Source organism: Rhizophagus irregularis, chromosome 26, assembly GCF_026210795.1.
Source record: "Rhizophagus irregularis chromosome 26, complete sequence".
Lineage (NCBI taxonomy): Eukaryota > Fungi > Glomeromycota > Glomeromycetes > Glomerales > Glomeraceae > Rhizophagus > Rhizophagus irregularis.
Window position 1 is genome coordinate 2,638,484 of NC_089454.1, and position 60,948 is coordinate 2,699,431.

General features: G+C 29.7%; 5 protein-coding genes across 5 annotated transcripts; 3 read left to right on the forward strand and 2 right to left on the reverse strand.

The window, feature by feature from the left end:
- Nucleotides 1-32,181: 32,181 nt before the first annotated feature.
- On the reverse strand, nt 32,182-32,654 carry OCT59_017754 (uncharacterized protein; the record flags this gene model as incomplete). The annotated part of the gene is made up of 2 exons (XM_066137690.1): nt 32,182-32,389; nt 32,560-32,654. The coding sequence occupies 2 exons, from the start codon at nt 32,652-32,654 to the stop codon at nt 32,182-32,184; spliced, it is 303 nt and encodes a 100-aa protein (XP_066004242.1).
- Nucleotides 32,655-33,428: 774 nt separating this feature from the next.
- Nucleotides 33,429-33,981, reverse strand: OCT59_017755 (uncharacterized protein; the record flags this gene model as incomplete). The annotated part of the gene is made up of 4 exons (XM_025329046.2): nt 33,429-33,509; nt 33,587-33,694; nt 33,765-33,857; nt 33,937-33,981. 4 exons carry the CDS (start codon nt 33,979-33,981, stop codon nt 33,429-33,431), a joined length of 327 nt encoding a protein of 108 aa, XP_025164247.2.
- Nucleotides 33,982-37,566: 3,585 nt separating this feature from the next.
- Nucleotides 37,567-37,911, forward strand: OCT59_017756 (uncharacterized protein; the record flags this gene model as incomplete). The annotated part of the gene is made up of 1 exon (XM_066137691.1): nt 37,567-37,911. One exon carries the CDS (start codon nt 37,567-37,569, stop codon nt 37,909-37,911), a length of 345 nt encoding a protein of 114 aa, XP_066004243.1.
- A 14,322-nt stretch (nt 37,912-52,233) lies between these two features.
- On the forward strand, nt 52,234-52,754 carry OCT59_017757 (uncharacterized protein). The gene has a single exon (XM_066137692.1). It carries the CDS (start codon nt 52,439-52,441, stop codon nt 52,697-52,699), a length of 261 nt encoding a protein of 86 aa, XP_066004244.1. The 5' UTR covers nt 52,234-52,438; the 3' UTR covers nt 52,700-52,754.
- Nucleotides 52,755-52,802: 48 nt separating this feature from the next.
- OCT59_017758 (uncharacterized protein) lies at nt 52,803-60,003 on the forward strand (the record flags this gene model as incomplete). The annotated part of the gene is made up of 11 exons (XM_066137694.1): nt 52,803-53,081; nt 53,158-53,285; nt 53,351-54,909; nt 54,990-55,037; nt 55,121-55,257; nt 55,356-57,602; nt 57,698-58,160; nt 58,229-58,874; nt 58,949-59,721; nt 59,822-59,853; nt 59,935-60,003. The coding sequence occupies 11 exons, from the start codon at nt 52,803-52,805 to the stop codon at nt 60,001-60,003; spliced, it is 6,381 nt and encodes a 2,126-aa protein (XP_066004245.1).
- Between the last annotated feature and the right edge of the window lie 945 nt (nt 60,004-60,948).

Here is a 60,948-nt window from a genome sequence, read left to right on the forward strand (position 1 = left end):
ATTTTTCAATGCATTTTCATCCCCATTTTCAGCTGCTTTTTGATACCAATGAAAGGCTTTTTCTAAATTCTTTTCTGTTCCTTCTCCATTTTTATAACATATGGCTAAACTATTCATTGCTTTTTTATCATCATTTTCCGCTGCTTTTTGATACCAATGAAAGGCTTTTTCTAAATTCTTTTCTGTTCCTTTTCCATTATAATAACATATGGCAAAATTATACATTGCACCAGTATGATCATTTTCCGCTGCTTTTTTAAACCAATGAAAGGCTTTCTCTAAATTCTCTTCTGTTCCTTCTCCATTATAATAACATATGGCTAAATTATTAATTGCTCCAATATGATCTTTTTCTGCTGCTTTTTGATACCAATAAAAGGCTTTTTCTAAATCCTTTTCTGTTCCTTCTCCATCTCTATATCTATTGGCTAAGTTAAACATTGCTACTTTATCACCATTTTCTGCTGATCTTTCTAAAGAATTAATACTTTCTTTACACCATAATTCTTCAGTAAGTGGTTTGCAACAATTTTTGGTATTTATTGTATCAGTATCTTTATCCGAGATATTTAAATTATTAAGATTAGTTCCCATTTGGTTATTTTAGAAATTTTTTTATTGAAAAATTTTTTTGAAAAAAAAATTTTTTTTTTTCATTCAATATGCCATGAATAAGTTACTAAAAAGGGAATATTTAGCCAAAAGTAGAAAAAATGAATTTTTCGGGTCATATTTTTTCCGATGCACTGATCTAATAAGCAGTCACGTTTTCCATAATATACCAAATTTTTGAAAAAGTTTTCTATTGAAACAGATTGGCCCAATGTGTCGGATTTCACTGCGCAAAATTTCAAACAATTTTAACACCCTATTATTTAAATAAACTGAATTAAAAGCTCTATTTAAGTAGAATCTAAATAAAAAAAAGTGTTAATTTAAAAATAAACAAGCTTAATTTTTGAAAAATTTTAAGATTATAAAACTTATTATATAAGTGTACAAAAATCGTCATACTAATATAATTGTAATAATTACATTCAATAGTAATTTTTTTTGTTCTCAGAAATTTGACGATACATAGTATAATAAATGATTATTATAAATTAAGAATCCTGTCATACTCAAAAATATACTTACAAATACACAAATAGTAATAAAAAAAAAAAATTCTGGTATCATAACTATCATATGCTTAAAAAATAGTAAAAGTTAAATATATAAATTAAATCTATTTTTGATGTCAAAAGACAAAAGTTACAATAAATGGGGACAAGCACAGCAAAACAAGGGGATAGCCTCAAAAAAAAATTTCTTAAGTTTATATGATAATTATGCTCCAATTTATCCAAAAATTACAGTTGTAATGAAATCTCAAAAAAAAATTTTTAGATCCTATCCCCTTGTTTTGCTGTGTGTGTCCCCAAATGAATCCTAAATTTAGATTGGCCCATGTGCAATTACGAATTTTAATTTTCGCATATTAATTAAATTTGAAAAAAAAATTTCAAAAATTCTTCTACTAGTAAAATAAAGATTATAGGTTTCTTACGTAAACAACCATAAAACAGCCATTAAAAACATGCATATCCTCGGAGAAAAACGGCGATAAAAATTCGCCAATAACAAATAACAAATACTGTAAAAACATAACGCAGATCATTGTATCGGAAATAATACGGCCCGAAAAAAATTAATAATCGTGATCATTCCTTCTATTTTTGGTTAAAACCTTCCTTTTTCAATGATAAATTGTGATATCGTGGTTTTTTAATACTAAAACTAGGCGTAACCCGTCGCGCTGCGCCGGGAATGAAACTTGCCCATCAAGTAAGAGAGTAATAATAATAACATATTTTATTTGCCATGAAGTATTGATAGGTCTAGTTTTTTACTATTATTATGATGGTATTAGTAGGAAATAAATATAATAAATTACACATTATACAAATAACAATGAATTGTGTGCAAGTGTTAAACAGTATATGAAATATTATTAAATGCAAATTTTATTTTGTAAGTTATGAGGAAAAGTGATAATTTTGTATAAGTAGTTTATTCCATTGTAACAAAAAACCTTTTTTTTTTTATCTTAAAAAATTTCATTGTAGCGTTAAAAAAAATTACATCTTCTGCCAAAAAAAATACATGTATAAGAAATATTAATTATAACGATCTATTGTTACAAAAAATAAATAAATAAGTAATTATATTAGTCTATTATTGAGCTTGATACAGCCCAAAAAATATTATTATTATTAATAATAATAAGAATCGGGAATTTATAAAAAAGTTTTTATTGTAAATTATTACTCTTCTGATATTAAAATTATTAAAACTTAATAGGTAATCGTCGTGATGCCGCAGCATCGACCCAAACCTAAATGGTGAAAGAATGTATTCGGAAAAAAAAAATTCGGCTTGAAAAAAAAAGCCAAGCTGAAAAAGGAAGAGGAAAAAAATTTCAGATTTGAGAAAAGCCAACCGGAAAAAAGAATAAAAAAATAAAAATAAAAAAATTTGAAAAATAAAACCGAAAAAAAGAAACCGAAAAGGAAAAGAAATTGAAAAAAAAATAAGTACCGAAAAAAAAGGATAATAATTCGAATAATTCGAAAGAAAAGGAAAAAAAAATTCTGATTAAAATTTCATTAACCGGAATTGGATTAGATGTACAGGTCTTCTAAACGAATTGTTTTATTATATTATATAGATATTGATATTGATATAATTTTGAATAACCTAATTAATGTGTAAAGGAAAATTTTACTGCGCACATCAAAAATAATTGTAGATTACAGTACGTTAAAAAATAACAAATCAGATCTTTGCTTTTGATTCTCACGTTTACCCCAAAAAAATGAAATTGGTACTAGCAAATTAATTAATTAAACTGAACATTTTTAATAAAGAGCGGCTGATTTCTTTGCAAATTAATTTGGCAAAGAAGTTTCTATATTGGGAAAGAGGCCGGGAGGCCTCACACTTTTATATACCTATTCGGAAATTCTGTCCAATATTGTCTATATCTATTGGCCAATTTTTATATCATTTTACCAAATTTATATCACCTCACCTTATATTGGTTGACTCAATCACATGCGTAACCGACGTAAAAAAAATTACAAGAAATTATCATTATATCGATGTACAGTATGTAAAAAATATTTTTATATTATTAAATATTTAACAGAAACCGTATATAATTTATTACAAACAGTATAAATTAAAATTAGTGATCAAATTACGGAGTAGAATCACGTGATAATAAATATTTGAACCATCTGTCACACCCCCACGCTTTTCATTTTTTTTTTTCCTATTTCATCTCATTATTCGTCTCGTAATTTCTTAATGCGGTTAAATCTACTCCGCCTTAGACGACCACCAAATATAGGTCTTGATTGTGATTTTTTTATTCTTTTTAACAATTTCTTTAATGTGGCGTCAATTTTATCAATCTTCTCCACATTATCTGGAATATCAAGTTTTTTAAATAAATCTTTCTTCATTTCCGGAAATGCATCTGCGTTCCATTCATTGCTGCTAATCAATCTCTTAATTTCTTCACGAGTCTTATCGGCATTGGCATAATAATATCTTAATAAAACAAATTATATGGAATATTAGAATCAGAAAAAAGTTTGGTTTTATACTATTATAAAAGAAAAATATACATACATTACTTCAGGAAACCATGATTCCCAACGTCTCTGATTTGGTAATAGGTAAAATAACTCGATTTCAGCCAAAACCTATAGGAAAAGAGAAATTTTAAACACTTTTACAAAAAAAAATGGAAATGATACTACGTTACTAATAAATACCTCAGCCTTCTGCTTTAAATATGAGACCCTCTCATTATCTTTATTAATTGCCATATTGAGTAATCCAATAAACAAATTCATAAGATATACAACAACCAATAGTGAAAATAAGACAATCAATATTACAAGTGATTGATTATTGAAATATGACCAATTGGATAATGCACTTGAATCACCTAGTAATATTTGATTATAAAAAGTTAAGTAAATTATATTGGAAATTCAAAATAATGTATTCATTCTTTCTTGACTTACCTGTTAGGAATTTATACATTGCTAAAAGTGCAGTTCCAAAATTTATAAACATATTTGTATTTTCATCTGGTTTTTGAATAAAAAATGAATCCATAGTCCCATTATCAAATACTTGATTAAGAGTAAGAGCCATATTCCAAGGATTATTAGGATCAGTATTTTTTGTATATTGATCAAATGAATAATCAGATCTTGGTGATAATAAAATATAAAATGCATGTGCAAAACTTATTATAATAATAAATAAGACTAATAAAAAATAAATAATCTGTTTTGCAACATTAATAATTATTTCAAAATATAAACCAAAAGATTCAAATGCTCTAAAAAATAACAAAAATTTTATATCTAAAAATAGACATGAAAAAGAAAGCAATTGAATTATATGATCATTCATATCATTTGTTTGAAGGCATTTAATAGAAGTGATTATTGGAAGTAAATATGCAATTAAGTCTATATTAGATAATATAATAAATAATATTAATATATGTGCGTGGTAATTTATTTATTTAAACAAAAAAATTTTACATACCAAATATATTCCAAAAATCACGAATCCATTTTTTAGGTGAATAAATAAATTGACGAGTTTCAAAACTCAAATGAATAAATCCAAGTATTATTGAAGTAATAAAAAGTTGATTTTGAATATTTTTGTCAATATATTGTTGAGGAACTGTTGCAGCAACAGTGAAACAACCAAGTAAAACCATAAATGAAATCCAAATTACTGCGTAGTAATATTTTCCATAGGCATTCCATTTAAAATTAATTAATGCCTCTCCATTCCATGTTTTATAAATATTTTCATTTATTGTTTCAATAAAAGGACTTGGTTGAGGTTTAATTAATTCCAAAAACCAATTATAATCTTTTGGATAATTAACAAATTTAATGTAAGGAATCATAAAAATGATTGTCGGTGTAATTGTTGATGTAGATATATATTTTGAAAACTTTTCAAACTTTTCAGCAACATCAAAATATAATTGAACAAATCTGCCAGCTAATGTTCTCTTAAATTTGATATCATTAATAAAATGATATTTTAACGATAAATAAATTATAAAAAACAAAATGGGTAAAATAGGAAGAGTTAAAAACATAATAAAAAGAAAAAGTAAATTACAAAAAGTATCATTAAACACATCGCTCATTATTATATTGTATTTAAACCATAAAATAGATCGAGTCAAATCAATAATTTGAGGATTATTTGAATAAAGATGTAAATTTTTCTTTTTATCATCTATATTATAAAACTGAGAATCTGTAATCATATTTGTCTCTAATGAATATTTTAAAATAAACTCTGGATAATGCTCATTTAATAATGGCATTGTAATACTAATAATACCTAAAAAAGCCTTATTATTTCGTAAATCTTCATTAAAATAAAGTATACATTTCTTATAAATTTCATCTATTAATTTGAAATTACGTTCTCTGATTGCGAATGAGAATAATTCAACTCCATATCTCAAAAGGCTTTCCTTATTATTTATAATATCAGAAATCCATTCATCACAATTTTTAAAACTATTATCATTTTGTAAAAGTAAAGGAGATATTGAAAATCCTTCAGCTTCAGAACAGTGAAAATGACTTAATGAAATTTTATTACTGTTTTCATTAAAATGATAAATGGAAACATATACTAATGATGAACAATGCGATACAAATAATATATCATTGTTCTTGAATAACGTATGTCTCATTCTTGCTGAATGAATAAAATCTTGAACTCTTATAATTCTCGACTCATCATTATTTAAAAACCAAATCTCAATTTCGCCGGCAGTGGACCAATTTATTTCCCATTTGTCACAATTAACAGAAAACTTATTATCCTCATTTTTATCACCAAAATATAGGTCGGTTGGATTACCAACTAAGCATTCAATCAACATCTCTTGAAGATTTTCATCATTTATATCATCTGCATATAGACTAAATGAATGAACATTTAAATGTTCAAGCTTATCAACAAGAACCTTAAATCTAATATTCAGAATATGACCATCTAGAATAGAACCATTTAGATTTCCAATTATGTATTCGATTGATTTAGTATCTTGTGCTATTTTTGATAAACTTTCTGTTCTACAGTCTTCATGATAATATGCCATAATTGAATCATAGATTTTATTATTTAATAAGGGATGCAAAATATCTAATAAACTAATAAAACCAGAGGTCTGAACATTGGTTTGTTCTTTGTCCTTCTCTTGAATTTCAACTTCTCCAGTCTGTAAAGTAATACTAGGGATATTTAATTCAATCGAATAAATAATAATTTTATCCTCGATTATTAGACAAACAAACTTTTCATTGCTGGAAATTCTGATTAATCCTGGCTTTAAGTGCAAAATGAATAATTGTTAATTATAATGCATAATATATTTAATAATTTTAAACGAATAATTTTACCTTAATCACTTCCTCGTAACTACAAAACATACTTGTAATTTTTTCAGTAAGAAGATTCCATTCATAAATGTAATTATTCGAAAATAATAAATAAATTTTACTATATTTAGATACACTAATAAATTTAAAATCTTCGGGTATCTCGTACATTCTTTTACATGTCCATTTGTTATTTTTTGTTTGTGTGGAGTAAATCCAAATCATATTCATGTATTTACCACTATCATCACTACAAAATTCACTAAATAAAATAAATTCCCTTTTTAAATTGAAGGTGCAATACCTATATGATCCTTCAATTTCATCGTGATCCAAATCTAGTTTAATTCCTTTATTATTATTGTTCATATCGATTATTTCTAATAAAATGTACAAAACATTAGTTACTATAATAAATAAATAAATTTAATAATTACATTTACCTAAATAATTGCTGCAATCTTTTTTGTAAACATATGCAAGTTTCTTATCATCAGAAACACACATTTTTTCCATTTTGTTGTAAAGTTCAGAATCATTTGTTTCAATAAAAGGAACGTCATAACGGTAGTTGTCTAACTCAAGTTCGCCTTTAGCGATACACCAACAGAAAATTGAATGATCACTAAGACTATAGGTAACAAGGTATTTTTCTTCCGGTGATATTTCTATCTTAGTAATAGGTTCACCGTTATGTGGTGGCTTAAAATTGATATCATCTTTTTCGCTATCAGAACCACTGACTTTTACAGATACTTCACTCATTTGATATTTAAAATATTAAGGTTAAGTTTTTTTTAAAAAAACTGTTGAAACATACTTCCGTTCGCTACGTTTATATAAAAAAAAATATGATAATACGTACATAGCATTGTTTATTGATCGATCACCGATCATCGTACATTACGCTCAATATAGTAATTTACATCATGCTCAATATGGTAATTTACATCATGCTCAATATGGTAATTTACATCATGCTCAATATGGTAATTTATATCATATTCAATATCATGCTGAATATGGTAAATAGTAATTTTACTGAATGTGGTAATTTACAATTAAACAATCTGTGCACGCCATTTACATTGAATTTATCTATATTTGCAGATCATCATTAACTAAAAAAAATATCAATCAAATCATCGAAATATCAACTGATGATTGGAACGAATTTTGATTACAACGTTTTACTGAAAATCCAATTATTTAAATATATTTCGCACCCCCTGATTGTGCATGAATAGAAACTGCCCACAAAACGAAGCTGCATATATTTCGGGAGTCTGCGTTACTAATAAATGAAAGCCACATGTAAAATATCACGTGTGGTCTGTGTAGATCACCAGAGTGTGACATTTTTGTGTGATGCCCTGATTGTCACACATTAATCGTCCCCTGCCTTGATCGATGCCCCTGCAATATATAATATACCCCAATAAAAACAGTACGCACTGATCACGTAATAAATTAAATCATTTTAGCGAATATGTTATCCCCGTAATAGATGATAGTGAAAAAGTTTAACGATGCTGAAAGCCGGAGAAAAAATTTTGCTAAGATTTTGATCGTTACCAATGGTAACGGTTTTAATAAAATACATGGTACATTGTAAATGCACAGCCACAAAAGCCCGAATCAATAAATAACATTTATCTAAAAATCTCATGTGTGCACGATCCGTTTAGAAGAGCGAAATCTTTATTAACTAATGCACTGTGCAACATTACTTAAGACAAGTACTTTTTACAATTAGGAACTACAAGTATTCCGCTATTTAGTACAAATTATCTAAAATTCCGAAAGGATCTTGCTTTTGTTTTTTCACGGAAGGAGGGGAATTTGTGGTACTATGTTGAGATCCCCCAATTCCCTCTGTCATCAATTTACAGAGTTGCCACATCGAACGGGCATTCTCATGGTCGAACGAACGAATAAACGAACGAACAATTAAACGAGCGAACAATTAATCAACAACATAATCAAACAACATAATCAACGAACAACATACAACAACATATAACAACAACATTCTTGGTTCACAAAATAAATAGCGTTAGTAATATAAAACGTTGAACGATATAAAATAAAATTTAACTTCTCTAAATTTTCCCCAAATTATATCCACTTTTACCTTTAATTTCAAACTTCGATAGCTCTCGCTACGAATTATTACTTTTCAAAACATATATTTAATTCATCTTAAAATTTTCATTTATTTAATTAAAATTAATTAAGCGAACATTAATTAAAGTTTAGGGCGAACCTATTACCTTCAATTAATATTAAACTTTACTAACAAATAATTAAATGAAACTTATATTTTTATTGAGTTCTGTGGATGAGAACTAAGGAATTACCTTGAATTCCGCTCTCTATATATACAATTTTTATGCTACTTTCTATTCTATCTATATACTATCTTTTATGTTCTTTTTACATATTATCTTTGAACTATCTTTCTAATATACTATCTATATTTTAAATACGCTATCTTTTAATATGCTATCTTTTAATATGCTATCTTTTTATATATATTCTTTTTAATATATATTATCTTTTACGTTCCATCTTTATACTATCTTTTTATATTATCTTTTACATTATTTTGTGTTCTTTAATCTTTCTGACATTATTTTATATGTTCTTTTAATTCGCTTTATGTGTTTTGCTTATAATCTATCTTTTGTGGCTTATAATTATTCTTTCTTATCGTTCTTATTGTTAAAGATTGCTAAGCCGCAATTGATCGACTCTAATTATCCTATTGGTTCTTTGTCAATTATTTGATGAATATTACGTCATGTAGATCATTACTCTTCCTAAATGTTTATCAACATTGTAGATATCACTTAGTTTATATATCACTAAGAATTTGAGTTCATAAAAATTATGGGATTCCCATTACTCTTCCTAAATGTTTATCCTTTTCGGCTAATTATTTATCCATCTACGCCAATTCGCAATCAATTTGTTCATTCTTAGTATTTGGAAATTACATTTGGTGGTTGAATTTTATCATCTTTTCATGCTTGATATTCGGCCGTTTACATTATCCCCTCTTCGCTATTTGTGACCTCACAAATAACTTTGATAGAATCGAACTCATGTCTTATCCATAATATTTTACTCGAATCGAACTCGGGTCCTATCGAATACCTCTTTTCCTTTAATTACTATTTTTGGTGTAAATCTCCCTCGATCATAAAATTTCTTTAACCATTCTCCATTTTGCGGAGTCTTTAGTATTCTTCCATCCAATTCTTTGAGTTTATATGCCCCATTTCCAAATTCTTCGTGAATTAAATATGGTCCTTTCCATTTGTTCTGTAATTTTCCAGACCATTGTTTTTCTCTCCACGCTTCGTATAATAATACTTTTTTTCCTATTTCAAATTTAGGTTTCCTAATTCCTCTTTTGTCATGTTGTTGTTTTTGTTTTTCTTGAGCTTCTTCCACGTTCTCTTTCATTTTTCTTCTTATTACTGGTAGCTCCTCAATTAGTATTTTTACTCTATCAGCTAATGTTATCTTGTTTTCATCTTTGTCTAATGGTAATTTCGCTCTCCTTCCGTACGTTGCATAAAAAGGTTTAATTCTTGTTGACGATTGCTTCTTTGTTCTGTATGCAAATAATACGGATGGTATATGTTTATCCCAGTTTTCTTCCCCTAATTTGGCTAATCCTTCGCATAAAGTTTTATTGAATCTTTCGACCAAACCATTTGTTTGTGGCCTATATGGTGTACTTAATCTATGATTTATCCCACATCTTTCTACTAATTCTTCCATCATTTTATTGTTAAAGTGAGTCCCTCTATCGCTAATTATTTTCTTTGGACATCCATGTCTACAAATTATGTCTCTCCAAATAAATTCTACCACTTCTTTTGCTGTAGCTTCTTTTAGTGGTGCGGCCTCGGGCCATTTTGTAAAATAATCCATTGCTACTACAATATACTTATTTCCCTTTTCTGTCTCTTTTAATGGTCCAACTATATCTATTCCAATCATCTCGAATGGTTCATTTATCTTTATTGGCATTAATTCGTTCTTTCCTCTTGGTTTTCCTCTCATTTGACAATTCCAACACGTTTTTACATATTCTTCTACATCTTCTTTCATATTTTTCCACCAATAATTTTCTTTTATTCTATCTAATGTCGCTTCTACTCCAAAATGTCCTGATAATTCGTTATCATGCATCATGTACATCAATCCTTCGTATTCATAATCCCTGATTACTCTAAATTTGTTTTGTCCTTTTACTCTACATAGAATTCCTTCTTTCAATTCATATTTATTCTCCTTTTCGATATTGTCAATTATTTTCTTGTAATTATTTTCTTCCATAATACCTCTTTAATTGATTTCGCTTCTAAATTTGTTATTTTCGTTATGTGTTCTGTATTTTTAGTTCTGTGCTCTTCTCCATTTCTCCACCTCTTTAAATACTTTTCTCCAACTACTATTGTCATTTTTAACTTTTACTCGACTGTATCTTTTAGTATCTTTGTACACGCCCTGATTTTCTTCAAACATTCTAACCATGTCCAAATATTCATCCTTCTTTAATGTTGGATATGACGATTTTTCCGTTTTCTTTGTTTCTCTTCCAATGTAATTTTTCCAACATACATCACTATCCTTTTCTAAAAATATCACTATTGATTTGTCTATTGTTTCTTTCAGTCTGAATATTTCTTTTTCCATCTCATGATTTCCATGTGGAGTAATTAATCCTCTGTCAAAACTTTTCGTCTTTTGATAATAATATTCACAATATGGTGATTTGTCTAAAATTATTATATCTGTATCTTCGTCATATTCTAGCATTCTTCTGTTTATTTGTTCCACTACTTCTTTTCTGAATTTCCATTCTGTCTCCATCTTTGATTCATAAAATTCATCTTTATCTTTTCTTCTTCTCTTATAAGTGTTGAATCTTACTTTTAATCCTTGCTTTTCCCATTCTTCAATTAAATTTTGTACTATACTTGTCTTTCCTAATCCGTCTACTCCATCGATTATTACTATTTCTGGTTGATCCTCTACTATCTTTAATAACCTACTTAATGCGTCGGCGTTCGTATTTTCTTTTCCCGACCTATGTATTACTTCAAAATTATATTGCTGTAATTCCATCACCCATCTTGCTCTTTTTCCTTTTGGTATCTTTGCATTCATTAATCCTTTTAATGCACTGTGATCTGTTATTACTTTAAATTTTCTATCGATTAAATATTTATGAAAATGTTGAATTCCCCAAACTATTCCTAAACATTCCAATTCTGTTATCGGATAATTTTCTTCTGCTGGTAATAAACTTCTACTTGCATATGCTATTACTACTTCTTTTCCTTTTTCATCTTTTTGACTTAATACTGCACCTAATCCTTTTCCTGATGCATCTGTTATTAATAAAAATTCTTTCTTCCAATCTGGATGTCGCAATATTGGATATTGTATTAACTTTTCTTTCAATTTTTCAAACGCTTCTTGTTGTTCTCTTCCCCAAATGAAAGGTATTCCCTTCTTTCTCAAATCACTTATTGGTCTTGCTATCTTTGAAAAATTCTTCACAAATTTTCTGTAATATGAACAAAGTCCCAAAAATGATCTTACTTCTTTCACTGTTGTTGGTGCCTTCATTTCTTTTATCTTTTCTATCTTTTTATCGTCTGGCCTTAATCCATCATTTCCTACTATATGTCCTAAAAATTCTATATTTCTTTCCAAAAATCTGCATTTCTTTAATTTTATTATTAAATTATTCTCCTGTAACTTCTTCAATACTTTTTCCACATGTTCCATATGGTCTTTTAAATTTTCTGAATATATCATAATATCGTCAATATATACTACTACAAAATCGTTTATGTATTCTTCTAATATTTCATCCATTAATCTTTGAAATGTTGCTGGTGCATTAGTTAAACCGAATGGCATTACATTATACTCAAATAATCCCTTTGAACATACAAATGCTGTTTTTTCTTTGTCTTCTTCTTTCATTTCTACTTGATTAAATCCTGCCGCTAAATCTATACTTGAAAACCATTTTGCTTTTCTGTATTTGTCTAACAATTCATCCATTCTTGGTAAAGGAAAACTATCCATTATAGTTATCTTGTTTAGCTTTCTGTAATCAATACAGAATCTATATTTTCCCGTTTTCTTTCCTGCTAACGTAACTGGTGAACTCCATGGACTTTTTGATTTCCTTATCCTTCCTTGTTTTAACAATTTATCCACTTCTTCGCTTATAAATTTTGCCTTTTCATCTGTTTCTTTGTATCTTCTTTGCTTTATTGGTTCTACCCCCTCTTTTATTTTTATCTCATGTTGCGCCGCTTTCGTTCTTCCTTCTATCTCTTCGTCATATTCCAAAATATCTTGGTATTCTAATAGTAATTTTACCATATTTTCCCAAATTGGTTCTTCTACTTTCCCTATACTTAGTTTTTGCATAAATTTTCCACTTGGTTCGAGCATCTTTTCCGTCTCTCTCTCTTCAGAGCCAAGACTTTCTATTTAAAATTCTGGTGCATTTTGAATACCTCTCCTTCATCGTTGCTTTCATATTCTTCGTCATCCTCGCTCTCCTCACTTTCACATATTGCTTCTCTTTCATATCCTACTGGAATCGTTATTATTTCTCCTTGTTCTTCTATTCTTAAGGTATGATCTTCAAAATTTATTTTTGCATTATACAGCTTCCATATATCATTTCCCAAAATTAGATCCTCTTCTTCTGAATCGATTACCTCAACTTCTTTTAGTATTTCCAATTCATCTTTGTATCTCAAAGTTATATTTGCCTTTCCTAACGCTGCTATCTTTTGCCCATTTGCTATTGTACATCTAAATTTACTTTTTCCAAATATAGGTATATTCAATCTCCTCCTTAATTTGTCTGTTATCACACTTACTGCTGCTCCAGTATCTATTATTACATTCACTAATTGATCTTCAACTTCTAATTCTGTTCTCATTGCTGTAGTTCTTTTCTCTTCATTTTTCATAGTTCCCACCGAGTGTAGTCAATTTTTCTCATTTATGCTTCTTGGTCTATATGTTCCTTCTCTCAATTGTTTATGATACTTAGTATTCTCATTTATCATTTGTCCAATTGTTATATTCGCTCTACAATTTTTCACGTCTTCCACAATATCGTAAGGTGGTATTCCATCAGTTAATCTCGGTCCATATTCTCTGGGCTTTCCTGTCCCTGATGGCTTTGTTCTAACCCAATTTCCAAATTCATCTTGCCGCATTCCAGGGTAAAATGCTTTGCCTTCCTTTGTGAACATTGGTTTATAAAATCTTCCATCTTTTGTCATGGGTCGCCGACCATAATTATAATCTTCTGGTCCTATTGGACTATCCCAATTTTGACTATCTTTGTATACATTATTTTGTTCTATCCTTTCAGGCGTATATCTTGGTGTTGTTGTTCCACTTGGTATTTCTCTATCATCCATTCTATTTCCCGCTTCTCTTAATTCTTCTTGTAAATTTCCTTCTTCACCATTATTTTTATATCCCATTATTGGATTCGACCTTCTTGTTTGTCTTCTTGTTTTTACTGCGTTATCTTTTGCGTATAATTCATTATGGTAATTTAATTCCCTATCTTCATAATCATCGTAATAACCTTGTGTATAATACATTTCACCGTATTGTGGTTCCCCATATTCATATCCATCATAATCATATTCTTCTTGATCATCATATTCGTCCATCACATTTATTCTCGCATTCCTTCTTTTCTCTGGACACTCTCCTGAATAATGACCAACTCTACCACATGTATAGCATGTCGGTACCCTTTTTTGGAATGACTGATTTCTTTGAATTGGTTGACTTCTTTGCATTGGTTGGTTTCTTTGCATTGGCTGGTTTCTTTGTGGCAATCGCCTATAGCTCTGACTCGCTAAATTTCTTAATCTTTCATTCTCATCTTCTAACATCTTAATTTGTAACTTCGCAAAACTGTCTGCTAATTCATCTACACTTACCCCTTTATTATTCCTTACATTCCCTTGAACAATAGGTTCTTGTCTTCTTTGTTCATCATTAATTCCTTTTGGTTGTACTTTATCTGTTAATGCTTCTAAACCTCTTTCTACGTTTTTTGCTATCTGAAATGTTGCATTTAGATCTGCTGGATTTCCCATTACTACGTCTTTAGTAAAGTCTGGTTTTAATCCTCTAATAAAAATTCTCTTTTGCTGATTTGCTGCTACTGCTGCATCACCTCCCGCTCTCTTTAACATATATTTAAATCTCGTAAGGTATTGAGTTACATTCTCGTCTCCCTGTCTAATCTTTTCTAATTGTTCTAGCCATCTATCTTTAATTTCATCACTTGCATACTTTCCAATTATTCTTACTCTTAATCTTAAATTATGATCTCCATTAACATTCCAATCGACAATATTTACTCCTTCAGTCTTTAACCAATCTGCTGCTCCTCCCATTAATTTCGCTTTTGCTAATCTAAATCTCTGTGCGTCATCATTCCCTAAACCATTCGCTGTAAATGTCTCCTCAAATTTATCTGCCCATTCTTCTGGATCTTCTCCACTGGTACCATAAAATACTGGTATTTCCACAATAGCTCCCCTATTTGCGTTTAAATTTCCTATTGCATTAGTATTCGCTTGAACTTCTCCTTGTAATCCTGTCAATGTTACTGGTGGTAATGCTAAATTGTTCCAATCTGCCCCAATATCATGATTATACATAGTATTCATTAGTGCTCTTAGATCTGCTCTGAGTTCATCTCTTGATGCTGCCATTGTTATCTTTGGTTTTATTGGTGGTACTGGTATTATTGGTATTATAGGTGTTTTCTTCAATTCTTTGTTTTCCTTTTTGCTTTTTGATTTTTTACTTGAGCCAATTTCGGGTCCTTTTATATCCTCTTCCACTCCATCTTCATCATCTATTGGATTTTCTTTTTCAATATCTTTTTCACATTCTATGCAAGTTTCTTTTCCAATTTTGAATTCTTTCTTTAATCTTTCAATTTCACATCTTTCACATTCTTTTGTGTTTTCAACTCTCCATTGTAATATTTGTTCATCTAATTCTTCATCTTCAAGATTCCATATTGTTAAATATTTCTTCATAAATTCATATGTTGTTATTATCTTTGCGGTTACTCCAAATTTTCTTATTCTTTCAATTTCCGTTATTTCTACATCATATCCCATTCTTTTCAAATCCATTCTAATTATTTCTTCGAATATCTTTGTTGTTTCTGTTTCTTCAACATTATTAGATTCATTAGATTCCTCATCCGACATTTCTTCATTTTTACTAATCGGTAAATTTTCTTCTTCCCCATCATCTGTTTCTGTTATAGTATAGCTTCTTGGTGTGTCATCACTATCTGTTTCATCTATATTTAATTGTTCAAACCCCCTAATCTTATCATAAACTTTTTCAGTTATTTCTTTGCTAATTCCCCAACCATGTTCACGAACTTTTATGTGCATTGTGTGCAACATTAATCTAATCTTTTGTTTGAACGCTTCTATCTTTTCTGTTGACTCGTCTTCTTTTAATTCAGCTTCTTCATATAATATATTTTTGTACCTTCTAATAGTGCTATCTTTACATTCTACAAAATCTGTTATAGCTTCTTTATACCATTCATAAAATTCCCCAAATCTTATATTCACGTCCCAATCTTCCAAAATATAACCATATCTTATTAATTCTTCATTCCCTATCAATCTGTCCATTGTTTCATCTTCTTTATCATTTTCTATACAATCTCTCACGATCACTATTATTATTATCTTTAATCCTTTTTCTCTTAATATTGGTTGTTTCAAGTATCTTATCGATTCGACCATTACATCTAATGCATCTCTAGTTCTTCCTTTTGTATAATTATTTCTTTCTTCACTATCTATACTCAATAAATTTAATAACGCTCTTATAGTTTCTGCATTATAATCTTTTATCGTATATTCAAATTTTTGCAATATTTTCCAAAATTTCTTGAAAACTTCTGGTGTATCTCTTATTGGATAACATATTTCACATGTTATATTTTCTCCTCTTAATTCGTCTATATCTACATTTCCGATATTTTCGTCATGTCTTAATTTGTGGTTCTCGTAATCAACCCTCCAAGTTTCATACCATTCCATCGTTGTAGTCGTTCATCCAGAATCTTAACTAAAATCTCACCTCCTTTTATATATATATATTTCACTCTCATCGTTTCTATTTTCAATCTTCTAAACATTCTTTTATCTTTAAATAGATTGCTTCTTTCAATCTTTAAATTCCATCTTTCGGTTCTATATATTTACTACGCCATATTTTACTATTAATTTTTGCTGCGCCTCAAAATTTCAAAAATTATTCTAAGTCCACGATCTTCTCAGTCTGCGGAGGTTTTTGCTGCGCCACAAAGTTTATCTTTTATCACCGATATTCATAATTTCACATATCACAAACTCCAAAATTTTCATAACTTTTAAAGTTTGCGAATTTCCAATCTTTCTTATCGTCCACATTGTCACCCCCGTCTGCCACCCGGCGGTAAACAAAGTTCCCTGCTTCTGTTATATGTGCTCCACGAAACATTAACATTCTTGCTTGGTTTAGTTTTATTACTACTTAACTTTCAAATTGCGATAGCTCTCGCCACAATATTTCATCCATTATCTTCTTTCAAAATACGATAGTTCTCTTTACAAAAGTTTATATTTTATTCATTTCATAATTCTTGTTATGACATTAAATTCACCATGAATTTGTCCAATTAAAATTAATTAAGCGAACATTACAGTAAAGTTTAGGGCGAACCTATTACCTTTAAAATAACATTACGCTTTACTAACAATTAATTAAACAAAATTACTTTTTCATCATAAGAAAATAGTAACAAAAACAATCGAAACAATTAATTTTCATATCAAAGGGTATTTTATTTATTCTTCATAAAATTCACAATTAACTAATTTACTTAAAGTTTTACATCGTATCTGACGACTGTGGAATTCACCTCCCATTCCGCTCCTATTTAAACCAACTTTCTTATTCTTTCTTTTCTTACTTCTTATTTCTTTCTAATATTTTATGTTATGTGTTCCCTTTTATGCGCTATCTTGTATGCTATTTATATATTATCTTTTCTAATATGTTATACTATTTTAATACGCTATCTTTTCTTCAAAATAATCTTTCAAATATTATGTCGTAAAGATATAATCCATCTTTTGTGGCTGTGCTATCTTTTCTTTAAAATAAAATAATCTTTCAAATATTATATCGTAAAGATCCATCTTTTGTGGCTGTGCTATCTTTTCTACTGCGTCTCGTCAGCTATTCTTCTACTGCGGCTGCAGTTCATCAATATTTTACATGTTCCTATTTTTTTTGTTCCTTTAATTCGCTATCCTTCCTTTTTATATGATTTATCATTTGTGGCTTATGATTACTCCTCCTAATTGTTCCTATTGTTGAACTTGATAAACTGGTTGCTAAGCCACATCGATCAACTTCCTACTGGATCTATTGGTTCTCCGTTAATCATTTAATAAACATTACATCATGTAGATCATTCCTTCTCCTAAGAGTTTATCCTTTCCGGTTAATTTTATCCAATCATGTGACTTTCTATCGTCTGATCTTTTATTCCATATTATTCCTCCATATTATGCGATTACTCCAGTATCTATGGCTACAGTTTGCCCCCCACCTAAAATTTGAGTCCCATCAAATTCGAACTATTACTTCAAAATTTGTCCTATCAATATATTCCTTCAGTAATTCACCATTTACTGGCGTTTTCAATATCTTCCCTTCCATAGTTTTAATTCTGTATGATCCTTTAGAAATTATCTCATGTACATAATAAGGTCCTTTCCATTTTTCTTCTAACTTTCCAGACCATTGTTTCTCTTTTGCTGCATCATAATATAGTACTTTATCTCCGATTTGTAATTTCTGCTTTATTCTATTCTTTTTATCATGGTACGATTTTTGTTTTTCCTGAGATTTCCTGACATTTTCTTTAGCTTGATTCCTAATGTTTGGTAATCCTTCGATCAACCCATTAACTCTCTCTGCCATGGTAATTTCCTTATCTTCTAAATCTAATAATGTCTTCATTTGTCTCCCATATATTAAATATCCTGGTTCCATTTTCGTTGAATCATTCCTTTTAGTTCGATACGCGAACAATACTCCTGGTACTTTCAAATCCCAATCTTCGATATTACTTAGCTTTGCTAATGATTCACATAATGTCTTGTTAAATCTTTCAATTAACCCATTAGTTTTTGGATGATAAGGCGTCGAAAAGTTATGTTTTATCTGAAATTCCTCCATTAATGATTTCACTAATTTATTATTGAAATGACTTCCTCTATCACTCAATATCTTCTTTGGACATCCATGCCTACATATTATATCTTCATAAATAAATCTTGCAATTTCCTTAGCATCTGCTGTTTCCAATGCCTTTGCTTCAGGCCATTTTGTAAAATAGTCCATCGCTGTAACTATATATCTATTATTTCTCTTTGTTACTGGTAATGGTCCCACTACATCAATCCCAATTTGATAAAATGGTTCTATAACTTTGATTACATTCAGTTCATGTTTTCCTATTGGTTTTCCTCTTCTCTGACAATTATTACATGATTTGACATAAGCTTCTACATCTTTTCTCATCCCTTTCCAATAATACCCATCCTTGATCCTATTATACGTTGCATCTATTCCAAAGTGTCCTGATAATTCATGATCATGAGCTATGTACATTAACCCTTCAAATTCGTATTTTCTTATCACTCTTAGTCTTTTCTCATCTTTTATTTTGTAAATTAATCCTCCTATAATTTCATATCCCCGTTCGTCATTGATATTCCTCGCTATCCTATTATATTCTTCCTCTTCCATGTCTATGTTGTAATTCTAAAAGCTAAAGTGTTGTAAAAGGTTGAAATGTTATAAAGGGTTGAAGTGTTGTAAAAATTAAGGTGTTGTAAAAATTAAGGTGTTGTAAAAATAAAGCGTCGTGATAACTGTTCCATATATTTTTAATTTTTATCTCTCAATTTATTTTTGATCCTTGGTATTTCTATCCTTCTTATATATTTTTCATTCCCTATAATCAATTTAGATCGTACCCATCCTAATCCTTTTTCTATTGGTCTTTCTTCTATTATCATATTGTTTCCATCTTCCATAATTAATTTTACCTTTTTCTCTTTTAGTCTTATTATAATGTGTACATCTACTAGTATGAAGTCTTCTTCTTCTTCAATCCTTAAATGGATAATTGTTTTGTTCTCTTCTTCTTTTATAGTCACTTTCCATATCTTATCGACCTTTACTCGATAGGTAAGAAACCAATTCATATAACAATCTCCTAATACCATTTTGGAAATATAATTTTAAGCTCTTTGGTGTTTTTCTATCTCCTTATATACTTTTCTCCAACTACTATCGTCATTCCTAACTTCAATTTGACTGTATCTTTTGGTATCTTTGTATACATCCTGGTTTTCTTTAAACATTTTAACCATGTCCAAATATTCATTTTTCTTTAATGTTGGGTATGACGATTTCTCCATTTTCTTCGTTTCTCTTCCAATATAATTTTCCCAACATACATCGCCATCTTTTTCCAAAAATATCACTATTGATTCATCTATTGTTCCTTTTAATCTGAATATTTCTTTTTCCATCTCATGGTTCCCATGTGGAGTAATTAATCCTCTGTTGAAACTTTTCGTCTTCTGATAATAATATTCGCAATATGGCGATTTGTCCAGAATTATTATATCCGTATTTTCATCATATTCTAACATTCTTCTGTTTATTTGTTCTACTACTTCCTTTCTAAATTTCCATTCTGTTTCTAATTTTGATTCGTGAAATTCACCTTTGTCTTTTCTTCTCCTTTTGAATGTATTAAATCTTACTTTTAATCCTTGCTTTTCCCACTCTTTAATCAAATTTTGTACTATACTTGTTTTTCCTAATCCATCCACTCCGTCGATTATAATAACTTGTGGCTTATTTTCTCTTCCCAATTTCTTTAATAATTCTTTTTCTGTCCTTTCCTCCAAATTCAAAAGTATGGCTTCTTTATCGGTAAAATATTTTTCATCATCCCATCTCCCTTTAAATCTTTTAGCATTATACCATTTATTCCTAAATTTGATATATCTCAATTTCCCCTTATTACTTTCTATTTTTGTTATTTCTTGATTCTCGTTCCTTTCTGTTTCTTTTTCTTTAAATCTCAGTCTTGATAATCCATCTGCATTTTTAATTTTCTTTCCACTTCTATGTACTATTTTAAAATCAAATTGTTGTAATTTCATTACCCATCTTGCTCTCCTTCCCGTTTGTTCCTTTCCATCTGTTAATCCTTTTAATGCTGCGTGATCTGTTATCACTATAAATTTCCTTCCTACTAAATATTTCTGAAAATGTTGTATTCCCCAAAATACCGCTAAGCATTCCAATTCTGTTGGTGGATAATTCTTCTCTGCTCCAACTGTACTCCTACTTGCGTGAGCTATTACAACCTCTTTATTTTCTTCATTCATTTGAGCTAACACTGCTCCTAATCCTATCTTAGATCCATCAGTTATCAATATAAATTCTCTGCTGAAATCCGGATATACTAAAATTGGATTTTCTGTCAATTTTGTCCTTAATACGTCAAATGCTTCTTGTTGTTCTTCCTTCCATTCAAACTTTTCATTCTTTCTTGTTAAGTTAAGCAAAGGTTTTGCTATCTTCGAAAAACCTTTTATAAATCTCCTATAATATGAACATAATCCTAAAAATGATCTTACTTCTGTGACAGTTTTCGGCCTCCTTATATTTTCTATTTTCTCAACTTTCTCTTTATCCGGTCGCAATCCATCTCTTCCTACTATATGCCCTAAGAAATTTATATTTCTCAATCCAAACTGACATTTCTTCAATTTCACAATCATATTATTCTCTCTCAATTTACTCAATACTTTATCTACATGTTCTATATGTTCCTCAAAATCTTCTGAATAAATCATTATATCATCTAAATACACTGTAACAAATTCCCCTATATATTCTTTTAATATTTTATCCATTAATCTCTGAAATGTTCCTGGTGCATTCTTCAATCCAAATGGCATAACATTGTATTCATATAATCCTTGTGAACAAATGAATGCTGTTTTCTCTTTATCTTCTTCTGCCATTTCTACTTGATGATATCCTGCTGCTAAGTCCAAACTTGTGAACCAACTTCCCTTTCTAAATTTTTCTAACAATTCGTCTATCCGGGGTAAAGGATATTCATCTGACTTTGTCACATTATTTAGCTTTCTATAATCTATACAAAATCTATAATTTCCAGTTTTCTTTCCTGCTAACGTTACTGGAGATGCCCAATTACTCCATGATTCTCTTATCTTCCCCATCTTTAACAATTGTTCAATTTCTTTCTTTATAAACTTTCCTTTTTCATCAGTTTCTTTATATCTCTTTTGTGCTATTGGTCCTTGATTTTCTTCAATTATTATTTCATGTTTAACTGTATTTATCCTTCCCAGTTTCTCTTCGTCATATTCGAATATATCTTCATATTCCCTTATCAATTTTTTAAATGCTATTCTCTCCTCATCGCTCATTTCTCCCAGATGTGTTTTCTTTTCAAATTTTTCTTCTTTGCTCTCATTTAGCATCTTTACCGTCTCTCCTTCATTCAGAAAGCCAAGACCATTCATTTTTCCTCATCCCTCTTTTCTCTATCAGTTTTTACAATCGATAACAACTCTTCTTTTTCCATCTCCTCATATTCATCTTCACTCTCTGACTCTTCACTAGAATTGCCATCTATATCATCTATATTCTTTGGATCTCCATTAAATTCACCCCTATTCCCTGACTCCTCAAATTCAACATTTTTCTTTCCTCTAAAATCAATTGGTATTTCATATATTCCATTATCCCATTCTATTGTTAACAGACCTTCTTTCATATTTATTATCCCATATCTTAATAAATCAGTTCCTAATATTAAATCTTTTCTTCTCGAGTCGATTACTTCGAACTCCAAAGGTATTTCTAAATTTTCGTCAATTTCTATTCTAATTTCCACTCTTCCTAATGAAGCTATGTTATTTCCATCTGCTATTGTTAATACGACATTACTTTCCTTCGTTATTGGTATATTTAATTCTTTTCTCAGTTCATTCGTTATTACTGAAGGTCCTGCTCCTGTATCAACTAATGCTCTAATCATTTTTCCTTCAATTATTATATTACATCTTGTTGCTTGTGATTTTTCTTCTTTCTGATTAATATTCTTCAATTCCCCCGAGTGTAGTCAATATCTCAAACCATTTAATAATTTCTTCCTTACTTCTGGTCTTTCATTCATCATTTGTCCCCAATTAATTGGTACGCTTGAATTTACAAATTGCTCAAATGGATCAAAATCTCCAACATTTGGTATATTTCGATTTAACTTCACTTTCTCGTTTGTACATTCTCTAGCAAAATGTCCTTGTTGTCCACAATTGTGACACCTATTATTATTCTTTCTAGTTTCATATCCTTTCTGTAATTGTTCTTTTGTAAAACCCCTCTTATTATTCTCCTGTGCTTTTTGCTGTTGTCCTTGCCATTGTACATTTCTTCTTCTATCTCTTTCATCGTTCATAACCTTGTCTTTATTTCTTTCACTCTTTCTAGGTGGTACTGGGAACATATCATATCTCTCCTCATCTTCATAGTTATTCACTTCGTAACCATCGAATCCATTATTATAGTTATCATATCCACCACCCTCATTATATCCATCATATTCATCATTATATTCCATATTATACACATTATATCCTTCACCATAATATTCTTCATCAAGGTAATTAACTTGATTATTTTGGCTATATGACCCTTTATTATTTCCTCCATATGATCTTCTTTGACCTTCCCTACAAACTCTAGAAGTATGTCCTTTTCTTCCACATGTATAGCAAGTCATTCTATCCCAGTTCATATTATTTCTTTGGACATTATTATTTCCGATCGGTCTCCTATCATTCCCATTCCTTTGCATTACATATGCTTCATTTCTCTGCATTACATGTGCTTCCAACCTTTTTATTCCATTAATTAACTCATCCCATTCATCACTTTTAACTTCTTTTTTTTGTAATTCTTTCGCAATTGGATTCATTCCTTTATACTTATTTATCTCTTCTTTCAAAATTTCTTCCATGTTTTTCTCTTGTCCTACTCGTTTCATATCTAATCCCGTTGTTTTCATTAACAACTCATCCTTCGCTTCCTCTTCTCTTTTTGCTTCGTTAACTGCATCATTCAGATTCGTCAGATTACTTCTCCTAACATGATAACCTAGCATGGCATCTAACCCTTGAATAAAATAATTCACTTGATATAAATCATCTAACGCATGACCTCTAGTTGCAACTCTTAATATTGACCTAAATCTTCTAGTATATTCTTCAACACTTTCATTTGTTCCCTGTTTAATTCTTGTTAATTCTAACATTTTTCTTCTTTGAACATCATTCCTAGTAAATCTGTCGATTAATCTTCTTTTCAAATTTCTGTCCTCATTATGATCACACCAATTCACTAAATTAGCTGCTACCTTTTCTTTTTCCTCATTATACCATTGTAATGCAATTCCTCTTAAACAAGTTATAGCTATATTCGCCTTATTTTGTCTACATACACCTCCTCCAACATTTCCTTCTGGTCGTCCACTTACTGTAAATGCTATCTCAAATTGTCTAATCCAATCATTAATATCTTCATCCTCTTTTCCACTAAAAGTTGGCATACCTACTATTCCCCCCATTCCTGCAGTCTGAATCCTATCCGCCAAAGTCTGTCCTGCCCCTAACGCATTATCTAATGCATTTGGTGCCAATCCCATAGCATTCTCCATTATTCTTCTTATTTGTGCTTCATTTGCCATATTTACTATATTCTCTTGAAATAATCCTTGTAAATTGTAATCAGATAATTCACTTTCGTTGTCAGAATTTTTAATATTTAATGAACTATTTGTATCTGAGTTTTGACTTAAGTCGCTACCCCCTCTATTTATAACATTTTCAATTTCATCTTCAAACTCATCTTCATTAAAATTTTCAATATTTCCATCCCATATTTCATCTGGACTTAATATTTCTCCAGTCTTTTCTGAATCATCTGTATTTTCTTCTTTTGATTCTTCATTATCACTCTTTTCACCACTTTCTTCACTATCTATCACTCCTGCTTGTTCTTTCAACAACTTATCTAACTTTTTCTTTAATTCTCTTTCTGACTCATTTTTATTTTCTTGAAAGATTTCAATAAATTCTTTATCCAAAATTTCTCCATCTGTATATCCCATACTAGTTAATCTTAACAATTCCTCTTCAATTATCATTATTCCAATATCCTCAAAAATCTTTTGCAATCTTTTTACCCGATCATCAATTTCATCAATATCTTCTTCCTCACAATCTTTGCATATAGTTCCTTCTAATCTAAACATATCATTCATCCATCTTATTTCGCATCTTTCGCACCAAGTTGTATTCTCATTTAACCACTTATGAATCTCTTTTCTTAACTCTCTATCTTCTAATTCTATTATTCCCATATACCTTTCTATGAATTCTTCTGTCACCATTATTCGATTATTAACTCCAAAATTCTTTATTCTTTGAATTTCCGATACATCCATTTCGTATCCTAATTTTTCTAAGTTGTTTTTTAGTTCTATTAATTCATCTTGTTCATCTTCCCGTATTTCCCGATTACATTCTTCACATCTGCCATTTTCTTTTGATATTATATACTCTAATTTCTGCTTATTGCATCTATTACATATTATCGTACTCAAATCCATCCATTCCTTTATGTCTTCAGACTTATCAAATCTCCCTTCCTGAAAAATATAGTATCTTATAAAATTACTTGTTGACAGTATTCCCGTTTCTATCTTTTCTTTTATTCCAAATTTCATTATTTCTCTGACGAGCTTTTCCTTTGGGTTTACTATTAGTTGTTTTAATCCTATTCTTATTTCACTTAACTTCCACGTTTTATCTTCTACTATTATTTCTATTTCTTCTTCAGAATCATGTATTTCATTATCTTCTCCTTGCTCTATCTCTATAAGCTTGAATTTTTGTGTTCTTTCCATCGCTTCTTTTAAATCTGTTACAATCCATTCTATTACTCCATCATCTATTCTCAATATAATAGGATCTCTTGCGTCTATATCTTCACTATCTTTAAATGTCATGCTATCTGTCAGTTTTCTTACAGTATCTTCTTGCAAATTCTCTCCCTCAGATAACATCTTCTCGAACCATTCTGGTGAATCATTTTCATGATATGTATGTATTTGTTTACCTTCATATTTGTCATTCCACCAGTACCTGAATCTTTCAAATCTAAGATATAAACTCATGTTAAAATTCTTTTTCATTTCATAACTTTCTAAGCTATCTTCACTTTCTGAATCTTCTGGTTCTTTTGTAAAGCCCCTAGTATCTATAAATATTCTTATTATCTTTTGTACCATATTCCTGTGATATTCGTGAACATTTTCTATGTCTATATTCCCATATTCCATATTGGACATTAATTCTTTTACTTTCTCCTCATTCGTAGCTATTCCCTCCTCTTCATAAAGTAATTCCCTGAATGTCTTTATTGCTCCCAACTTTACTCGTAATGGCTCAACTTCTTTCGATGTGATTTTGTACCATTGCCAAAATTTTTCAAACCTTCTTTCAACATCCCAATCTTCCAAAATATATTTGTGTTCTATTAATTCAGGATTTCCGATTAATCTATCAAATACTTCATTCTCTAAATCTCCTTCAATACAATCTCTTACAATTACTAATATAATCGTTCGTAATCCTTTTTCTTTCATTTTTGGTTGTATTCTATATCTTATTGATTCCGTTATTCTATCCATTATGTCTCTACATCTTCCTTTATGTATTGTATCTTCTCTTTCTGAATTATTCATACTTAACAAATCCAATACTCCTTTAATTGTTACATCGTTATATATTATTATTGTATCTTCGAACTTAAATAATGCATCCCAAAATTTCTTGAATACCATTGGTTCATTTCCCATCGGATGACATAATTCACAATTTAAACATTCATCTAATTCTCCTGTTCTCAATTCATGTTCCTCTTTATGTGCTCTATATTCACTTTCCCATTGATGGTACCATTCCATCGTATACTTCAATTAAATTATTAAAAATATTCATCCAGAATTCAAATTGGAATTTCGCTTTCTTATATATCATTTTTATCGCTTCTATTCTGATCTTCTAACCATTCTTTACTATATCATCCTTTCCTATTATCTATATTAAATGTATAATCTTTCTTTCATTATGAATATTCATTTAACAACTTATTATTTTTTTTTTTTTTCTAAATCTTTTACTTATTCATAATATTCTTATATTAATCTTTCAATCTTTAAATCCTCTTTTTTTTTTGATTCTCACAAGTTTCTTCTGCTATTCTTATCTTTCATAATTTCATGTATATATTTTACTGCGCCATTAATTCAAAAATTATTCTAAGTCCACAATCTCCTCAGACTGCGGAGGTTTTTATTGCGCATTCTAAAAATTCCAAAAATTTTCTAAGTTTTTACTGCGCCTCAAAATTTTCTTTTATCATCAAAATTTGTAATTTTCGCATTTCACGAACTTCAAAATTCTCATAACTTCTAAAGTTTGTGAATTTTTAGTTCTTTTTCATTATATATGTAATCTTTACATCTATATATTCAATATTACGCAAAATATCTTCTTTGTTTAATCTTGTACTAATTCTTATTATCACCATTATGTCGACACACAACATATTATACTTTATGCGACACACGCATTTACACTTATGCGACACACGCATTTACACTTATGCGACACACGCATTTATACTTATTTAACGATGTTTCTTCTTATTTATTATCTTTTACAATTTAATAACCTATACTCGGCTTGCCTTTACCTTCACAATGAAGTATAGTAGTTTCGAGGTTTGTTATTCACATTTTATCATTTGACCAGCAAATATTCCTAAATTTCGCATTATTCCATAACGTTCATCTTCTTTTCGTGAGTTCAATTGCGCATTTCCCTAAATGCTTTCAGTTTTATCTGAAGAAGTTATACTCACGATGGTTTCTCTTTTTGCCTTGTGAATTCAATTACGCATTTTCAAAATGCTTTCAGTAGGGAGATGTTCCACTCACGTCTGAGTCCAATTATTTCAATTCCCATCTGAAGAAGTTATATTCACAGCCGGTGTTTTTGTAATAGGTTCTCACGTAACCCTTGTGTTTTAAATAGGTTCCCACGCAACCCTTGTGTTTTGGTAATAGGTTCCCACGTAACCCTTGAGTTTATAGCTTACTCGTCAACTTTTCGTTACAACATTGTATCCCCAGGAACTTCTGGCATCTGCAAAATACAATGGTGCCCCTCCCAGAATACCACATCTTACGAGGGCTTCCTTAATTTCTTGGTTTTACAATTATTAGCGCGAAAACTTTAAAGACGACAACTTTTGTGACTTACTACAATACTTTTCCGGATATTCTTGTAACAAATCTATTATTTTGAAACGAGTTCATTATATTCCATCATATCACCGCATCCTTCTTTTTATAATTCCTAAGGTAGGTGTACAATATCGCTATTTTGCCCGTTCCCATTTTAAAGTTTTTCAGGTACTTACAACCTTTTTCCCCAATCTTATATTTTAATTCTAATACCTCTTTTTCTGAGTTCAGATTCTTCGGAATACCATGTCGGTACCATGATCGGAATGATCTTTCCCTTCGCGAGTGATCAATTCACTTAGTTGTTAACCATTTCCTTCTTAATACCGCATAGGTACTTGACTATATGAAGATAGTCAAAATGTCGACGCAAAGTCAACATTTCCTTTCTCGGAGCATGCACCAAATTGTCACCCCCGTCTGCCACCCGGCGGTAAACAAAGTTCCCTGCTTCTGTTATATGTGCTCCACGAAACATTAACATTCTTGCTTGGTTTAGTTTTATTACTACTTAACTTTCAAATTGCGATAGCTCTCGCCACAATATTTCATCCATTATCTTCTTTCAAAATACGATAGTTCTCTTTACAAAAGTTTATATTTTATTCATTTCATAATTCTTGTTATGACATTAAATTCACCATGAATTTGTCCAATTAAAATTAATTAAGCGAACATTACAGTAAAGTTTAGGGCGAACCTATTACCTTTAAAATAACATTACGCTTTACTAACAATTAATTAAACAAAATTACTTTTTCATCATAAGAAAATAGTAACAAAAACAATCGAAACAATTAATTTTCATATCAAAGGGTATTTTATTTATTCTTCATAAAATTCACAATTAACTAATTTACTTAAAGTTTTACATCGTATCTGACGACTGTGGAATTCACCTCCCATTCCGCTCCTATTTAAACCAACTTTCTTATTCTTTCTTTTCTTACTTCTTATTTCTTTCTAATATTTTATGTTATGTGTTCCCTTTTATGCGCTATCTTGTATGCTATTCATATATTATCTTTTCTAATATGTTATACTATTTTAATACGCTATCTTTTCTTCAAAATAATCTTTCAAATATTATGTCGTAAAGATATAATCCATCTTTTGTGGCTGTGCTATCTTTTCTTTAAAATAAAATAATCTTTCAAATATTATATCGTAAAGATCCATCTTTTGTGGCTGTGCTATCTTTTCTACTGCGTCTCGTCAGCTATTCTTCTACTGCGGCTGCAGTTCATCAATATTTTACATGTTCCTATTTTTTTTGTTCCTTTAATTCGCTATCCTTCCTTTTTATATGATTTATCATTTGTGGCTTATGATTACTCCTCCTAATTGTTCCTATTGTTGAACTTGATAAACTGGTTGCTAAGCCACATCGATCAACTTCCTACTGGATCTATTGGTTCTCCGTTAATCATTTAATAAACATTACATCATGTAGATCATTCCTTCTCCTAAGAGTTTATCCTTTCCGGTTAATTTTATCCAATCATGTGACTTTCTATCATCTGATCTTTTATTCCATATTATTCCTCCATATTATGCGATTACTCCAGTATCTATGGCTACAACATAAATCCTTCTTACTATATATTCTGTGTTATATAAATTAATCTATAATACGCAAAATGTCATTCTTTTCAGCTAAATGTCCTTCTTTTCAAATAAATGTTCTTTTTCAGATAAATATTCTTTTTCAAATAAATGTTTTTCTTTTAAATAAACGTCCTTCTTTTCGGATTTTACTCTATTATTAAATACTGCACGTAATGTTCATTATACGGCTCGTTAATGTGTAAATATCCTTCTATTTTATCTTCTTTTAACGGACCATTGTAATGAGAACGTGAACTAGGACACTACACCAGGAACCTTCATCTGAAATGTAGCCTAGGACCTGTAACAATACAACGTATCCATTTTTCCTTCTTCGTTGGCCGACTTGTCTCTTAACGGGTGAATCTAACCTTCCAAAATCCAGTTTCAAAAGTCATCAGCTATCCATAAAACTCATCTAAACCAACTCATCTTTCCTCAAATTAGTGGACCTATACTGGGCTTATCTCTATCTTTTTCCCATTGGGTAAAAGTATGATAGTTTACAGGTTTGTCCCATTTTATCCATTCAATGTTTCTTGATAGTGGGTGTCTTTACAATTTTCATTCCCCGTCCCCAAAGCAATTCGCGCGTTATTGAGCTGGGTATCCAGATTTGACGTAACCCATACGTTATAATCTTTAATGTCGAAGAATAAAAATTTTCCAATCTCGAGCATTTATCCAAAATTCAAACTCAGAGGTAACCCATACCACACAGATGAACCCCAGATAATACATTGGTGTTTTCCCATTATTAATCTTTATTTCAAAATCCATCTTTTGCTTCCACATCTCCTTATGAAATTTCTCAGGTACTTTATTCCCGAAAGAAATATTCTTGTGCTTTCTATCGATTAAGTGATTACTTGCACAACTTCAAACTTCAATCTTTCGCCTTTTCAAGTTTTTAACTCGTTAAATCCTCATTGATTTATTGGTTCCTTTTGAACTCGTTAAAACCTGAAATCTAAAAATAAATTCTAAAATAAAATATTGATTAATAATACCTATCAGTGACTTACTAACGAAATTAAATTTTCATATTCATTATAATAATAATAATCATGTGATGATGATCATTTCCTTTCTCGGAGCATGCACCATATGAGATCCCCCAATTCCCTCTGTCATCAATTTACAGAGTTGCCACATCGAACGGGCATTCTCATGGTCGAACGAACGAATAAACGAACGAACAATTAAACGAGCGAACAATTAATCAACAACATAATCAAACAACATAATCAACGAACAACATACAACAACATATAACAACAACATTCTTGGTTCACAAAATAAATAGCGTTAGTAATATAAAACGTTGAACGATATAAAATAAAATTTAACTTCTCTAAATTTTCCCCAAATTATATCCACTTTTACCTTTAATTTCAAACTTCGATAGCTCTCGCTACGAATTATTACTTTTCAAAACATATATTTAATTCATCTTAAAATTTTCATTTATTTAATTAAAATTAATTAAGCGAACATTAATTAAAGTTTAGGGCGAACCTATTACCTTCAATTAATATTAAACTTTACTAACAAATAATTAAATGAAACTTATATTTTTATTGAGTTCTGTGGATGAGAACTAAGGAATTACCTTGAATTCCGCTCTCTATATATACAATTTTTATGCTACTTTCTATTCTATCTATATACTATCTTTTATGTTCTTTTTACATATTATCTTTGAACTATCTTTCTAATATACTATCTATATTTTAAATACGCTATCTTTTAATATGCTATCTTTTAATATGCTATCTTTTTATATATATTCTTTTTAATATATATTATCTTTTACGTTCCATCTTTATACTATCTTTTTATATTATCTTTTACATTATTTTGTGTTCTTTAATCTTTCTGACATTATTTTATATGTTCTTTTAATTCGCTTTATGTGTTTTGCTTATAATCTATCTTTTGTGGCTTATAATTATTCTTTCTTATCGTTCTTATTGTTAAAGATTGCTAAGCCGCAATTGATCGACTCTAATTATCCTATTGGTTCTTTGTCAATTATTTGATGAATATTACGTCATGTAGATCATTACTCTTCCTAAATGTTTATCAACATTGTAGATATCACTTAGTTTATATATCACTAAGAATTTGAGTTCATAAAAATTATGGGATTCCCATTACTCTTCCTAAATGTTTATCCTTTTCGGCTAATTATTTATCCATCTACGCCAATTCGCAATCAATTTGTTCATTCTTAGTATTTGGAAATTACATTTGGTGGTTGAATTTTATCATCTTTTCATGCTTGATATTCGGCCGTTTACAATGTAAAGGTGATGATGGTGGAGATGGCGTATTTAGTCGTTTTTGAGCGATTGTTCGTATTTTCTTAACCAGATCTATTAGTGTGTGCTATTTAGAATTTACAGTATAAAGATCAGTGAATACCAGTAATTTGACGGGAAAATACGCCATAGCTATACATACTCATAATGCTAAAAGATTCTCCAGAAAATCTGGCAAAAGGTCTTCCATGTCTGAGAATGTCATAGGGAATATAAGTGTTGCCATCTCAACTAGTGTTGGTCTCCGTAAATAGTTGTAAGTCCAAAAGTCAAATAAATATAATGGTTGTAAATCAGAATTACCATCTTTTAAGTAACCACAATAGCTTACGTTTATAATACTACAACTGCTATGGGTTGTAATTCAATATATAATAATCGTTACTTTCAACGAAAAAATAGAAATTCTGCGAATTATCGTAGGAAAGGGAATAAATAGTACATCTTGTACCTATATAATATGAGAAAAAATTTTTGGTGAAAAAAAAAAACTGAATGCATAATTCGAAATTTCTTTTACCTACCAGTAATTTGGATGCCAAGAGCGAAAGCTTCTTCTAGTACTACTTTCTTGAAGTGTAATTTGCTCCACAACGAATCTAAATAATCTTTCATCACTATCTTTAGTTTTGAATGGTCTTTTCTATATTTAGTATCATCAATTGGTCCTTCAGTATTTCCCACTTCAAGTGGTAGGCGAGATGATTAGGTTCATTTTTTTATTTCAGATGTAAGCGTCGTGTATTCCTCATGCACATCTTTTTGTTTTCGATTCGTGACACTACGAGACTCCTTCTCAGTCCTAGCCAAGGTCTATGGTTAATATTACAATAAATAATATATGAGGTAAAGATACCATCACTCACCAGATGAGCTCAAAAGTGCCAATATCGAATTTCTCTAGAAGAGTACAATTATCGGGCCAAGAATCTCAACAATAAAATCCCGTTCACAATTTTGCATGAAGAATATTGATTTACCTTCGTAAACATTGGTTGCTAAGTAGAATCTGATTAGTATTTTCGAATAAAAAAGACCAATAGTTATTTTGTTATACTTACAAAAATTCTACTGTTTTAAAAGTTAAGTCTGCGTCTACAGATTTTAAATCGGAGGAAAACTTAGCCTTCCATTGTTCTGAATCATCTAAGGATCGCTAATATAATAACAATTAATAATTTTCGAATATACTGTGAAAGCGAAATAACAACTACTTACTATTTGATCAGGATCACTACGTAGTCATTCATGCACATCTTTGTCGATTTTATCTTTATAGAGCTTCTGTTAAACAATTGTGAATAATCTGGCAATTTAAGGATTCGATTCCATTCGATTTTAGTCCAGCTAGACAGATCGATAATTCGGGATTCGATTGATTTAAAATATCTATTGATTGTGAAAAAGCATCATCACTTTCTTCCATATCTCTTCAAGAGTAAATTCCGATTCTAAGAGCAAACAAGATATCTGTAATTACAGTGAAAAGTATCAGATATTATTCAAAATATACTGTTCAAATAAGCGAGCTGTTCTAATTGTATTACCTTTTTTGCAATAATGTTATCGATTTCTGCAACATCCACTTCTTGATCGTTAGCTTGTACATTAAGATCACTGCTGTGTCTTGACGTTTGTATAGTTTCTGAATCCTTCTTTAGAAGAGAACAGATACATAAGTGAAGCAAATACGATTTGCGTTTTGATATAATAACATCAACGAACCTCGACTTCACCTGAGGTGGCTATCTTAGAAGATTCGCCGGACCCATTTCTGCCATTTTCTGGGAAGGAAGCATCCGCGTTATATATATCTTCCTTGTTATGTGACGTTCCTGATAGAATTCTCATTAATACTCTTACAATGTAATTATTCTTAAGTTTACTTCAAGCTCACCTCTTGTGCTTGTAACACGTATGATGACGCTATTTTGCGACGCATTGTTGAGGTATTAAGTAAAGTAGTACTGTACGGTAATACTAATTCGGACGGACGTTAATCCTTTTTGTTCGTACGTACCGTTTCTAACAGATAAATTTTTTTATACTAGTACGTACGAATGCTTTAAAAATTTTCGTATGACTTTGAATTTTCGTACATGTTTTGTTTTTTAATAAAATACTTTATGTTAAAAATATAAATATTTCAGTTATACTCTTTGAAGATAAGCTTATAAAACTCTATTCTTTAATAATATTCAGCTCTATAATAATAAAATTGACTCATAAAGTCATAATAATTATATAAACCTGTTCAAATTCAGAATTTGCCAATTCGATTGGAAAGTCTTCAACATCGGATATATTATCAATATTCATATTTACAATTATTTTTCTTCTTCAAAGCAGTAAAGATTAAAAAGAGATATTTATGACAAATATATAATAAATAAAACGTTAAAATCATTATATTACAAATATATAAATTAATCAGATCAATTATGTTACTAAAATATTATGTGACATTTTCATTCTCGAAAGTTCTATCACATGATGCTACGATGCGGTTTACGGGCCACCGACCCCTAAATACGAGTCGGGTCAATAACCCGGGTTTGATCCGACCCTTTCGGAACACTATCTTGAACAAAGCAAATTTTCTCTAGCAATTTTATTAATATACTGTGTATCTTTTACTAAAAATGTTGAAAGTGTGCGCTTTTGGAAGCAACAGATAAAATTAAAAATATAATAAAATTATTGACTTATCAATTTTCTAATAGGAATTGAAAAGGGATTTTCCCATAATAATGGAATCGCTAAACGACACCATAATCTGTTAATCAAAATGCATGAATATAAACTTGAGAAATCATTTTGAAAATATTTTATAACTTCATATGTTAATTCAGGTAACGCATAATTTACGTCAATTAATATATTATAGTAATTAGGCAGTTTAACTATTTATAGCAATTACAAGTCATTAATAGCACACAAAGTGTCAATAATGTTTTATTAATACACTTGTGACATAAATAGTGACGTCTGAGTGTAGGTGAAAACACGTGATTAAAATAAGATTAAACTGCTCAACTGCGCAATAGTTATTCGTGAGAATTTTTCATATCATTTTTTCTTCATATAAATATTCGTGAGAATTTTCTATAATCAAAAGCAAAAAAATTATATAGAACGAATTTTATTAACGTCTCAAAAGAACAAAGAAGTCACAAGAATTATTCTCAATTAAATATTTTAGCTACTAGCCTTTTTTTTTTTTAAGTTTCACGCGCAACATTTTTTTAGAAAACATTTGTCGTTTGTAAATTTCTGATGATCATTTTTTTACGCCTCAAATTTTTACATTTACCCAATATGGTAAAACCTTGTTTTTAATCACCCCACTCGGGTGATCATCAAAGGATATAACCTTATTATTTACGTCACAAGTGCATAGGATATATCCTTTGGTGGGCGGCCCATGGGCATTATTATATAAGTCACGTGACTTTTAATTTTAACGTTAATATTTTAATGCTAATTTCAGCACATACTTATAATGCCCATAATGTCTGGCACACAATCCCAGAAAAACATGCGTTGGTTTAGCGCATGTTTCCCAGAGTAACATGCGGTAACTCTGGCGCAGGTTCCCAGTAACATGCGATGACTCTGGTGCATGTTCCCTACTGTAACATGCGATGACTCTGGCGCATGTTCCCTACTGTAACATGCGATGACTCTGGCGCATGTTTCCTACTGTAACATGCGGTGACTCTGGCGCATGTTTCCTACTGTAACATGCGGTGACTCTGGCGCATGTTTCCTACTGTAACATGCGGTGACTCTGGCGCATGTTTCCTACTGTAACATGCGATAACTCTGGCGCATGTTTCCTACTGTAACATGCGGTGACTCTGGCGCATGTTTCCTACTGTAACATGCGGTGACTCTGGCGCATGTTTCCTACTGTAACATGCGGTGACTCTGGCGCATGTTTCCTACTGTAACATGCGGTGACTCTGGCGCATGTTTCCTACTGTAACATGCGGTGACTCTGGCGCATGTTTCCTACTGTAACATGCGGTGACTCTGGCGCATGTTTCCTACTGTAACATGCGATAACTCTGGCGCATGTTTCCTACTGTAACATGCGGTGACTCTGGTGCATGTTTCCTACTGTAACATGCGGTGACTCTGGCGCATGTTTCCTACTGTAACATGCGGTGACTCTGGCGCATGTTTCCTACCGTAACATGTGGTGACTCTGGCGCATGTTCTCTATAGTAACATGTGGTGACTCTAGTTTATTTTTCTTACTGTAACATGCAGTGATTTTAGTACATATTCTTATATCTAAAATACCAAATATTTAATACTAAGCATTACTAGAATTAATGCATATTATGTTATAGAATATTGCATATTATGTTTTAGAAATATATATAACTTTACTAAAAATGGCCATTTTTTTGAAATAGTATTTAAGGTTTATTTTTAGTAATTTTAGCAAAAAAATAATAAAACAAAAAAAATAAACAAAAAAAAATAAACAAAAAAAAAAATAAACAAAAAAAAAAATAAACAAAAAAAAAAATAAACAAAAAAAAAAATAAACAAAAAAAAAAAATAAACAAACAAACAAAAAAAATAAACAAAAAAAAAATAAACAAAAAAAAAAATAATAAAATAACAAAAAACAACAAAAAATAAAAAATAACAAATGATTTGCATAATCATGTATATTTTAAAGTTTATAAGTAATTAATTTTATGATTATGTAAATCACTTTACTGATACAAATATAATTATCATTTGTTTTTTTTCATTCCTATATATTCAATTTTTTCTTTTTTTTTTATTTGATTTTATTTTTTTTATTGATTTTATTTTTTTTTGTTAATTTTATTTTTTTTTGTTAATTTTATTTTTTTTTTTGTTAAAATTTTATCTTTTTTTTTTTTGTTAATTTTATTTTATTTTTTTTGTTTATTTTATTTTTTTTTGTTAACTTTATTTTTTTTATTAATTTTTTATTGTTTTATTATTTTTTTGCTAAAATTACTAAAATAAACTTTAAATACTATTTCAAAAAAAATATATAACAATTTAATATGTATTTTCTACCATAATATGCAGTAATCATAGCACATATTCCAGATGCTGTATATTATTTATTAATATAATATGCAGTAATTTAGCATACATTCCAATGTAAATTTATAATATATATACAACAATTCTTGCATATATTCCTGATGCATAATATGCAATATTCTATAATATAATGCAGTGATTCTGGTAATATTCAGTTTAAATATTTGATGTTTTAAACATAAGAACATGTATCAGAAATCAGAATCATTACAGTAAGGAATATACACCAGAGTTACCACATGTTATAGTAAGAAACATGCACCAGAATTACCGCATGTTACAGTAGGAAATATGCACCAAAGTTATTGCATGTTACAGAAATAAACATGGAGAGAATTTGTGTGCTAGAATTATCATATATTGCTTTAGTAATATGTTCCAGAATTAAGATCTTTATAAAATTATATGACACGTGACTTATATAGTAATGCCCATGGGATGCCCACCAAAAAATATAACCTCTGGAAAATGTGTGGTAGGGACTAGCGCATGTTACTCTGGAAAACATATGGCAGGAATTAGTACATGTTACTCTGGGAAACATGCGGCAAGGACTAGCGCATGTTACTCTGGGAAACATGCGGCAAGAACTAGCGCATGTTACTCTGGGAAACATGCGGTGGGACTAGCGCATGTTACTCTGGGAAACATGCGGCAAGGACTAGTGCATGTTACTCTGGGAAACATGCGGCAAGGACTAGCGCATGTTACTCTGGGAAACATGCGGCAAGGACTAGCACATGTTACTCTGGGAAACATGCGGCGGGACTAGCGCATGTTACTCTGGGAAACATGCGGCAAGGACTAGCGCATGTTACTCTGGAAAACATGCGGCAAGGACTAGCGCATGTTACTCTGGGAAACATGCGGCAAGGACTAGCGCATGTTACTCTGGGAAACATGCGGCAAGGACTAGCGCATGTTACTTTGGGAAACATGCGGCGAGACTAGCGCATGTTACTCTGAGAAACATGTGCCAGACTAATGCATGTTTCTCTGGAAATGTGCGCCAGACGTTATGGGCATTATAGGTATGTGCTGAAATTAGCATTAAAATATTAACGTTGTCACCCCCGTCTGCCACCCGGCGGTAAACAAAACTTCCCTGCTTCTGTTATATGTGCTCTCAGCGAAACATTAATATTCTTGCTTGGTTTAGTTTTATTACTACTTAACTTTCAAATTGCGATAGCTCTCGCCACGATATTTCATCCATTATCTTCTTTCAAAATACGATAGTCCTCTTTACGAAAGTTTATATTTTATTCATTTCATAATTCTTGTTATGACATTAAATTCACCATGAATTTGCCCAATTAAAATTAATTAAGCGAACATTACAATAAAGTTTAGGGCGAACCTATTACCTTTCAAATAACATTACGCTTTACTAACAATTAATTAAACAAAATTACTTTTTCATCATAAGAAAATAGTAACAAAAACAATCGAAACCATTAATTTTCATATTAAAGGGTATTTTATTTATTCTTCATAAAATTCACAATTAACTAATTTACTTAAAGTTTTACATCGTATCTGACGACTGTGGAATTCACTTCCCATTCCGCTCCTATTTAAACCAACTTTCTTATTCTTTCTTTTCCTACTTCTTATTTCTTTCTAATATTTTATATGTTATCTTTTATGCGCTATCTTATATGCTATTTTATATGTTATCTTTTCTAATATGTTATACTATTTTAATATGCTATCTTTTCTTTAAAATAATCTTTCGCATATTATGTTGTAAAGATATAATCCATCTTTTGTGGCCGTGCTATCTTTTCTTTAAAATAAAATAATCTTTCAAATATTATATTGTAAAGATCCATCTTTTGTGGCTGTGCTATCTTTTCTTTAAAATAAAGTAATCTTTCAAATATTATATTGTAAAGATCCATCTTTTGTGGCTGTGCTATCTTTTCTTTAAAATAAAGTAATCTTTCAAATATTATATCGTAAAGATCCATCTTTTGTGGCTGTGCTATCTTTTCTACTGCGTCTCGTCAGCTATTCTTCTACTGCGGCTGCAGTTCATCAATATTTTACATGTTCCTATTTTTTTGTTCCTTTAATTCGCTATCCTTCCTTTTTATATGATTTACCATTTGTGGCTTATGATTACTCCTCCTAATTGTTCCTATTGTTGAACTTGATAAACTGGTTGCTAAGCCACATCGATCAACTCCCCACTTGATCTATTGGTTCTCCGTTAATCATTTAATAAACATTACATCATGTAGATCATTCCTTCTCCTAAAAGTTTATCCTTTCCGGTTAATTTTATCCCATCATGTGACTTTCTATCGTTTGATCTTTTATTCCATATTATTCCTCCATATTATGCGATTACTCCAGTATCTATGGCTACAGTTTGCCCCCCACCTAAAATTTGAGTCCCATCAAATTCGAACTATTACTTCAAAATTTGTCCTATCAATATATTCTTTCAGTAATTCACCATTTACTGGTGTTTTCAATATCTTCCCTTCCATAGTTTTAATTCTGTATGATCCTTTAGAAATTATCTCATGTACATAATAAGGTCCTTTCCATTTTTCTTCTAACTTTCCAGACCATTGTTTCTCTTTTGCTGCATCATAATATAGTACTTTATCTCCGATTTGTAATTTCTGCTTTATTCTATTCTTTTTATCATGGTACGATTTTTGTTTTTCCTGAGATTTCCTGACATTTTCTTTAGCTTGATTCCTAATGTTTGGTAATCCTTCGATCAACCCATTAACTCTCTCTGCCATGGTAATTTTCTTATCTTCTAAATCTAATAACGTCTTCATTTGTCTCCCATATATTAAATATCCTGGTTCCATTTTCGTTGAATCATTCCTTTTAGTTCGATACGCGAACAATACTCCTGGTACTTTCAAATCCCAATCTTCGATATTACTTAGCTTTGCTAATGATTCACATAATGTCTTGTTAAATCTTTCAATTAACCCATTAGTTTTTGGATGATAAGGCGTCGAAAAGTTATGTTTTATCTGAAATTCCTCCATTAATGATTTCACTAATTTATTATTGAAATGACTTCCTCTATCACTCAATATCTTCTTTGGACATCCATGCCTACATATTATATCTTCATAAATAAATCTTGCAATTTCCTTAGCATCTGCTGTTTCCAATGCCTTTGCTTCAGGCCATTTTGTAAAATAATCCATCGCTGTAACTATATATCTATTATTTCTCTTTGTTACTGGTAATGGTCCCACTACATCAATCCCAATTTGATAAAATGGTTCTATAACTTTGATTACATTCAGTTCATGTTTTCCTATTGGTTTTCCTCTTCTCTGACAATTATTACATGATTTGACATAAGCTTCCACATCTTTTCTCATCCCTTTCCAATAATACCCATCCTTGATCCTATTATACGTTGCATCTATTCCAAAGTGTCCTGATAATTCATGATCATGAGCTATGTACATTAATCCTTCAAATTCGTATTTTCTTATCACTCTTAGTCTTTTCTCATCTTTTATTTTGTAAATTAATCCTCCTATAATTTCATATCCCCGTTCGTCGTTGATATTCCTCGCTATCCTATTATATTCTTCCTCTTCCATGTCTATGTTGTAATTCTAAAAGCTAAAGTGTTGTAAAAGGTTGAAATGTTATAAAGGGTTGAAGTGTTGTAAAAATTAAGGTGTTGTAAAAAATTAAGGTGTTGTAAAAATTAAGGTGTTGTAAAAATAAAGCGTCGTGATAACTGTTTCATATATTTTTAATTTTTATCTCTTGATTTATTTTTGATCCTTGGTATTTCTATCCTTCTTATATATTTTTCATTCCCTATAATCAATTTAGATCGTACCCATCCTAATCCTTTTTCTATTGGTCTTCCTTCTATTATCATATTGTTTCCATCTTCCATAATTAATTTCACCTTTTTCTCTTTTAGTCTTATTATAATGTGTACATCTACTAGTATGAAGTCTTCTTCTTCTTCAATCCTTAAATGGATAATTGTTTCGTTCTCTTCTTCTTTTATAGTCACTTTCCATATCTTATCGACCTTTACTCGATAGGTAAGAAACCAATTCATATAACAATCTCCTAATACCATTTTGGAAATATAATTTTAAGCTCTTTGGTGTTTTTCTATCTCCTTATATACTTTTCTCCAACTACTATCGTCATTCCTAACTTCAATTTGACTGTATCTTTTGGTATCTTTGTATACATCCTGGTTTTCTTTAAACATTTTAACCATGTCCAAATATTCATTTTTCTTTAATGTTGGGTATGACGATTTCTCCATTTTCTTCGTTTCTCTTCCAATATAATTTTCCCAACATACATCACCATCTTTTTCCAAAAATATCACTATTGATTCATCTATTGTTCCTTTTAATCTGAATATTTCTTTTTCCATCTCATGGTTCCCATGTGGAGTAATTAATCCTCTGTTGAAACTTTTCGTCTTCTGATAATAATATTCGCAATATGGCGATTTGTCTAGAATTATTATATCCGTATCTTCATCATATTCTAATATTCTTCTATTTATTTGTTCTACTACTTCCTTTCTAAATTTCCATTCTGTTTCTAATTTTGATTCGTGAAATTCACCTTTGTCTTTTCTTCTCCTTTTGAATGTATTAAGTCTTACTTTTAATCCTTGCTTTTCCCACTCTTTAATCAAATTTTGTACTATACTTGTTTTTCCTAATCCATCCACTCCGTCGATTATAATAACTTGTGGCTTATTTTCTCTTCCCAATTTCTTTAATAATTCTTTTTCTGTCCTTTCCTCCAAATTCAAAAGTATTGCTTCTTTATCGGTAAAATATTTTTCATCATCCCATCCCCCTTTAAATCTTTTAGCATTATACCATTTATTCCTAAATTTGATATATCTCAATTTCCCCTTATTACTTTCTATTTTTGTTATTTCTTGATTCTCGTTCCTTTCTGTTTCTTTTTCTTTAAATCTCAGTCTTGATAATCCATCTGCATTTTTAATTTTCTTTCCACTTCTATGTACTATTTTAAAATCAAATTGTTGTAATTTCATTACCCATCTTGCTCTCCTTCCCGTTTGTTCCTTTCCATCTGTTAATCCTTTTAATGCTGCGTGATCTGTTATCACTATAAATTTCCTTCCTACTAAATATTTCTGAAAATGTTGTATTCCCCAAAATACCGCTAAGCATTCCAATTCTGTTGGTGGATAATTCTTCTCTGCTCCAACTGTACTCCTACTTGCGTAAGCTATTACAACCTCTCTATTTTCTTCATTCATTTGAGCTAACACTGCTCCTAATCCTATCTTAGATCCATCAGTTATCAATATAAATTCTCTGCTGAAATCCGGATATACTAAAATTGGATTTTCTGTCAATTTTGTCCTTAATACGTCAAATGCTTCTTGTTGTTCTTCTTTCCATTCAAACTTTTCATTCTTTCTTGTTAAGTTAAGCAAAGGTTTTGCTATCTTCGAAAAACCTTTTATAAATCTCCTATAATATGAACATAATCCTAAAAATGATCTTACTTCTGTGACAGTTTTCGGCCTCCTCATATTTTCTATTTTCTCAACTTTCTCTTTATCCGGTCGCAATCCATCTCTTCCTACTATGTGCCCTAAGAAATTTATATTTCTCAATCCAAACTGACATTTCTTCAACTTCACAATCATATTATTCTCTCTCAATTTACTCAATACTTTATCTACATGCTCTATATGTTTCTCAAAATCTTCTGAATAAATCATTATATCATCTAAATACACTGTAACAAATTCTCCTATATATTCTTTTAATATTTTATCCATTAATCTCTGAAATGTTCCTGGTGCATTCTTCAATCCAAATGGCATAACATTGTATTCATATAATCCTTGTGAACAAATGAACGCTGTTTTCTCTTTATCTTCTTCTGCCATTTCTACTTGATGATATCCTGCTGCTAGGTCCAAACTTGTGAACCAACTTCCCTTTCTAAATTTTTCTAACAATTCGTCTATCCGGGGTAAAGGATATTCATCTGACTTTGTCACATTATTCAGCTTTCTATAATCTATACAAAATCTATAATTTCCAGTTTTCTTTCCTGCTAACGTTACTGGAGATGCCCAATTACTCCATGATTCTCTTATCTTCCCCATCTTTAACAATTGTTCAATTTCTTTCTTTATAAACTTTCCTTTTTCATCAGTTTCTTTATATCTCTTTTGTGCTATTGGTCCTTGATTTTCTTCAATTATTATTTCATGTTTAACTGTATTTATCCTTCCCAGCTTCTCTTCATCATATTCGAATATATCTTCATATTCCCTTATCAATTTTTTAAATGCTATTCTCTCCTCATCGCTCATTTCTCCCAGATGTGTTTTCTTTTCAAATTTTTCTTCTTTGCTCTCATTTAGCATCTTTACCGTCTCTCCTTCATTCAGAAAGCCAAGACCATTCATTTTTCCTCATCCCTCTTTTCTCTATCAGTTTTTACAATCGATAACAACTCTTCTTTTTCCATCTCCTCATATTCATCTTCACTCTCTGACTCTTCACTAGAATTGCCATCTACATCATCTATATTCTTTGGATCTCCATTAAATTCACCCCTATTCCCTGACTCCTCAAATTCAACATTTTTCTTTCCTCTAAAATCAATTGGTATTTCATATATTCCATTATCCCATTCTATTGTTAACAGACCTTCTTTCATATTTATTATCCCATATCTTAATAAATCAGTTCCTAATATTAAATCTTTTCTTCTCGAGTCGATTACTTCGAACTCCAAAGGTATTTCTAAATTTTCGTCAATTTCTATTCTAATTTCCACTCTTCCTAATGAAGCTATGTTATTTCCATCTGCTATTGTTAATACGACATTACTTTCCTTCGTTATTGGTATATTTAATTCTTTTCTCAGTTCATTCGTTATTACTGAAGGTCCTGCTCCTGTATCAACTAATGCTCTAATCATTTTTCCTTCAATTATTATATTACATCTTGTTGCTTGTGATTTTTCTTCTTTCTGATTAATATTCTTCAATTCCCCCGAGTGTAGTCAATATCTCAAACCATTTAATAATTTCTTCCTTACTTCTGGTCTCTCATTCATCATTTGTCCCCAATTAATTGGTACGCTTGAATTTACAAATTGCTCAAATGGATCAAAATCTCCAACATTTGGTATATTTCGATTTAACTTCACTTTCTCGTTTGTACATTCTCTAGCAAAATGTCCTTGTTGTCCACAATTGTGACACCTATTATTATTCTTTCTAGTTTCATATCCTTTCTGTAATTGTTCTTTTGTAAAACCCCTCTTATTATTCTCCTGTGCTTTTTGCTGTTGTCCTTGCCATTGTACATTTCTTCTTCTATCTCTTTCATCGTTCATAACCTTGTCTTTATTTCTTTCACTCTTTCTAGGTGGTACTGGGAACATATCATATCTCTCCTCATCTTCATAGTTATTCACTTCGTATCCATCGAATCCATTATTATAGTTATCATATCCACCACCCTCATTATATCCATCATATTCATCATTATATTCCATATTATATACATTATATCCTTCACCATAATATTCTTCATCAAGGTAATTAACTTGATTATTTTGGCTATATGACCCTTTATTATTTCCTCCATATGATCTTCTTTGACCTTCCCTACAAACTCTAGAAGTATGTCCTTTTCTTCCACATGTATAGCAAGTCATTCTATCCCAGTTCATATTATTTCTTTGGACATTATTATTTCCGATCGGTCTCCTATCATTCCTATTCCTTTGCATTACATACGCTTCATTTCTTTGCATTACATGTGCTTCCAACCTTTTTATTCCATTAATTAACTCATCCCATTCCTCACTTTTAACTTCTTTTTTTGTAATTCTTTCGCAATTGGATTCATTCCTTTGTATTCATTTGTCTCTTCTTTCAAAATTTCTTCCATGTTTTTCTCTTGTCCTACTCGTTTCATATCTAACCCCGTTGTTTTTATTAACAACTCATCCTTCGCTTCCTCTTCTCTTTTTGCTTCGTTAACTGCATCATTCAGATTCGTCGGATTGCTTCTCCTAACATGATAACCTAGCATAGCATCTAACCCTTGAATAAAATAATTCACTTGATATAAATCATCTAACGCATGACCTCTAGTTGCAACTCTTAATATTGACCTAAATCTTCTAGTATATTCCTCAACACTTTCACTTGTTCCCTGTCTAATTCTTGTTAATTCTAACATCTTTCTTCTTTGAACATCATTCCTAGTAAATCTGTCGATTAATCTTCTTTTTAAATTCCTGTCCTCATTATGGTCACACCAATTCACTAAATTAGCTGCTACCCTTTCTTTTTCCTCATTATACCATTGTAATGCAATTCCTCTTAAACAAGTTATAGCTATGTTCGCCTTATTTTGTCTACATACACCTCCTCCAACATTTCCTTCTGGTCGTCCACTTACCGTAAATGCTATCTCAAATTGTCTAATCCAATCATTAATATCTTCATCCTCTTTTCCACTAAAAGTTGGCATACCTACTATTCCTCCCATTCCTGCAGTCTGAATCCTATCCGCCAAAGTCTGTCCTGCCCCTAACGCATTATCTAATGCATTTGGTGCCAATCCCATAGCATTCTCCATTATTCTTCTTATTTGTGCTTCATTTGCCATATTTACTATATTCTCTTGAAATAATCCTTGTAAATTGTAATCAGATAATTCACTTTCGTTGTCAGAATTTTTAATATTTAATGAACTATTTGTATCTGAGTTTTGACTTAAGTCGCTACCCCCTCTATTTATAACATTTTCAATTTCATCTTCAAACTCATCTTCATTAAAATTTTCAATATTTCCATCCCATATTTCATCTGGACTTAATATTTCTCCAGTCTTTTCTGAATCATCTGTATTATCTTCTTCTGATTCTTCATTATCACTCTTTTCACCACTTTCTTCACTATCTATTATTCCTGCTTGTTCTTTCAACAACTTATCTAACTTTTTCTTCAATTCTTTTTCCGACTCATTCTTATTTTCTTGAAAGATTTCAATGAATTCTTTATCTAAAATTTCTCCATCTGTATATCCCATACTAGTTAATCTTAACAATTCTTCTTCAGTTATCATTGTTCCAATATCTTCAAAAATCTTTTGTAATCTTTTTACCCGATCATCAATTTCATCAATATCTTCTTCCTCACAATCTTTGCATATAGTTCCTTCTAATCTAAACATATCATTCATCCATCTTATTTCGCATCTTTCGCACCAAGTTGTATTCTCATTTAACCACTTATGAATCTCTTTTCTTAACTCTCTATCTTCTAATTCTATTATTCCCATATACCTTTCTATGAATTCTTCTGTCACCATTATTCGATTATTAACTCCAAAATTCTTTATTCTTTGAATTTCCGATACATCCATTTCGTATCCTAATTTTTCTAAGTTGTTTTTTAGTTCTATTAATTCATCTTGTTCATCTTCCCGTATTTCCCGATTACATTCTTCACATCTGTCATTTTCTTTTGATATTATATACTCTAATTTCTGCTTATTGCATCTATTACATATTATCGTACTCAAATCCATCCATTCCTTTATGTCTTCAGACTTATCAAATCTCCCTTCCTGAAAAATATAGTATCTTATAAAATTACTTGTTGACAGTATTCCCGTTTCTATCTTTTCTTTTATTCCAAATTTCATTATTTCTCTGACGAGCTTTTCCTTTGGGTTTACTATTAGTTGTCTTAATCCTATTCTTATTTCACTTAACTTCCACGTTTTATCTTCTACTATTATTTCTATTTCTTCTTCAGAATCATGTATTTCATTATCCTCTCCTTGCTCTATCTCTATAAGCTTGAATTTTTGTGTTCTTTCCATCGCTTCTTTTAAATCTGTTACAATCCATTCTATTACTCCATCATCTATTCTCAATATAATAGGATCTCTTGTGTCTATATCTTCACTATCTTTAAATGTCATGCTATCTGTCAGTTTTCTTACAGTATCTTCTTGCAAATTCTCTCCCTCAGATAACATCTTCTCGAACCATTCTGGTGAATCATTTTCATGATATGTATGTATTTGTTTACCTTCATATTTGTCATTCCACCAGTACCTGAATCTTTCAAATCTAAGATATAAACTCACGTTAAAATTCTTTTTCATTTCATAACTTTCTAAGCTATCTTCACTTTCTGAATCTTCTGGTTCTTTTGTAAAGCCCCTAGTATCTATAAATATTCTTATTATCTTTTGTACCATATTCCTGTGATATTCGTGAACATTTTCTATGTCTATATTCCCATATTCCATATTGGACATTAATTCTTTTACTTTCTCCTCATTCGTAGCTATTCCCTCCTCTTCATAAAGTAATTCCCTGAATGTCTTTATTGCTCCCAACTTTACTCGTAATGGCTCAACTTCTTTCGATGTGATTTTGTACCATTGCCAAAATTTTTCAAACCTTCTTTCAACATCCCAATCTTCCAAAATATATTTGTGTTCTATTAATTCAGGATTTCCGATTAATCTATCAAATACTTCATTCTCTAAATCTCCTTCAATACAATCTCTTACAATTACTAATATAATCGTTCGTAATCCTTTTTCTTTCATTTTTGGTTGTATTCTATATCTTATTGATTCCGTTATTCTATCCATTATGTCTCTACATCTTCCTTTATGTATTGTATCTTCTCTTTCTGAATTATTCATACTTAACAAATCCAATACTCCTTTAATTGTTACATCGTTATATATTATTATTGTATCTTCGAACTTAAATAATGCATCCCAAAATTTCTTGAATACCATTGGTTCATTTCCCATCGGATGACATAATTCACAATTTAAACATTCATCTAATTCTCCTGTTCTCAATTCATGTTCCTCTTTATGTGCTCTATATTCACTTTCCCATTGATGGTACCATTCCATCGTATACTTCAATTAAATTATTAAAAATATTCATCCAGAATTCAAATTGGAATTTCGCTTTCTTATATATCATTTTTATCGCTTCTATTCTGATCTTCTAACCATTCTTTACTATATCATCCTTTCCTATTATCTATATTGAATGTATAATCTTTCTTTCATTAAGAATATTCATTTAACAACTTATTCTTCTAAATCTTTTACTTATTCATAATATTCTTATGTTGATCTTCCAATCTTTAAATCCCCTTTTTGATTTTCACAAGTTTCTTCCGCTATTCTTATTTTTCATAATTTCATGTATATATTTTACTGCGCCATTAATTCAAAAATTATTCTAAGTCCACAATCTCCTCAGACTGCAGAGGTTTTTACTGCGCATTCTAAAAAAATTTCAAAAATTTTCTAAGTTTTTACTGCGCCTCAAAATTTTCTTTTATCATCGAAATTTATAATTTTCGCATTTCACGAACTTCAAAATTCCCATAACTTCTAAAGTTCGTGAATTTTTAGTTCTTTTTCATTATATATGTAATCTTTACATCCATATATTTAATATTACGCAAAATATCTTCTCTGTTTAATCTTGTACTAATTCTTATTATAACCATTATGTCGACACACAACATATTATACTTTATGCGACACACGCATTTACACTTATGCGACACACGCATTTACAATTATGCGACACACGCATTTACACTTATGCGACACACGCATTTACACTTATGCGACACACGCATTTATACTTATTTAACGGTGTTTCTTCTTATTTATTATCTTTTACAATTTAATAACCTATACTCGGCTTGCCTTTACCTTCACAATGAAGTATAGTAGTTTCGAGGTTTGCTATTCACATTTTATCATTTGACCAGCAAATATTCCTAAATTTCGCATTATTCCATAATATTCATCTTCTTTTTGTGAGTTCAGTTGCACATTTTCCTAAATGCTTTCAGTTTTATCTGAAGTAGTTATACTCACGAATGTTTCTCTTTTTGCCTTGTGAATTCAATTACGCATTTTCAAAATGCTTTCAGTAGGGAGATGTTCCACTCACGTCTGAGTCCAATTATTTCAATTCCCATCTGAAGAAGTTATATTCACAGCCGGTGTTTTTGTAATAGGTTCTCACGTAACCCTTGTGTTTTAAATAGGTTCCCACGCAACCCTTGTGTTTTGGTAATAGGTTCCCACGTAACCCTTGAGTTTATAGCTTACTCATCAACTTTTCGTTACAACATTGTATCCCCAGGAACTTCTGGCATCTGCAAAATACAATGGTGCCCCTCCCAGAATACCACATCTTACGAGGGCTTCCTTAATTTCTTGGTTTTACAATTATTAGCGCGAAAACTTTAAAGACGACAACTTTTGTGACTTACTACAATACTTTTCCGGATATTCTTGTAACAAATCTATTATTTTGAAACGAGTTCATTATATTCCATCATATCACCGCATCCTTCTTTTTATAGTTCCTAAGGTAGGTGTACAATATCGCTATTTTGCCCGTTCCCATTTTAAAGTTTTTCAGGTACTTACAACCTTTTTCCCCAATATTATATTTTAATTCTAACACCTCTTTTTCTGAGTTCAGATTCTTCGGAATACCACGTCGGTACCATGATCGGAACGATCCTTCCCTTCGCGAGTGATCAATTCACTTAGTTGTTAACCGATTCCTCCTTAATACCGCATAGGTACTTGACTATAAGAAGATAGTCAAAATGTCGACACAAAGTCAACATTTCCTTTCTCGGAGCATGCACCAAATTGTCACCCCCGTCTGCCACCCGGCGGTAAACAAAACTTCCCTGCTTCTGTTATATGTGCTCTCAGCGAAACATTAATATTCTTGCTTGGTTTAGTTTTATTACTACTTAACTTTCAAATTGCGATAGCTCTCGCCACGATATTTCATCCATTATCTTCTTTCAAAATACGATAGTCCTCTTTACGAAAGTTTATATTTTATTCATTTCATAATTCTTGTTATGACATTAAATTCACCATGAATTTGCCCAATTAAAATTAATTAAGCGAACATTACAATAAAGTTTAGGGCGAACCTATTACCTTTCAAATAACATTACGCTTTACTAACAATTAATTAAACAAAATTACTTTTTCATCATAAGAAAATAGTAACAAAAACAATCGAAACCATTAATTTTCATATTAAAGGGTATTTTATTTATTCTTCATAAAATTCACAATTAACTAATTTACTTAAAGTTTTACATCGTATCTGACGACTGTGGAATTCACTTCCCATTCCGCTCCTATTTAAACCAACTTTCTTATTCTTTCTTTTCCTACTTCTTATTTCTTTCTAATATTTTATATGTTATCTTTTATGCGCTATCTTATATGCTATTTTATATGTTATCTTTTCTAATATGTTATACTATTTTAATATGCTATCTTTTCTTTAAAATAATCTTTCGCATATTATGTTGTAAAGATATAATCCATCTTTTGTGGCCGTGCTATCTTTTCTTTAAAATAAAATAATCTTTCAAATATTATATTGTAAAGATCCATCTTTTGTGGCTGTGCTATCTTTTCTTTAAAATAAAGTAATCTTTCAAATATTATATTGTAAAGATCCATCTTTTGTGGCTGTGCTATCTTTTCTTTAAAATAAAGTAATCTTTCAAATATTATATCGTAAAGATCCATCTTTTGTGGCTGTGCTATCTTTTCTACTGCGTCTCGTCAGCTATTCTTCTACTGCGGCTGCAGTTCATCAATATTTTACATGTTCCTATTTTTTTGTTCCTTTAATTCGCTATCCTTCCTTTTTATATGATTTACCATTTGTGGCTTATGACTACTCCTCCTAATTGTTCCTATTGTTGAACTTGATAAACTGGTTGCTAAGCCACATCGATCAACTCCCCACTTGATCTATTGGTTCTCCGTTAATCATTTAATAAACATTACATCATGTAGATCATTCCTTCTCCTAAAAGTTTATCCTTTCCGGTTAATTTTATCCCATCATGTGACTTTCTATCGTTTGATCTTTTATTCCATATTATTCCTCCATATTATGCGATTACTCCAGTATCTATGGCTACAACGTTAAAATTAAAAGTCACGTGACTTATATAGTAATGCCCATGGGCCGCCCACCAAAGGATATAACCTATGCATTTGTGACGTAAATAATAAGGTTATATCCTTTGATGATCACCCGAGTGGGGTGTTTTTAATTTTAATGTTTTTAGTTTCGCTAGATAAAATTCATTTTTTACATTTTATAAATTATTTGAAATTTCTAATTTACGTTATTAAAGATCTTTATATTAAAAAATTAATCTTGAAAATAAAAAATCTTTTATAAGGTCGAAAATTATTTCAGAAAAAATTTTGATATTATATAATAAATGGAATAATATTTTGTTTTAACTTTTAACATGTGATTTCCAGGACCCCGAAATATACATAAAAGGGTCAGGTCAGAGTTTGCGTATAATGAGTCAAAAAAATCATGTAGATCATTCCTTTTATGGATAATCCCAGCCAAAATAATATTTCCTAATTTAGATAATGGCTGAAATTATCGTAATTCCGGCCCTGAAAGAATGCGTATTTTGGGACCACTTCTGGACCTGACCTCTACATATATATTTCGGGGTCCTTGATTTCCTACAATTTCATGTAATTCGATTAACCAAATACTTATGCAAGAAACATCCGATTTTCCGAAATTTTCCGAAAAAAAATTCTTTTCCTAGAATGAGGAAACGTTAAACAAATCATTTATCATATCATATGATATATTAAGATAAATAACATAAACTTTTAATATTATTTTCTTCATAATTATATAATGACATGTTAAAATCCTTATCATATTTATCATATGTATATCTTTTTTTTTTGATTTTGATTTTTTTTGAGATTTGCCTTTTTTTTTAAAAAAAAATTTGTTTTAAATTCGTTTATTATCTTTATTATACAAATTAAAAAAAGTAAATTGTTTTAAAATTTTGATATGTTATTATTTCTCAAATTGGTGATTAGTTGTACCACATCTATTAGTGAAAATGCATCTCAGGTTGAAGATCTGCGAAAACATATATTATTTTTAGGTAATGGGCGTGGGCGTGTCAATTCAACATTTCAAAAAAAAAAAAATCATCTTTTTTTTGCATCGATACAATATTAATTGTATTTATTACATAATTAATATTGTTCTCATTACTTAAATATAAAAAAAACCAACCCTTTTTCTTTTTCGTTCCCCTTCGTTTTTTTTTTAAAATATATATATATATATATTATATACAAAATAAAAAATAAAATAAACGAAAATTTTTTTAATTGTCAGTCATGGCTAAAAAAACTAAAAAAGGGGGGACAAAACTTGGTTTTAATAACAATGGTAATAAAAATGCCAGCAATAGTGGCGGTGGCGGTGGCGGTGGCGGCGGCAGAAGAAATAGAAATGTAGAACCTCGTACAAGGCAGAATCGTGATCATAATAATCGTCCAAATGAACCACCAGCACCAAGACTTAGTGCCCATGAAATAAGACAATCACAACAAGAAGCCACTATATCAAATTTTAGTTCTTCAGAATTAAACTTATAATGGTAGTGATAAATTAGTTTTTATTACTGATGGTGAACCGATTAAAACTATTTGGAAAAGAATATTGAGAAAAAACAAACCTTTGGATCATAAAGATGTTAAAATGTTTATTAGTTCTGCATTAGTAGCATCTGATAATAAGACAGGTTATGAAGTAGAAGAAATTGTAACTGAATTAGGTGATCCTGATAGTGGTGTCAAGAAATTGAGAGAAATTATGAACTTTCCTTCAATGTCATGTGATGCGGGTTTTGATAATGGTGTGTTATCTTTTCAACATGTTATATTACCTTTATTGGGTTTATTCACTAGAACAGCTATCACGGAATGTATTTTGGAAAAATATGTTCTTGCAATTTATACTGTCGTCTATGAAAATCTGGTAAGTATTATTAATGATGTTATCCTTCTTCCTCACTTAATTAATATTAACTTAACATTATTTATAAAACAATTAGGACTCATTTTTCTATAATAATGTAATGAAAATGTTGGAAACGTTGGTACAACGTAATAGTGTTTGTGATTCTCGTGTTAGCGAAGATGTATTATTGTTGCGTGAACGATATACATTTATCCCGTCTTCGTAAGTACTATTTACGTATGATGCTAGTACGTCTCTCATAATAATTAATAAAATACATTTAATAGTTTAGGAATATTTTTCTTGGTAATCGTACGACTTCTTACAGAATTATTACGTCGTATCAGTGATTCATCAATTAATGAGATGATGCATAATATTGCAAATGATTTATATCGATTAAAGATTATGTATCAAGAATCGATTGAACAACAACAATTTGCTCTAACAGATCCATTAACTAGTAATTTAGAAAATAGAAAATTTTTTTTCATGATATTAGAAAAAGAGATGAAAATTATGGATAAAATGTTAAATAATGGACGTAATAATTTAATGTTTGATCAAAATCCTGAAGCAAAAAAAATAAATGTAAAATTAGATCAATTATATTATAAAGAATTAGCTAGAAGAGTTGATGCTGAAAGAACTTATGATCCACCTGGTGAATTATCAAATTATGGTAAAAGACATGATAATGATTTTTCAGAAATTTCAAAAATTTCAATTATTCCTACAAATGAAGAAATTTTATGTGATCGTTCACCTTTTTTACCTACTTCACATCGTTATTCATTACATTTTTTACCTGATGGAGCTAATAGATTACTTGATACACAATTTCGTCTTTTAAGAGAAGATTTATTAAATCCAATTCGTGGTGGTTTATCAAATTTATTAACTGCTTTATTACAAGAACATTCTTCTTCTAATGATAATAATGATATTAAATTATCAAAAGAATTAAAAAAAATACAAAATTTGGGTGGTAGATTTTCTTATAATGATGGTACGAATGAAAATAGTGATTTACAAGTATATACTAATATACGATTTGTTAAAATTACTTGTGATAAAAGAAAAGGTTTTGCTTGTACTATAAAATTTACTCCTCCAAAAATTAGTGCAAAAAATGCAAGAGGTAGAAAAGAATTTTGGGAAAGAAGTAAAAGATTATTAAATGGTAGTTTAGTTGCTGTTATATTATCAAATCCAAATCCTCAAAAAAAGAATTCAAATAATAATTCTTCTATAAGTAATTCTGATTTATATTTACTTTATTTTGGTGTAGTAGTAACAAGAGATGAAAAGGCATTATCAAAAGATGAAAATTTTGCGGAAATTGATGTTAATTTTATTGATCCATCAATTTATTCTATCGCTTTAAATGAGATCTCAAATTTTGATAAAACTAATAAAAAAACATCAAAAAATAGATTTATGGTAGAATCAACTGGCGTTTATTTAGAATCTTATTATCATATTCTTAAAACTTTTCAAACTACAAATCCTTCTTCGTTACCTTTTGAAAAATATTTGGCTCCTAATTTTAATGATTTGAATGTTAATAATGGTGATTATATAAAAGGAAAAATGAGAGATGAAATGAGGGAAGAAATGAAGAAAGAAATGAGCAATGTTTATGATGTAAAAGTTGAAAATCCTTTGTACACTAGAGCACCAGGATTTCAATTTGATTTATCAATTTTATGTAAAAATCAATATAATTTACAATTAAATGTTGCTGATGAGAGTACTCATGATGAAGTGATAAAAAATATCGTTAAATATAGTAATATCGGTAAATTACCAGATGGATCTCCTTATGGATTAGACGAAACTCAAGGTAAATTTATAACTAATACTATATTATATGAGTTAGTTGAAAATTAACTTTTGTCTTGAATTAAATTTTTTCTTTAATAGCCAAGGCGTTGATATCTTCTCTAACTCGTGAAATTGCATTAGTTGAGGGTATGTACAGTATATATGACGTGAAATATATTTTATTATTTTGAACGGATTTTTTTTAAAAAAAAAAAAATTATTTTTTATAGGACCACCTGGTACGGGTAAAACTGTAGCTGGCGTTCAAATAATGAAAGTATTATTAGCCAAAGAAAATCGAAAAACAAATATTGGTCCAATTCTAACCATTTGTTTTACTAATCACGCTCTTGATCAATTCTTGGAGGTAAATTTTAATTACTCGTTATATTCATTTATTATTATTTGAAAATTCAAAAATATATATATTTTTTTTAACATTCACTCTTCAATTTTTTTTTTCAGCATTTACTTGATGAAAATATAACGAACATAGTAAGATTAGGATCTCGATCTAAATCAGAAAGGATCAAAAAATATAGTTTAGATGAAGTTTGTAGGGATCGTGCTCGTACTAGAAAAGAATCTTATTTATTAGCAAAATTATATGAAGAGATTGAAAAGATAGAAAATGATGCTGAAAAAATAAATCAATTTTTAATTAAAAAATCGATGAAATGGTATGAAATAAGTGATTATTTAAAGAAAAATAAAAAGGAATTTTTTATCAAGTTCAATAAAGTATCTGAACAAGATTTACCAAGTTGGGTTTTAAATATTAATGAAGAAGGAGGAGGAGGAGGAGGGTTTCAAACTTCTAAAAAAAATAAGAAAAATAAAAAATATCCATTTGAAGAATGGATAAAAGGAGTAGATATTACAACAATTAATAAAAGAAAAAAATTTTTATTAAATCCTCCAAAAAGTAATAAGAAAAAAGATAAGATAGGAAAAAATCAAAATAGTTTTGAATTATTAAAAAATGAAGAGATCAAAAATGAAGTGGGTACAAGTGATGAATCACAAATTGATAATGATATGATAAATTGGATTAAAAATTATAATGAACCAAAAACAAATCGACCTTTGAAAGAATTATTAAATGATCAATCAATTTGGAGAATGTCAGTAGTAGAAAGAAAAAAACTTCATGATCATTGGCGTACAAATATTTATAAAGGAAATGTTGGAAAATTATCAAAATTACAAAAAAAGCATGAAGAAAAACGTAAAGAAGTAAATGATATTTATGATGAAGGACGTCGTCAAGTATTATTAAGTAGTGATGTAATTGGTATGACGACAAATGGTGCAGCTAAATTTCAAAATTTAATTAGATCGATTGGTCCTAGAATTATCATTTGTGAAGAAGCGGGAGAAGTATTAGAAGCTCACATTATTTGTGCGTTAACTCGATTAACTCAGCATTTGATATTGATCGGTGATCACAATCAACTTCGTCCTCACATTGCAACGTATTCTCTTAGTATGGATTCAACAACAGGAAAGAATTATCAATTGGATAAATCATTATTTGAAAGATTAGTTTATGGTGATAAAGCAGTTAAAATTGAGAAATCTCAACTTTTAACTCAGAGACGTATGAGAAGTGAAGTTTCTGATTTAATTAGATATACACTTTATCCAAATTTAATTGATGGTGACAATACTACAAAATATGAGAATGTACGTGGAGCTCAACACAACGTTTATTTTATCGATCATAGAAATCCAGAAGATAGTTCAGGTGGAGAGTATGCAATAAAATCACATGTAAACAGATACGAGGTTAATATGGTTGTTGAGATGGTAAAATATTTCGTTAGGAATGGATATACCAAACCCGATGATATAGCCGTAATTACTCCTTATTTAGGACAAATGATTAAAATTAGAGATGCTTTAGCTAAATCATTTGTTGTTGTTATTGATGAGAGAGATGAACAGAATATTACTGAAATGGAAGAACAACAAGAACAAGAAGGTGGAGCGAACAATAATGATAATATAAGCGTTGCATCAAAAAAATCATTAAATCAACAAGTTACTTTAAGAACTGTTGATAATTTCCAAGGTGAAGAAGCAAATATTATCATCGTTTCATTAGTTCGTAATTTTTCCAAATTACCAAGTGGGCATGATTCAATTGGATTTCTCAAAAGTACTAATAGAAGTAACGTATTATTGTCACGTGCTCGTAAAGGAATGTATCTCATTGGTAATTCTGACTTAATGGCAATGAAATCTAAAATGTGGGCTCCGGTAATTAGTATTTTACATGAACGTAATCAAGTTGGTTTTGGTATGCCAATTGTATGCAACAACCATCCAGATTACAAGAATATTATCGTTGAGCCTGATCAATTTGAAAAAGTTAGTCCAGATGGTGGATGTAATAAAAATTGTAATGCGTTACTTCCCTGCGGACACAAATGTAAATTTAAATGTCATATAAATAATCCTGAACATTTTGGAATCAGATGTGATGAACATTGTTTGAAAATAAATCCAGAATGTAATCATCAATGTCAAAAGCTTTGTTTTGAAAATTGTGGAGATTGTGAAATTCTTGTTGATGATATCATATTACCTGGTTGTGGTCATGAATTAAAAAATGCTAAATGTTGGCAAGATCGAACTAAAGATTCAATTAAATGTAAAACTAATGTTCCTAAAAAATTATTACATTGTGAACACTATAAAAATATTTACGTGAGTATTTTTTATTTATACATGTGGTATTGTTTATTTTGATATACTTTGTAGTTTGTACTGTATATATTAACTAAATTATTATATATATATAGTGCTCTGAGCCTGTTAGTTCTAATGAAAAATGTATAGAAAAATGCAGAAAACAATTGGAATGTGGTCATGAGTGTTTAAGCCCCATTGAACGAACACAACATGGAAAATGTCAAACTGCTTGTGGCAAATTTTTATTTTGTGGACATAAATGTAAGAGCCATTGTCATAAAGGGAAAGAATGTCCGCCATGTAAAGATAATTGTACAGTGATATGTGAGCACACATCATGTAATAAGCGTTGTTTAGAACCTTGTGCTGTATGTGCAGAAAATTGTTCATGGGAATGTGAACATCAAGGAAGATGTGAATTAAGTTGTGGAGTTCCTTGTTATAGATTACCTTGTAATGAAAGATGTAATAAAATATTAGAATGTGGACATAATTGTGCTGGAGTTTGTGGTGAGATTTGTCCTTCAAAAGATTTTTGTGTCGATTGTGCCTCTGAAGAAGTTAAAAATCAAGGTAAGTTAAATTTTTCTCGGTAAACTTTCAATTTCTTTTCATTAAATTTATTTTTCTTTTAAAAAAAGTGTCAGATATATTTTCCAAAAGTACGTTTAGTGTAATAGATTGGAATGAAAAAAGAATGATTGTTCTTACTTGTAAACATGTATATACTATGGAAACTATGGATATGCTTATGGAAATGGAAAATTATTATGAAGGTTCAATTGAAGAAGGATGGACGTCAGTTAAAATACTTCCAGCTTTACTAATGAATACAAAGACGTGTCCAACATGTGGAACACCAATTAAAAATGTCAAGAGATATGGAAGAATTATTAATAAATATACATTAGATATGCAAAATAAAAAGTTCTTATTAAAATATGACTCCAAATTAAAAGAAATTATAATGCAAATTATTACTCTTAGAGATGAAATGATCGTTAGGAGAAATGAATTAAAAGATGCTTTACCCAAAAACGAATCAAGACCAATGAAAGTTGTACTTGAAGTACGTAACAAAGCTGTAAACAAAAAATTGCCTGAAATCATACCTCATGCATATTTTGAGAGTATTGGAATGTATCATGGGTTTGATAGAAAAAGCAAGAAAGCCTGGGTTGCTCATGTTAATAAATTATTAGTAAATTATCAGAAATTAGTTTTAATTATTGAAGCTACAAAATTTCCACCACATAAAAAAGCCTTTGATGTCACTGCTTCAAATTTGTGAGTATAAGTGAATTATTTTTTTTTAAATAATTTCATTTTTCATCTTAATTGAATTTATAAATTATTTCTAGATATCGAGATAAATTAGAAAATGAAGATTCTTATGATTACTTTGTCGAAAAATTATTAAATTTACCGATTTTGGATGATTACGCTTCGGGTTCTTCTCCCCCAATTATGAATACTTTGAGTTCCATTTCTTCTGAAACTTTTCAAGAAATGCTTTCACGAGTAGGAATTTCAATAGCAAAAGTTGATCGAAGAATTTATTTAGATGCATTTTTTGAAATTATAAATATACAAAAAATTTTACATCGTGAAATTTTATTCATAATTCAAGAATTGTCAAAAGAATCAACACCCACTGCTTCGATTATCGAAAATACCTTAAGTATTAAAGAAGTTTGGAAGAAATTTATCGAAAGATTACAATTTTCTATTTACGATCATTTAAATACAATAGGAGAAATAGCAGAATCTACTCATTATAGTAGACATTTGCTTTTGGTTAATGTTGAAATATTAGAATTTGATCTTAAATTGCTTACATATAAGTTAAGATTCCCATCTAATGAAAGTACCGATTTTGATGATACTAAAGCACTTCAAGAAAGAATTACAGAAAAATGCAAAGATATTAAAAAACGTATTATAAATATAATTGAAAGTCAAAGATATAAAAATACTGAAGAGGAATTTAAGAATGATATTCACTCGAGACTAGTAAATTTAGTAGAAAATTGTAATGAAATTGAAAATTGGGATGTGAATTTAACTGATACTTTAAATATTGAAGAAATATTAGAAACTCATCAAGCTATAAAAACTGAATTTAGAAGTTCAGGTACGTATCGAATTCATTTTATTATCTTTATTACTTTATTATAAAAAGTTAATAATATCAATAATAAATTATTTTTTAACATCGTCATCATTGTTATTAGGATATTGGTATGAGTGCCCAAATGGTCATCCGGTAAGAAATTTTAATAATACATGATTACATATTTTTAACATGTATGGACGTATGGTTTATTTATATATTTAATTTTTTTAGTGTATGATTGAAGATTATGACGGAGCTATGCAAATGAATAAATGTCCTGATTGTAATGAGCAAATTTGATGGAGAAAGTCATCAGTTAACTGAGTAAATTTAGAATTCTGTTGTAAGATTTTTACAATGTATAATTTATGGATTAAGGGGTACAGTATATAGTTAAGACAATGTTTTTATTCCTTTATTGGTATTGTAAAAATTACAACGTAATCAATTACAATTTTGACGTGATAGCATCATATCAATAAAGGTATCTAGTTAATAGTAGCATTTAGCAAAAAAAACTAAATGAATTGTTTGTCAAACATTTATATATAGTATTAACTAATGAAAGTTAATTACTTGCCATATTATATAGTATCATTATCTATTCACGAATTTTGATTGAAATTAACGATATACATTATTTTTATTTTATTTGCATGTTTTATCTCTTATCTTTAAATTTATCAATATAAATCTTCTTGTATTTTATAAGTTATGAAGCTACAATTGTTTTTATAAATTTTATTGATATGAAAGAAAAAAGTTGATTAACAAATACAGTAAGTCCACCAATTATCTACGGTCCACAAAATCTTGTTAAGGTGGAAAATTATTTTTGAACATGTTTATATAAATGTGTATATCTATCGAACTGTATAGTATTGTGTAATTACTAATTCACCATCTTATTTCTAGCTACTTGATAATCTTAATAATCATGTTAATTCAGTTGATTCACAATAGATTATTATAAGATTTTATTTAATATAAGTTCATTGACTATGATTAATCAATAAATAAATGAATAAATATATATATTTATTTATACAGTAAATCAGAATTTAAATATCTCTTATCTATATTACTAGAAGTCTAGAAAATTATTATTATTATATTTTTTTTATTAAAATAAATTTAATAAATAAATTTTATCACTCATCCTCCGCTAAATATTTGATTTTAAACTAAAACAAATAATTCTATAAAAAAAAAAAAGTTATAAAGATACTAAGTTTATCAAAAATA

Excerpts from the sequence above, each read along its gene's own strand:
- OCT59_017757 (XM_066137692.1), top strand. The coding sequence starts at position 52,439 with ATGGCTAAAAAAACTAAAAAAGGGGGGACAAAACTTGGTTTTAATAAC.